The sequence below is a fragment of the Hoplias malabaricus genome, chromosome X2 (assembly GCF_029633855.1).
Source record: "Hoplias malabaricus isolate fHopMal1 chromosome X2, fHopMal1.hap1, whole genome shotgun sequence".
NCBI lineage: Eukaryota > Metazoa > Chordata > Actinopteri > Characiformes > Erythrinidae > Hoplias > Hoplias malabaricus.
In genome coordinates this window covers 7,996,918-8,069,006 of record NC_089819.1, presented here as the reverse complement: position 1 = coordinate 8,069,006, position 72,089 = coordinate 7,996,918, and the positions used below count along the sequence as shown (strand labels likewise).

At 37.5% G+C, this 72,089-nt stretch overlaps 1 protein-coding gene across 1 annotated transcript; it reads left to right on the top strand.

The window, feature by feature from the left end:
* The first annotated feature begins 14,326 nt into the window (after positions 1-14,326).
* On the top strand, positions 14,327-71,058 carry LOC136676408 (protein unc-13 homolog B-like). Its single transcript, XM_066653405.1, has 35 exons — positions 14,327-14,448; positions 15,104-15,339; positions 25,777-28,461; positions 29,224-29,246; positions 32,018-32,070; positions 32,649-32,724; positions 33,297-33,302; positions 35,701-35,775; positions 36,673-36,892; positions 37,037-37,264; positions 39,179-39,320; positions 40,165-40,334; positions 41,493-41,608; positions 41,702-41,859; positions 42,563-42,713; positions 43,961-44,029; positions 45,055-45,144; positions 45,363-45,503; positions 45,867-46,066; positions 47,441-47,526; positions 48,510-48,636; positions 48,998-49,094; positions 49,602-49,745; positions 53,163-53,240; positions 53,448-53,525; positions 63,140-63,228; positions 63,541-63,687; positions 64,519-64,642; positions 64,920-64,964; positions 65,123-65,191; positions 65,318-65,465; positions 65,940-65,996; positions 66,351-66,443; positions 67,512-67,671; positions 69,420-71,058. Exons 3-35 carry the CDS (start codon positions 25,884-25,886, stop codon positions 69,703-69,705), a joined length of 6,324 nt encoding a protein of 2,107 aa, XP_066509502.1. The 5' UTR covers positions 14,327-14,448; positions 15,104-15,339; positions 25,777-25,883; the 3' UTR covers positions 69,706-71,058.
* The last annotated feature ends 1,031 nt before the right edge of the window (positions 71,059-72,089 follow it).

The following is a 72,089-nucleotide window of genomic DNA, read 5'->3' as shown; positions in this document are numbered from 1 at the left end:
AATAACAGACTTGCATTCTGAAAAACAGCAACAAGAGGTGTCAGAAGACTTGGATAAGTTGACCAGTGCAGGGGAGGCAAAAGATGGCACCAGCAATATCATGGATGTACCCATGAACAATGATGAATCGGAGGGAGGTTTGAATGAGACATCTAAAGAGTTGTCAAAAGACACAACGGAAGAATGTGCAATGTCTCCAACAACAATCCACAAAGGAGATACTGAAGAGAAACCACCAATATCCCCTCCAGCTAAAGGCATGTTTGATTTGACAGGCTTGTCAGCCCCCCCTTTTGGAGGTCTTTTTTCAGGTGCTGCTGACACAGCAAAGCCTTTTAGTTCTCTGTTTAGTTCCTCCAGCCCTGCTTCATCAGATGAGAAGAAGCCTACTCAACCAAAGCCTGATGCAGGGGGGCTTTTTTCAGGTTTCAAAGGCCTCTCTGCTGGTCTCTTCCAAGATGAGAAACCAACTACAGTAAAGGAGGAACCTGTTACAACTGCATCTATGTTTGGGAAGAAAATAGGCTTCCCATGGACGAGCACACCACCTCAGACTCCACCTGCAACTGTAACTACACAGCTCAAACCTTTTGAAGATGATGGTGAAGCACCTGAGGCTGATAAATTATCACTTGACTCAGATGTAACAGAGAGTGCAGATCCCAGTGATACAGAGGGACCTAGTGACACTTCTTCACATAATCAGCCAAGTTTTGACATAGGTCCAGAGAGCCCTGTAGTATTAAAGCAAGACAGTTCCTTCACGGAAGATGAAAAACCTAAACAACCCAAGGCTGTTGTTGCTCTGTCTCCTGAAGATAAGGATAGATGTGTTACAGATCACACCACAGGACAGCTACAAGAGAGTTACCTGACAAAAGAACTTGGAAAAAGGCTAGTAGGAACATGATGAATAGCTGTGCTGAGGCTGTTTATTATTCTTGAATGTGGTCCTTGCCCTCTTCCTTTCCATTCTTTTGTGATTTGTGTTGACTCTCTTAGCTTCTCCCCTTTGCTGTTGCCCATGGCTGGCTATAGATTGATGGCGGTACAGTATTTTAATGTTAAAATGAAAGCATATATAAAACAAGAATATATAAAAAAAAGAAAAAGAACACTCTGGGAAATTGTCAGTCATATTTTTTGGTTCACACTGTTCACACAGTGAGAAAACTTGAGAGAATAATTTTAAAATCTTTATGATTAGTGAAAGATCTTGCAAACCTGCCACTGCCAAGACTAGAGACTAAATCATTTACAGAATGCCAGTTGCCCATGGGCTAGAGTACAAACACTCAAAGTGGCATTGATGGAAGTGCAGTCTTTGTTTATTAGCTTTCCTCTGGTATGTGTGTGGGCAGTTTTCTTTCAGGTTGCCTGAATGATTCCTTCAGCTCCGACCAGTTTGTTTACATCTACAGTGTTTGGAGATTTATGCAGGCAGGAAATTGATAGAGGGGCAGAATAAGCTATAAGTTCAAGAGAAAACTTAACAGCAAAAGTTACTTTGGCAAACTCAAAGCAAAGTAACTCATTGTAGTTCAACAGTGTGGATGATGGTACAGGACTGGAAACACAAAACATATCAACAAGGGAGGGGCTCAAAATCTCTTATGCCCTGCATGTAAAACGTCTAGGGTATTTGTATGCAAACAGTTGTAACCTTTTCTTTGTCCTTGTCTTGTCTTCCTTTGTTTTCCTGTTCCCAACATTAAAGTTTTAGCTGTATTGCTTAGCTTCCTCATTGACCTTAACTTCACCCCTGCTGGTTCTCCAATGTGAGCGCTGTCCTCACAAAGCACTACATTTACACAATGCTTACATCTAAAATATTAACGCTGTTTATAACTGCCTTCCATTATTTGGACACAAACTAATGAATCATATATAGTGAGAGAAAAAAAGATATCTTATTAAGTGAAACAATCTTAAATGTAGACTTTTCTCATTACAAGGTGATGGTATGAATATTATCAGATTATTTAGATTATTTTAGAATATTTGTTCTACAGTTGTAGTTACTTGTTTATTTATTTATGTATTGAGAGAGAGAGATATATTTTACAGCACTCCACAAATGTGTTTGTGACTGTGGCACCTAAGATTTTAAAAATCATTTATCTTATCAGCAAGCATAGTGCATGTATAATTTTTTTATAATTATAATTAAATGTTGAAAACATTAATAGAGTAAAAGTAAAATGCATATTATTTCCATGGTATGGATTTGTTAAATTAAGACAACACTTGATTTAACATAATGAAGATATTACAGATGGGTAAAACTGATAATGATAATGATAACCTCAAATAATACTGGACTGCCACAAGCAAAGATTTGGAAAAGGTTAAACCAACACATTCATGTACGGAATATCACTACGTACTATAATTATGTTTTATATTGTATTATATGGACCAAAAAAAAATAGCTTACTGCTCAGATAAGTAAATTTTTAAATAGATTGTATTTTCTCAGGTGCCAAAAATGTTTGCATGTGTCACAGTCATTTCACATCCAGACCTCTGTGAAATAGCAGACAAGCCCTTGGTTTCCAGGTTGGCAGGTTGTGACTCATATGTCTCTCTGTCCTCAGTCCGGCGGACAGTTCTCGTTTTGGATCTTCCAGTAATCTCAGCCAGAGCAGCTCCCAGTTTAGCTCTGAGCCAGAGGAGAGAAGTGACCCTGACAAGCAAACCTTCAGACCTCCTCTTAAAGCCCAGCTAGCACCTGAAGATGGAGAGAAAGGGGAGAAAGCGATAGAAACGAGTGAAGAGACAAAGGAGAACCTTTTGCTGTCCAAACCACTTACGAATCAAGGGAAGAAGTCTGAGAGGTATGTGAAGCATTTCAGAGCTAAGTTTATTACTTAAATGTTATTTATGACTGAGACTGTTGTGTCCAGTTAAAATGATAAAGTTAATCACAGCATCAAATCAGAGAAAGTTCCTGTGGTTGAGTTCTGTCTTTAGTTCAGTTGCACATAAAACATATTATTTCAGAAAATCTGAGCACAGTGTGAGACCTAAGTGCAAGCTCCACTTAAACTGAAGAGGAGACACTTTAGTCTCCACTGCCTCTCCATCTGATCTCAGTGTTGTTTTATTAGGGAGAAACAACAGAGATATTAAAGAGGTTTTACAGATATATGATTGAGGAACGTGTTATTCAAGGCATCATTTAAGGCCAAATGTGGGTCATAAGAGACTGCAGATGCGGGCCACATTTGGTCCAAACATTGCTATGTAGAATGTTTGTTTGCAATGAGTGTCGCATCATTGACGTCATGTTCAAGGTCCATGCTTGGGCATGGTAAGCAATCACACTAGAGACGTACTGTACGTATTGTACCTGGGCTTGGTACAGAGTGATCACACTAGTCAAACAACCTGAATGTAGTGGGTCATACTTGCTCAGACACATTATGGATTGGGTAATTAGAGTAATTATACATTTAAGAGATATTGCACATGTGTAAAATGTTTTTGTGCTGCAAGTTAAGCAGATAGCAGGCACTACGGAATTGTCCCGCCTCCTTGTCTGAATCTCAAATCACTGTGGAGGACCTGTGTGAGAGTGCAAAGACGAGTAAGGACATTGATCCTAATCCATGTACTATTGGATTTCTTTTTTGGTACTGCAAAGGCACAGGGCACCAGTCCATCACAGGGCATTATACACTCATGCCTATGGACACTTTTGCAAGTCTAATCCACTGACAGTCACACGGAGCAGGGATGGCTTACAATTTGTCAAACATTTAAAAGAAAAGAGAAAACGTTTCTATAAAATATTGCAAATTATTTACATTTTCCTGTATATCATATTATGAAAAGAGAAAAGACAGTCCATGCTGGACCCCACTGTTGAATGAGTGTGATATTTGAGATCTCACATGGTGTTGCATGAGAAACCATAATGCTGTTTCAAATAAAGCTACATGTGCTTCAGAGTACTTTGGAAAATTGTTGTCATTTAACACCATTTTTAAATTGCATCACTAAATGCAACCTGAAGCTCTGTATATGGAAGGAGAAATACATATATCAATGCAGTTTCCACCCAAGAATCAGACCGTGTTGACCACATACAAGCAGCTGAAATGTATCAAGACAGAATGGACAAAAATTCAACTTGCAAACTACAAAAATATGTTATCAAACCTTTAAATACTGTAATGAAAAGTAAAGGTGATGTAACCCCTCTGTCCCAACTCTTGAATTTTTGGCATTAAATTATGAATGTACAGTATTTATATTTACAAAATCAAGTTACAGTCAAGTTGGTTAGTGAAAACACAAGAAATTTATTTGTGTAATTTTACTATTTAAAAGATTCAAAATTAGTTATTCAAATGAATAACTAAGTCATAGATTCAACAAATGTCATCTTTCCTAGAAAAGGGAATTTTAATTTAAATTTAAATTTGCAGTCTTGATGGAGTAAGGCTTTGTTTGTATTTGTCTCCTACAACTGTGTTGTTTTTCTTTCTCTCATTCAGTTTCGTTGAGGTCAGCCATTCTCCTGTGGCTCTCTCCCGCCTCCGCTGGCTCAAGGCCATCAGCAGAGTCAAGGTTCACCTGCACCAGGTAGGAACAAGAATGAGGGCATATCTTCCTTTCTTTATCTGGTTATTTCCATCTTTGCTGTCTTCATCTCTCCCTCTACTTCTCGTGGCCTGGTTATTCGTTTGATTTTTTTTCACCTGATTTTTAAACATATGGTTTATTTAGATGTATTTGTATGAAAAGTGCTCACTGTCCTGTGAAGTAACTTGTCACAAAACAGTAAAGTGAGGAGGAATGATGCAGTTGCTGTGGTGTTTATTTAAATCTAAAAACAAAATGGAACAAAGGCAAGAAAACAAACAGAGCTTAACAACCTATTCCAAACAAAACACGGGCAAAAAAACAACACACGGAATATACAAAGAAATAAACAAATGAACCGAGGAAAGAAACAGAAAAAACACATGGTGCAAGACACCAACACCAGGACACTCTCAGCCAACACAAATAGATAAACACGTGACTATATATATATATATAGTACTTTCCGAATGTTTAGACACACACACAAAAAATAAATATTTAAATATTGATCAGGTCTTTATTTGGTCCCAACAAATCCTAAAAATATAAAGGCAATTTACATTAATTGGTGAAATTCTGTATGTGAATGTTTTGGTTAGGTTTTGGTTGTTGACTGTTTTTTGATTAGTATAATATTCAACAATTAAATTTTGAACAATTATATTTAATTTGTAATGTGGTGGCTGGTGCACCATTTAAGGTGGAATAGACAGGCAAGTTCTGCCTAAAATGCATTTTTCATTAAAACAAAAAGAATCATTTCTACAGCATTCTGGAGTTACACAACCTTTTCTAAAGGTAGGCAATATGTGCCCAGAAGTGCACTGTAAAAGCATGCTTAGTGTAGCTAATAAATACAGAGCTTTGCTCATGTTTTAGGAGCTTTTCACTATTGTCCCACCCCTCCTGTGACTGTAAGTGATTTTAAAAGAGTGTGTTTACTGTGGTTTAAAACACTGAGTTTGAAATCTCTCCTTGTGTCAGTCCAGTATTATTTGAGACTATCATCCAATACAATGTAATAAATACTAACCTAAGGTCAAGAGTTTGTAAAATCAAGGTGTTGATTTTACAAATCCATGCAATCAATGACAATATCTTAAAATAAGCTTTGTTCTTCACTCTAGCTTACATATCTTCTAGGATTTAGGGGAAAAATCTTTTGCACCCCTATGAAAATCTGGAAAGGAATAAAGTGCACCCTGCCCGGGAGCCAGTAACCTGGCCAGGCTCAGCTTGAAAAAGCAGTGTGGGAGGATCATGTGGGCTCACCACTTGCAAGATTCAGAGTAGGGGTGTGGTGCAATGCCAGCGGAAACTGGTTCTTGGTACATGGAACGTAACCTCACTGGGGGAAAGAGCCAGAGCTGGTGCATGAGGTTGAGAGATACCAGCTAGATATTTTTGGGCTCACTTCTACACACAGTGTGGGCTCTGGAACCAAACTTCTCGATAGGGGATGGTTTCTCTCCTACTCACAGTTGAGTTGCACAGGGTGAGAGTTTGAGTTGTGTTCGGAGAACCTCCCCCAAGTGAAGGAGTTCAAGTATCTCGGGTTCTTGTTCACGAGTGATGGGAAGAGGGTTCATGAGATTGACCATAGGTTAGGTGCAGCATCAATGTACCAGTCTATCGTGGTGAAGAAAAAGCTGAGCCATAAAGCAAAGCTCTCAATTTACAGTTCAGTCTACGTACTCACTCTCACTTATGGTCATGAGCTCTGGGTAATGACTGAAAGAACGAGATCGCCGATTCAAGTTTTTAAACCGTGTGGTATAATCCAGTCTTGTTTATTTTTAATTCAAACACTCTGCTGTAGTGCCAAATAAACATACTGTATTTTCCCTCTTTTTGCTGAGACTTACATGAATTTTGTATGATTTCATTATATGTAGCTAGGTGGATACCTTCGGAAAAGAAGAAGATAAAAGCTTTGGATCAGAACCTTAAAAGAACACTATGCAATATTTTTACTTTAAAATGACAGCTTCAAAATCATTGTGATGCTCCACCGACCTGTGTCAGGGAGAACAGAGCCTCTGTCTATGCTACATTGGGAACAGCACTGCAGAAACTGAACTATGTAATTTTTTTTGGAGGGTAAGAAACCACTTCCCCTCTTTACCCCATCCCATTGATTTCAATACAGTGCTGTAAAAATGAATTACACTAGGTGGAGCCCCAGGAGCAATAAAACCCAGATCTTACCCAGTGCTCCTTTAAACAGCGTTTAAATAAAATAGTAAAATATAGATGTATCTACCATGACATTTGTACATTGTGCCAATAAATTACAACAGATATTCTAATTGAGTAGAAGCTGGCAGGATATTAACTGCCTGATTAATATGCTAAAAGTGGATTTTTATAATGATGTTCCCATACTTGCTGAATTTCTAGCTGATTAATAATGTTAGGTTCTAATCGAGAGAACATTTAGCGATGAAAGGTTGGTTTAAAGCAGTCTAGCAATTGTGTTCTCCTCCAAGCATGATGAACTGATGGAACAGATTTCAAAATTTGTGATTTTCTCCATGTGTGTTAAGTTACATAAAAGAAGAAAGAAAGAAACAAAAACCCTAGCAGTTAGTGTTGCCCTCCAAGCAATTTGATCTCCTTTACTCATTAATATATACGAATGAATGTGGAATATTTTGTTTGTAGGGAATTCTGTGTGTTAGAAAGATGGTGTTTGTTCTCCACAGCTGCTAAAGGGAGGGTTTTAGGGGGACTCTCTGGACTGTGGGGGAATATTGCAGTTTGATGGCTCTGTGGATGTGAAGACTGTGACAGGGAAAATGTTAGGGAAGGAAAGACCTCCCGCTGATCACTATCTTTCCAGTGACAGTTTTAACCATGGGGCTTTGACGATTGACCACTGACATATATATATGTTTCTCCATTTTCTATTTTTAATTTCTATTTTAAATCACAATCTTCCTCGTGAAGGGATAATGACGTGTGTAGTTTATTCATGCACTCAGAAAAACTCACTGTGGTTGTACCTTTTGCTGTCTCTGTGGTGGTACCGTCACTACAGTACCTTTAGTTAGGGAACATAATTATACCTTATTCTATTATAATTGTAGATTTTAAAGTTGTCTTAATGTCATACACAGAATTTCATCTCTAAGACTTAAATTATGTTCTTTTATTTTTACACAGGTCTATAGAGAAACATTACAAATATTCAACTCTCCTTGAGAGAGAGTATGTAATGTATCTATAGGAAACACAACCTTTAGTGACAATAATGCACATGTACAGTACCTTTTTGAGAGTGTGTAACCTATAATTATAAATGAATAATAAATTATGTAGGGTGACACTGAGGTACTACATGTAGTGTTGCTGTCGCACAGCTCCAGGGTCCTGGAGTTGCGGGTTCTAGCCATGCCTTGGGTCACTGTCTGTGAGGAATGTGTTCCTTGGACTTCCTCCCACAGTCCAGAAACACATGTTGGTAGACTAATTGGCACATCAAAAATGTCCATAGGTGTGAGTGTGTGAGTGACTCTGTTAGTGTGTGAAGCCGTGTGATGGACTGGTGCCCCATCCATTGTGTATTTCAGGCTTGCGTCTAGTGATTAGGCTCCAGACCCACTGCGCCCCTGAACTGGATAAGTGGTTACAGACAGTGTATGAATAATTTATGTGCATTAATCACACAATATTATACATTATAATATAATTTTCTTCTTGAAATCAAGGGTATTAATCAGCAGTTTTTATTCCCATTTTGCCGCAGTAACAGTCTTTACGCTTCTGGGAAGACTCTGCACCCAATGTTAAAACATTTGCTGGGAAGATTTGATGGCATTTAGGCACATATATGTTAGTGAGGTCAGGTGCTGATCAATTCAGTTATGGAGCATCTGAAAAATACTGGATGCAGATTCATCACTCCAGAGAACACACCGTGTTGTCCTGTTGGGTATTTACACGCATTTAGTAATCTCTTGGTATTGGTACAAAGCATTGTGTTCTGTTGTGTTATACTTTTACATAACTGAATTCACTGAATTAAAACACATTTCAAAAGTGTTTGAACGTATATTTAATAGTTCACTAACTCTCAAATCCTTTAAACTGGCCTACACTAAAGAATTGTTTAGCTGTGATCTTAGATGAACAACATCACAGACACACACACCAAAATGATGAAACAGAGATGTAAAAAGACATAATCTTCCATGGCAGCAGAGACAACATTACTATGGAAACCCAACCTTGGGCTTGAGGTCTGAATTGACAGAGCTATAGAAGCATTGTGTTTATGCCCTTTCACTCTTTAATGATTTTTTTGCAGTCAGCAACTGTAGAGAATGTTTTCTTTTTTTTTTTTTTTATCTTGTGTCACCTGCCAGTCATGCACATCTCATAACTGTTTACAAAGCTGAAATTAAACTAATCAGCTCAGCACTAATAATACTCAATACAAACCTGCAGTAAATTGCAATGTAATTTAGGTTAAATGTGCATTATGATGTCATAACATGCCCTGTGTCCGAAATGACTTACTTCACTATTCCCTGTTTTACTCACTATACAGTACGCTATTATATGGAACTGAATTCAGGAGTGTAGTAAACAATTTTGGACACTACCTAAAAGTGTAGTGCATTATTGGTATCTGCTATCCACTAATGTCGGTTCATGTACATGGGTTCTACGCTACCTTTTGCGGCATGTTGTGGAATTATTTGCGTGCACTGAAAATTGTTCACTATATTTTTGGACACTATATTTTGGATACTACGCAAAATGGCGAACCCTACAATAGTGCGCTAAGTAATGGACACGGTTTTGGACACAGAGTTGGTAATAGGTGAAGTTTAAGCATGTCATTCTGTTTTCCCTTTGACACTTAAAGAAATTAAAATGGCAAAATAAATGACAAAATCTTTACTCAATTTTTTTCTGTGGCTGCATTATGTAGATGAAAGAAAGGTATATGTCAGTATATACTGTATTTTCATTTGCATAGTGTAAGTGCAAGTTATTTTACACAAACAGACACAGTGATATATATATATATATATATATATATATATATATATATATATATATATATATATATATATATATATATATATATATATATATACACCTCTTGGTCTCTGCATAAAGAGTGTTGGGTCACTTTTGCACTTTTATCATATTAAAGTTTGTGAATTGTGAATTTGTTACCCAGCATCCTAAGTAGCCCCTACCCTCTCTCTTTCTCTCTCCATCCCTCCCTGTCCCCCTCTGTCAGTGATCTGTGATTTGTGAATTCATTACACAGCATTCCAAGCAGGTCTCTCTTCCTCTCTCTGTCTCTCTCTTCCTCTTTCTCTCTGTCAGTGAACTGAAAAGAACGAAAGAAGGAGAATGCAAAAAAAAAAAAAAAAATGAATGGATGATGTTAGCTAGTGCTGGGCGATATGAGCACAAATCAATATCACAATTAATTTGACCACAATTATGCTTAATGGATGATTATTTATTTTTTTGTATTTTTGTGGTTTTAAAGGGAAAGTACATGAACACACAGCGGGGACAAAACAGAATAAAAATAATCAATATAATGGATTTAAACAAGTTTATGTCGATTTAAAAAAAACTGAATGTTGATTTCGATTAATTTTCGATTAATTGCCCAACACTAGTTGTAGCTTTCCTCTCTGTTCTTCTCCTTCATTTCATGAAAATGTGCTGTGGTTATTGCCAGCGGTTGTTGTGGAAACCATTAGTGTGCGGCTGCTGTTTTTGTTGTGAAGCTTGGAAGTACATTCAGGAGTGAATACATACTTATTTTGAGACATACACACTGCAAAGAACAGTCTCTTTTTGAGTCAAATCAACGAAAATTGTATGCCCTGAGAAAATTGTAATTATTTTAAAAACTCTTTTCACTTCATTTCACTTGTTTTGAGTGATATGCAGTGAGTGTATTATTCCACTGGAAGATTATTTCATTTAAATAGTGTTTGACATTGTTGATCTACATAAATCAAATTAATAGTTCTGATAGTTCTTGAGAAATTATTTTTGACACATGCAAAATCAATTAAACAGTTTCTCTCCTGATAAAATCACTTAAAACAAATAAAACTGTCTAGAATTAAGTTGAAGGACCCTTGCAGACACATTTTTCTGGGTAAAACTTAAGATAGAACCCTGAACCTGGCTCTGAAGCTCCTGTTGATTTTTCCATCCACATATTTGTGTGAGGTTGAGTTTTCCGTTTTGACAGCTACCAAAACAAAGCATCGTATTTGACCAGATGCCATAAACACACAGGACTTGTCACTCACAGACATAACACCATGCTAAGACTGCCTGGTCTCTGGGCAGCAGGCCCAGAGCTCTTGTATGTTGTGGCTGTGATGTGCCATATAGTTTACCAGGACAACATCAAACGATAACAACACTCCCCCTGCCACCCCCGGTCTGTTACATATGCCAGGGTGTGTTACTCACTCTGCAGCTATAAAAAGATCGAAAGCCTATGGAATTGAACATGATAAGCAGTGCTCTATAGAATCAAGAAAACATTTCCATATAAAATTTCATACATTGAATAGAGAACCTATTAGTCAATGGTTTTGGCTGAGGCTGTTGGAAAATATTATTTTGGAAAAATGTAACATGGAGGAGTGTGCGTATAAATAAACACAGAGCAGAGTCAGAGAGTATATAGAACAGAGACAGACCTTCAGAGTCTCTCTCTCTCTCTCTCTCTCGCTCACACACACACACACACACACACACACACACACACACACACACACACACATATATTCAGGTGCTGAGCTGAGAGTGTCTGTGTATGTGTGTTTGTGTGTGTGGGTTCCTCCATCTCTGTGGAAAGGAGACACCTTGTTTTTATTTAATATCACACTTTAAACAAATCACACCCAGGCCTGGTGATAGAACTCAACTATAAGAGGCGAATGTGAAAGAGAGAGAGAGAGAGAGAGAGAGAGAGAGAGAGAGGTGACGTAGGGAGAGTGAAAGGAAAATGAAGGGAAGGGAGGGGGAAGGTAGAAAAAGTAGTGAAAGAAAGTGAAAGATGCAGAAAAATAACAGGAGGGAAAGACAAAATAACTTGAGAGAATATGTTGTAGAGATAAAGAATTAAGAACAGAGATCAAGAAGGAGAAAAAGTATAAGGGATGGTGACAGACTGAGTGAAGAAGAAAGAGATAATGAAACAGAGATATGATAGAAAATGAAATGTGGAGAGAGGGAAAAGGGTGATGGAGAGAGAGAGAGAGAGAGAGAGAGAGAGAGAGATAATACATTAAAGTGTAAGTGTGTGAGAGTCTGTCGGTGGTGAATACTAAGTCTCAGGGATGAAAGTGGGATGTAGAGTGACATTGGCTCAAAGTCGCCATGGAAATCAGCTGCACACACACACACACACGCACGCGTGTGTGCACACATACCCCACCGCTGTCTTCTGCCCTCTCCTTGTTTGTTGTGGCTCTTGAGATGTTGAAACACTATTCTGGCCTTTCTCACTAGTTGAGAGAGAGAGAGAGAGAGAGAGAGAGAGAGAGGGAGAATCAGTAATAGCAATGTGGAATGTGATTCTCTCTCTCTCTCTCTCTCTCTCTCTCTCTTTGTGAATTAATTCATTTATTTGTGGCTATAAGAAAGACGTAGAACAGTGTGATGGAGAACATAGGTCAAATTATTACACATTTATTTACCTCTCAGATGTTTTACGAAATTCTCCAAATCACTCTTCTGGGAGGATTTCTGTGAGGATATTGGATGGTGTTCCATCACTCCAGAGAACACATATTCGTTGCTCCAAAGCTGAGTGCTGTGAGCTTTACATCCCTTTGGCAGATTGATGGCAATGGGCAGGGTGACCCTGGGCTCATGCACAGCTGCTCCACAGCATCTTTTCTACTGTTCAGTGTTCTTTGGAGTTTAAACACATTGTTTGTGTGCAGTTAAATGTCTGTCTCAGGAATTGGTGCAGTTCAATGTAGGAAGATATGTAGGTAGGTATTATACTTACAGATTGATAAGTATTTATTCATTCATTCATTCATTGCCTGTAACTGCTTTATTCAGTTCAGTGTCATGTTGGGTCCAGAGCCTACACAGACTCATTGGGTACAAGGCAGGAATACACTCTGGCCGGTGCACCATCCATCACAGGGCCTCACGCACTCACACATTCACTTACACACTCAAATCACTGGGCACATTTGAATAACCAGTCCACCTGCGAACATGTGTTTTTCGAGGGAGGAAACCAGAGCACCCGAAAGAACCCAATAGATAAATTAATGGATAGATAGATAGACAGTCTTGTTCAAATAGGTTGTGCTTTTGTTTCCATAGCAACATCATATGTAAATTTTGACAACAATCAGATATTTTTATTCATATTCACCTTTCGAAAAATGTTCTGCATCAGGTATTTATTTGATTGGTGAGTTTATGAACCTGCTTGTGTATATTTTAATCTTTAATAGAGCAGACATTAAAAGCAGATACACAGCCCACAGTAAGGGTTTGTCAGGTTAAAGTACAGCCTCCACACAGGGAGGTGGTTCCTGGGTGGGTTTAGTTTCCACAGTGTTTATGCAATCATTGAGAGAGTGTGAGTTTGATCCCTGTGATGTCACAGCCATCCATATCCCAGAGTCCAAGCGATCATAATTACAGGCTTATTCAAGTTCTTTAAACTGATGTAACAGAGACAGCATGTAGTGTTCCTCTTCTAGTGTACTGGGCTTCACAGCTTTTGTACACATAAAAATATATACGGTGCTACACAGCTTGACTTGGCTCTACTCTGATTTAGGCTTTTTATTAAGCAAATGTAGTACCTGGAAACTGGAACTGGGTGCTTTTTTAGTACATGCTTCCCCATTGTTCCAAGCAAGTTGAGTAGGGACTAAACATTACATGCTAATATTATAGAGTGCTTATGTGCCAAAGAGACATGTTATTCCTGATTAAAAGCAGGCATTCAGCACAAACTAGCCATTTAAACTTTTCCAAGGTACAGTAGTGGTAATGTATTTATTTTTATCTGATTCACTACTGCAGCTCATAAAATTATGCAGTGGTCTTTAAAAGATAAAATAGTCCCTTGGATTCGTGCTCAATGAAAGGCTTCAGTGAGAGTTGGACAGTCTCAAGAACAACAACAACATGCGAATACAGAATGAATAAACAACGCTTAATATTCTTGCTGCCATTGTTGTGGTTTTCAAAGCCAGCAGTTCCAGTTAGAGACAGTGTTTGGAAACATCACCGCCTATATTTTGGGGGTAGCTTTGGTAGTGTAAATCCAACCAGGTACCAGGGACCAAAAAACACAGTACAGTTGAGTAGAGTAGGTAATAAGCAGTGAAAAAGTGCCAAGATTACACACACAATCCAAACAACAAAAATATAAAAAATATAAAATATAAATATAAAAAAATATAGGCACAAGATTGTTGTGTGTGGTGTTTGTTACTCTATGTAGTATGTTTGTGTGTGTTTGTGTGTAGTGTGTTTTTAGTGTATTGAGAGTGTTTCTGTTACAGCAGTGATTCAGGGAGCGTTAGCAGTGATGGGGTTAGAGACGAAGAGGCAAGAATGGAAAAACGTGAAAGAGACCAAGACGAGCAGATGGAAGAGGGAGAGAGAAAGAGAGCGAAAGAGAGTGAGTGAGCGAGAGAGAGAGAGAAAGAAGGCAAGTGAGAATAGGGAGGAGTTAGAGAGAGAGTGTGAATGCTGGATGCTCTCTGAGCAACAAGCTACAGATAGAGAAGGAGAGGGAAAGAACGAAGGGGTGAAAGAATGATACAAATGTGTGCATTCGAAGAGAAGGAAATAGAGTGCTGTGTAGAGTAGGTGAGTGTGTTGTTTAAGGTTTAACATTTTTTTATTGCATGGAAACTCATTTAAAATTATGGGTAATAGCCTTAATGGATATTTAAATGATTTAAATTTTGGGTATTAAGCTAACGAATTTCTTAATTTGTTTGTATTGGGGTTACTAGCTTAAAACATATTTTAATTATGGGTACTAGCCTAAAGAATTTGTAAATTATTTAGAATTGTAAATACTAGGATTTAGAGCATATAAATTACTTGGAACTGGGGGGTACCTGCCAATAGGATTTTGTGAATTATGGGGACTAGCCAGAGGAGCTGTTTGAGTTGGGGGTACTAGGTAAAAGAACAGTTTGAATTGTGTGTACTACTCTCTAGTAATTATTTTGTAGGTATTAGCCAATAGAAGATTTGAATTGTAGATACTAGTAGGTGTTATTGTTGGAATTGGAATTGAGAATGGTAAATTATTTTGAGGTAAGCTCTATATGGTAAATAACCTTTTAGAATCCATGAATTATTCTTACATTGTGGCTCCCTACAACAGAATCTGTGAATTATTTTGAATAGTGTGTACTAAATGGGAACCGTTATTTTTTTTAATGTACGTTGGTTTATAATCAAATAATGCTTAGGAATAAGTGCAGTTAGTTTGAATTGTGTTTCTTAACAGGAGTTATTGTGGAGAAATGTTGTGTGATGGAGTATGTATTAGTTGGAGACTAAACACACTATGGATTCTGCGTCTGGATTATTTGGATTATTGTAATGTTATTGGACCATGACTGAAGATGCCGTCGTGTGCGCTATTTTCATCCTTTATTTCATTAATATCATGGACCTGTCGCTCTTTCTTTGCTGAGGAACTGAAGGGCAGCATGACTAGAATGAACATTTTGTCAGTCGGAGGTGAGTTTGTACCTGCTTTCAAATGAATTGACAGATTTTCTTTTGCATAGATCTGTCTTTTGACAAATGTATACAAAAAACTGGACATATTTGTTAGTCTTTCAAAGAACTGCACATTTAATTTTATTTTTAATTACGGTTTATAAATCCTTGTAGCATATTATGTATTTCTAAACACAGCAAATGGAAACTATGTTGTGAAATGTGTAGAAAAGCATCATATTTTAGTTTATTTGCATTATTTTCTATGAGAAATGAACCAAGCCTTGTTTGAATAACAGTACACAAACATTTGCATACTTGAGGAATATATATAATTTTATTATTACATTGCTGTAATGCTATAGGTTTATTTCTTTTTGTATATGCAGTCATAAAATAATTTATTTCCTCTCCTCTCTTAAAGAAAGTCATGGTCCAGATGAATACAGACATCAATATGTATAGTATGTTGTCCGGCTGTGTCCAGTCCATTTTGATACTGTTTATTTATATATATATATATATATATATATATATATATATATATATATATATATATATATACTACACAACCATGAAAAGCATTTAACCTGTTTTCCCCTTTTATACCAAATGTATTTAATCAACCTAGACATGTTCAGCATTATATGTTGACAGAATCTTAGGACACCATTTTGGCTCATCACACATTTGCCTTAGTCAGTGCTCTCTAATAAATGTAAATATGTGGTGTCTGACCCTGTGTCACCAACTATTATCTTCAAACATGGACTAAAAAATGTTTATTCCATTAAATGTTTCATTACAAATTGCAAATAAAAGAGTAGAACATAGGTCATTAAAAGGGTAAATGATTGCATATATTTATTTATCTGTAGTGACTAACAACCCACAGACTAATAATACAATAATACAATCCAGTCAGTGTTTTTGTGGGCTGTTTAGAATCAGATATGGTGCCTCTTCCTACATGAAATGCTGGCTCATTAGCATTAAACCATGCTCCATTTGAGCGTCTCTACTCATGGCTTGAGATATATGTAGAGAACGTAGAGAGATATCAGAGAGGTGGGTTTAAATCATTTAAAAAAAATATCTTAATGCCACTTATAATCATGAAAATACCCAAATACGGATTAACAAAGGGATATTCTGAGCTTCAGCTGTTTGGCTAATTTGACAGCCTCTTGGACAGAGCTGATGTTCTCTTCTTTTTCAATTTTTTTGTCCACATTAAGTGGTACAGCAGTTACAAACCTTAAATTGTTGCAGAAGTTATTTTAAATCAAGAAAAGTGTCTTGTTGCCGGACCATCCACCGGGCTGGCCTAGAAGAGGGATGTTTGCTTACTGACTGACTCCTAACGTTATTTCACATTCTGCTGTTTGTTCAGCCATAGTTCACAAGGTGACACTACTACATTGTCTGATGTTAGTTCAGCCATATTTCACATAGCGCTTTTTAGACCAACAAGGAAACAGAATAGTTCCAGTTTGTGGACAAAATTTGGAACCATTCATTGCACTGATGAAAACTGGTTTGTGAACCAGAAAAAAATTGTTCCCAGTTGGAACGAAAGACCAGTAGGTTAAGTAAATTAAGAAAGAGCTCAGAGACACAGACTTATTGCCCAGTGGACCTGGACGGGGTCGTTTACTAAATTTCATATAAATAAGTAATAGGGAATGAAAACAGGAGCACACTCCATTTGTGTGTGTTTCTGGGGCTGTGTTTGGCTCTGTGTTAGTTACTTTACTCTGTTCTTTGTCTGTGTCTGTCTTTGTGGTGGGGAGACATTTTGTGTAGTTAGTGTGTTTATAAAACTCCATATAGCTGCCCACAGCCACATTAAACTTAACATGTTTTACTATTACCTAGTACATTGAATAAATAAGTAATTGTAATTCTTAAAATCAATAAAATGTTCTTGGTCTTCTTTGTACTTTGGTGCTAGATCACTTAGTATTTATTTTTTAATATAATGAACAAGAAAAACACTGATGTAGTATATTATGAACAAAAGTTTGTGCTCCTTTTTTCATTTCTGCATTTATTAGTCCTGCCCTCCATATTTTCTATACAACACAATCACATAATAATAACCACATGTAAACAAAGACATTGATATGAAGCACCAAAGCTTCTCCCGACCTTTCAATGACAAGGGTATTTATATTGGGCTTTCCTGTTTTGAGATGCCAGAAACACCTCTGTGACAGTGGCTATATGGCTAATAGCAGTCCAGCAAAACTTGGCTTGCCTAGTTTCACTTTGCTCTTGTTCTTTTAAGAGCTGTGGCTCCTTCTTATTTAAAGGAACAGGTGTTGAAGCAGTCAGTTTTGAACAGGGCTGTTTAGACAGGGTTAAAAATGGTGTTGTATTGTTTGGTCCTTGTGGAATTGTGTAAAAAGTATGTCACAGACCGCTATTAAGAGCCCAGAGAACACTTGTGGAAAAGGAGTATAGTATGCTATCTATTATCTATATCTATCAGTTTAATTAACTGTTTTAACTAAAATGTCACCTTAAAATTCTACAGAGTTACATGAAGGTTTTGAAAACACACACACACACACACACACACACACACACACACACACACACCTCAGAGAACCAAAAATCAATAACAAGACATAAGGGCAGCACTGTGTTTATGTGAGTGTCTGCATGTGTGTGTGTGTGTGTGTTCAGTCAGTATTAGGATTAGTGTAGAGGACAGACAATTTAGATAGAGTATAGTGTGTTTGTCTGTGTGTCTGCGTGTGTGTGTGTGTGTGTGTGTGTGTGTGTGTGTGTGTGTGTGTGTGTGTGTGTGTGTCTGGCAGCAGAGCATATCGTTCTCCTAAATTGCAGATGAGGTGAAGTGTCAAACTATAAGATTGTGCTAACAATGTTTAGAAAAAATAAATGTAACTGTGTGCATTAGTGTATGGGAATGTGTGTGTGTGTGTGTGTGTGTGTGTGTGTGTGTGTGTGTGTGTGTGTGTGTGTCTGGCAACAGCATAGCACACTATTACTGCTGATTCAATTTAACAGAGAGAGAATGAGAGAGAGTGAGGGAAATATATAAGAATAAACAACCTAGTAACACTTCTTATGAATTTGGTTTAAATGCATCCATATAACCTTAGAATATTTGTTATAACTGCAGTTAAGTAGATGACTTAAAATCAGGCTCCATAACACATAAAACGTGTTTAAGGTTTATAAGATAATATTAGACGCTAGTTATAATGCCTTTTATCCTTTACAGCAGTGGTCACCAACCAGACGATCAGTATCGACATGTCACTCTTCAAACCCACAAAAGTCGATATATCACGGCTGCTTCAGTTATAGCATTTACGTTACTATAGCTGTGTCATTCTGTATCCTCAGTGGTTCACTAGCTAGTTAATTAGGAACATTTAACGCAGCAGTCACAATGGGTTTGTGTTTGCAAATTTTGCTATGCAAATTCATGTCCCTGACCGTTGCTGCTGCTCCACACTGTCTCTGCCCTGTCTGAGCCAATATGGCAAGCAGCACTGAAGGTTTTGGCTTCAAAATGGAAGATATTAACCAAATAATTTATGCGGATTACAAATTACAACACAAGCAAGATGTGCTACCTTGTCGAAATGCGCGACCATAGTGTACATTTATACAAATAGCCGTCTAAATAAAACAGTAGGTAAGGTATTTCAATAAGCTAAAAGAAGCATATAAAATGCTCTCAACAGAAATATAAGCAAGAGATATGCAAAGCCTAATCCCTGTATGAGGCAAAGATAAAGTAATTACTTCATAAAGTAAGTACTGTGATAATAAATAATTTATAAATGTATACAATTTTTTGCTCCTTTGATTCAGCATGTAGAGTTTTGGACTGCTGAAGCAAATGGCAGTAAACTAAGATGGTATAATGCACATGGAAAAACAGATTTACCATGAAAAACTGATGAAAACATTCAAAATATTATATGTAAAAATGGTTGGTGACCACTGATTTACAGTGTTACAATGAACAAATGCTGTACTGCATTTAGAAATCTTATAGAGCCATACAGTCTATTATATTATAGTCTTATTATAGCTACATTTACCTTGCTCTACAGGAAGTATATAACAGCTTATGTGTGTGTGTGTGTGTGTGACAAAAAGATATTATATGGAAAACAGAGAAGACTCTAGCTGCCACCTCACTGCTTATCCAATTATTTCTTCTGCTCTCTCTCTCTCTCTCTCTCTCTCTCTCTCTCTCTCTCTCTCTCTCTCTCTCTCTCTCTCTCTCTCTCTCTCTCTCTCTCTCTCTCGCTCTCTCTCGTAAATGCCAGAAATGCTATTTGTTTACCTGTCCTCAACCTTTATCATCTCACACTGAAAGCACCTGCAATTCAGGCTCAATTAGATTAGAATCAGCAAGAGAGAATGAGAGAGATGGAGAGACAGAGAGACAGGGATGGACAGATGCCATGAGTGCATGAGCTTTGACATTGCTCTGTAATAAGTAACTTCTGCCAGAGGAAGAGGAGGAGAGAGAGGGAAACGGGGAGATGAAGAGATAAAGGCATGTCACGGCTCTTGACTGCTGCTATCAGCCAGCTGTCTCCATCCTCCACAATAACAAATATAAAACTCACTGCAACTATCAGGAATTCCCACCCCACGCTGAGACCCGTTTACTTTCTAAATGGAGAGTGTCATTGTCCACATCTGGGCAACAGGTCTGTCTGTCACTACAGCAACAGAATCAAAGCTGATCAGCCTTTCCAGGATATGACCAATCCCTTATAGTAATTCATGATGCAATAACTGCATGTAGTAGAGTTTATATATTTCACAATTCCAGACTCCTGCGCTTCTGCAATGCCGAGAAGATGCATTTACACCCTATGTAGATTGACACATTTTAGGCAGTTCTGGAATCCCACTAAGAGGAATTAAAAACATGATTATACTTCCAGAAGTATAAAGCACACTAGAATTCTTCAGTTCTGTTGGATATTTCCTGAATAGACTGTAGTAATAAAGTAGATTTAAAACATTGTAGAATCTTGAAAGTCTTGAAGTTCTTGAAGTTCATCATTCTGGAGTTACTCAACATCATAAAAATTCCAATGAAAGCTGTATATATACAACTTTATTGATGCATTATTTAGGTTTTATATGCCATTCATAATACATAAACATATTCTTAACTCCTCTTATACAGATGATTTGGTTTGTTTGGTGTGAGTGTAATACCTCACACTGTTTTTGTTATGCATGTAATTATATCTTATAAGTAACTAGAAATGCAGAGCACAGGGCACCACAGACCTTTAAAAGCAGGTTTTGAACAAACCATTTGACAAATGGTTTGGTATAACATTTATGGTGTGATATATTATTGTTTTGTTAAACTTCTGTGGTGTCCAATTAGGGCCAAAATGTTTGAGAACCATAAAAACGGAATCCATAACTGAGAAAATACATTTAAAAAAGGAGAGGACTGTTATAAATATTGAGAATTTTAATAACTCATTTATAAAGAGAATATTTCTGTATTTACTTGTTTATTTATTTATTTATTTTATTTGCACTGTGCTCCTTCTATGTTATGCTTCTCTGTGTCTTGCTTTTGAGTTCTGTGGTCTTGCTTTCACTTGGAAATGTTTCTCGCTTCCTAGCTCAGACCGTTTTGACTGGAGGGTAGGATCTATTCAGCCATTGGCTGCTAGAGACATGCCCCACCCACTGAATAAATTCTACAGGCCCTGTTACGTCAACAGAAGCCGGCAAGTTTTACCTCTCCACACAAACACTGTATTCACCCATTGCCCTGCAGTATACTGTCTCACACACACACACATTAATGTGTTAGACATTTGTGTCTTCACTGAACTGCAGAGCGAGGGGAAAGTACTGTGTATGTGTGTATGGCATGGATCGTGGGGGTGTATGGCAAGCCGTTTTAACATTAAATCGTGTGACTAGATTTACATTACAGATATCTGCAATTAATTTTTGACTAAAACAATTCTATATTAAAATATCTCTAATTTTATTTTTAGCAGGGGAAATAACAATTTGAGATATCTTTTATTACATTTTGATTGGTGTAAAGGATATCAAATTTACCATTGAATTAAATGAAAGCTCCAAGATATCTGAAATTAATTATTGGCTACTTACTAAAAAGTAAATTAGAGATATCTTGCCTTTTGTTCTGACAACTCATAATTCCAATTAAAGATATCTTAAATTCCCTCCACATTAAAGATATTTTAAATGTATATTAAGATAACTAAAACTAAATTATAAATATCTGAAATTAAATTTGGGGTGGCACAGCAGGTAGTGTCGCAGTCACACAGCTCTAGGGGCCTGGAGGTTGTGGGTTCGATTCCCGCTCCCGGTGACTGTCTGTGAGGAGTTGGTGTGTTCTCCCCATGTCCGCGTGGGTTTCCTCCGGGTGCTCCGGTTTCCTCCCACAGTCCAAAAAAACACACGTTGGTAGGTGGATTGGCGACTCAAAAGTGTCCTTAGGTGGGAATGTGTGTCTGTGTTGCCCTGTGAAGGAGTGGCGCCCCCAGGGTGTATTCCCGCCTTGCGCCCAATGATTCCAGGTAGGCTCTGGACCCACCGGGACCCTGAATTGGATAAGCGCTTACAGATAATGAATGAATGAATGATTGAAATTAAATTCTAGATATCTTAAATAAAAGAAATGACTAGTCAAAACTAAGTCAGAGATATCCAAAGTTTTATTTTTGACTTGTCAGATTTCCTTTTAAGATATTTTCAAATAAATTACAGACATCTTGAACTCATTCACCTTTTGTATTTCTGATATCTTAAATTATCTGATTAGACAGAATATGATTGTAGATACGTTAAATTATTATTCTGACTAGTCAAAACATAGCTGGTTTGCACAGCACATTTTCACACCATGTAAAAGTTGTGCATATTATAGGGGAATTTTCAGTAAAGTCACTTACAAATATTGGTAGTTGTGGGTTGTATTTTCCCAAAATTTCTAAAGTGTAGTTTCCTTTTTGGGATTGCCCAAAAATAAGAACTTTTTTTTTTTTTTTGGCTTGTTAAGGTTAAATCTTCCAGTCTTTTTCTCTTTGCTCTATTTTTTTCTGTAATTCCCCCAGCAAATACACAAAACATAAACATTTCTCATTGATGGAACATCGGCTGTTGTTATTATGATTAGTTTTGATGTATGTGGGAAAGGGTAGGAGCGAAAACGCAATATGCAACTAATTTGGGCTTTACAGAAAAATAAGCCGAAAATTGGTTAAAATGAACACACCTGGTAACACACCTGCACTCCAGCAGCCAATGGTTAACTAGATCCCGCCCTCCAGTCAAAATGGCCAGAGTTCAAGGGCAAGAAACCTTTCAAATTGATAGTGAGACTGCAGAACTCAAAAGCAAGAAGGTTTTGAAACTGAAAGCAAGTAAATACAGAAATATACTTTTATTAAAAAAATATTATTTTTTATAAAATGAATTTGTAGTTGCCCTGTGAGGGACTGGCGCCCCCTCCAGTTGCGCCCAATGATTTCCAGGTAGGCTCTGGACTCACCGCAACCCTGAACTGGATAATTGGTTACAGATAATGAATGAATGATCGAATGAATGAATGAATTAACTAATTTTGTAGTTTGAAGTCTGATTGGCTGGGATCTTTGCTTGCTCAGGAGTGGTTAAACTGCTTTGAGTCCCTCCATTGATTTAAATCAGTTATGACATGGTCCATATTTTCATTCATTTTTCTACTGGATATTCAAAGATAACGTTGACCATGATTGCTGATTAATTGATGTGATACAAATAGAGCATATGATTGGAGCTGACCTTTCTTTCACTTGATGTCCACCATCTGTCCATGAGTAATATTCTAATCCTCCTGTGCTTTCAATGCTCTCTTATTTGTGGAGGTGTTTATAAGTCTAGAAGAAGAAAAGTAAGAGGAGACGTATATGCAAGAAAGGATGAGTGTCAGTAAACTGTGATCATGGGGGAGTTTTCTGTGGCTAGTTGGTGTGTTTATGGAAAGATATCTATAGAAATGGGACCTGCTCACAAGTAGCGTGTGGTTTCCAAGGCAACCATATTCTGTATCGCTGGGGTTTGATTGACGCTACAGAATGAGGTGTGCTAGCTTCCACAGCTGTGCCAAAAATAGCCCAGCCTTTTCATTATCTCACACCCTCTTGAAATTCTAAAAACACTGGAATTAATTAAGTTCAGAAGACTTGGAATCCACCACACCGGAATTCCAGTTTGATTAGAATGAACCTTAATACGTCTCAAGAATCACTCAAGAATCACCAGAATTATGAAATATTTTAATCTTGTTTAATATAATTCTGCAGCTGCTCAGAATCCTGGAACTCCAGAAAACCTTTGGTACAACTTACAACAATTAAAAAAAGCCCAGAATAATAGAATTCTGGAATGGTATTGAGATGAATGACTACATTTCTAGAACGTTGAAAATCTTGGACTTTTAGAATTTGTTTGTATTTGTTGAGAGGGATTCTGAGATTTAGAATCTAAGAATTTTAGAATTCTAAGGTTTTTGAGTCCATCCTGTATAGATTCTAGAAGGCTAGGAATTCTGGAATGCTGCATTATTTATTCTGACATTTTATAATTATTTGTATTCAACATATGATTGTGATTCTTAAACTTACTGAAATTCTAGAATCCTCCTGTTATAATTTAATAATTTTGAAGATTGGCTTTTGCTGTGTAATCACAATTAGTGTCCACATTTAGTATCTCTAAGCTTTAGTATTGTTCAACAGCAAAAACTGTGGCTAACCTTAGGAATGAAACTTTTCATAGCTTTGAAGAAGATGAAAAATTAATGCATAATAGATTTTATATAAGAAAATGCAGATGACTCACAAAAATCTCTTTTTTTGACAACCCCATTTCTGCTTTTTATGTGCAATTTCCAAAACATTGCACATCATTTTATTTACAAACAGCACAAAATGTAAAGGAATCATTAGAAACAAGGAAGAGGCACATTGTAGTCTCATAATCAGTAGCATAGTCTTTTCATCCATCAATGCTTTTAAAAACAAAACTACACTATACATACAAGTCTTAGCTTCATAAGCACAGATGTGAAAAAACATGAAATGATATGGAATATTCTGGAGCTGCTGCATATAAGCCTATGGTTACCATGACCAATGCCAGAAAGTTAAAAACCCAAAAACACTGATCCGTGAAGCAGTGGAACTGTAATTTATGCCGTAAACCTCTCAGAAACTTTAGGTTTAGTTTTGAGAGTTTCTATAAGCACGGATTTCCTTAATGTATTTCCTCACCTCACCTGTCTGCCATCAATTGCTCTAAGTTGCCATAGAGTCAAACACACTGTTCCAGATTCATAAAAAATTATTTTATCTCTCAACGTCTTCTGGTGGGCTGCAAGAGAGAAAGAGTTATGAGTGTTGACATTTCAGTCTGAGTTTTCAGGGACATTAAAGGTGCACAAAAACATTCACAATGTATTGCGTTTTTCACAGATGTGTCTCTGCTTGTTTGTGTCTACAGATACATGGCTATATATATGGCTGCTTCTTACAGTCTGCATTAACAGACTCAGCTCATGTTGGTGATCAAGTTTCAGTTGGTGGATATGTTGGTCTTATATGCTTATTGAGTTTTGCATTGTGTTTGAGCTATTTATCTTTTAATGGATTATCAGGCTGCATGTAAACTATGTGTGCCTGAGTGTGTCTGAAGGTGTAGAGTAGGTATTGATTGCGGACTGCTATTCATTTCTGTTGACTCTGAGATGAAGGACACTGCTGAATCTGTGATTATCTGTATGCCCCTGGCTTTATGTGGGTCTTTCTTTTCTAGAGATACTTAACTTCACTTCTGAATTGAGCTCAGAAAACTACCCTCTGCCTCACTTATCATTGAAACCTGAACTCCTTTTTGTTAGCGGTGTTCTGCCTCATTCCCATTCAATTTAATATGGTTTTCTATGTTTGACAAAAATATATTGAAAATTAATTATTATAAATGAATGCATTTGGATCTATGGTTCAAGTCAACAGATGCGTTGTATTAAGGAAAAGCAGCATTTATACAAGCATTTCCAATGCACCCATTTCTCTTGTGTTATGCATCTATATAACTGATATGACATTTTCCATCTTGAAAGTGAATGTAGGTCATGGCTGCTGATTGGGCCATGCCTTTATAAACACTTTTAATTGGTAATCAGACTGTTGGATAACATGCAAATAAACAGTATTTGGCATGATCTGAAAGGACATTGGGTGATGCTGGGCAATAATTCGGGAATATTTAAATAATTGGGAACCAAATGAATGGGAGAGGAGAGGAAATTCCAAAATCAAACAATTTGTCACATGTAAAAGGACAGTAATTTCAGTGCGGTATGGTTGTTCAATGTAGAATGTGCATGTTTGTCTTTCTCAGCCATTTCACAATTATCTATCAGCCAATACTTGGAACCATAATGTGATTCAGACTCTCAGCCTCAGAGTTGGAAAGCCTTTTCTGGCTACCCCTGCAACATTATTAAAATGTTCTCCCGCAATCGCTTCAATGGCCAGGATGGTACAGGTGTTCCACAATATGGCCGACCCAAGAATAAGACAGTGGCTCCCAAGAGGAGGCAGCCAAACCCTAGAATGGCCCTTGTCATACGAGGAAAAATCCATCGCCTCCTGCAAGGTTCATCTGACCATTCTGCACAGGCTTCAAGTCTCTACTATGCAGGCATTGAAGAAGAGGATGAAGAAGAGGCAGAGGATATGGGCAAGATTCAAGCCTGCTACAAGAGGGAAGTGGTTTCGGTTGAGGCCTGCCACTCTCCTCATGTCCCAAATGGACAAGGACACAGTGACATTGCTGGGGCATCTTGTGTGGGAGAGGTAGAATTGAATCGAGAGGGTGGTATCCGAATACCTTGCACCTTGCAACACAATAATCCGCTAGATTTGCAGAGCCAAACTTCTCAAGATCACAAAGGATCTGGGTTAGCTTTTGGCAGGGGTCTTTCTGGAGGGATATCAGTGCATCAGAAAGACACTCTGCTTTGTCAGTTTAACATGGCTGTCCAGGACAAGATTGTCGAAGAAGATGAGGAAACAGAGGAAGAATCAAGTGCCATTATTGAGCATATTTTGAAGGAACTGAGAGGCATCAATAAAATCCAGGAGGAAATTTCAGACCTGAGGGAGTATCTGTCTTCTGTTCGTGGTTCTGTAGAAGAGGTTTCCAGCTGTGTAGATGCAGTTTTAATGGAAATCGAGGGCATTCGCTCAGGCTCAAAAACAGGTATAGAGACTTGGCCTGGAGCTACTTACAGGGACTTGCCTTCCCTCCAGCACAGATCTAAGAGTCCTTTTACCAAGTGCTGTGACAAACTACAAAAACTTGAATGCACAAATGTAAGCAGTGCTATGCAAGCAAGGTCTGAAGCTGATTTGCTTTGTGATGGTCAGTGCAAATCAGCATGTTCCCAAGAATCAGAATTCAGAAGACCAGAACTGTCCAGTAGAGCTTCACCTTCCTTTACCAGTGCTGACAATAGTGACCTCAATATACTGGTACAAGATGCCTCTGAGAGTTTAGACATAACCCTGAATACAGAGAGAAAGCAGATGAGTTTTGGCTATCTTGAGCGCCAAGATGGACAAGACTGTCCCAGTACCAGCTCTCTTTCCTCAGGCCAAAGCTTCAAATCTGACTCTGACCATGATAGGCCTTCCTCTGGGTTGGTACAGGCTATGAGACAAGAACAGGACTGGAACCAGCCAAGTGGTCAGATAAGATGCAGCCAAGAGGATCTCTACTCCACACAAGGAAGTTTCAAAGAGGCCAATGGTTGCATTGGAGAAGTAGATACCTGGAACCCTTCAAGGGATGAGAATGCTTGTTTTGCACTGGAAGAATCAACAAGAGCAAGTACTGAGCACATTTCCCTTTCGTCTAGTCAGCACTACAACTCTCCTACTAGCGCATGTAGTAGGGACGAACTGTATGGACATGTAAATCTGCCAAATCCATATGAGATGCATGTGCATTTTGAAGAGCCAGGTTTGGAATATGGTGAGAGTGTATCTGTTGGGCATTATTCTCAGAATTCGGATTATCAAATATCTCAGATTTATGGAGACAAGGGACAGCCCTGTGCTTCTTCTCTGAATCAAAATGTTACTGCTACAGATGACGAGGAGCACCTTACAACTTTTTCCTATGGGAACTGCACAAGTTTTTCTTTTGAAGACCCGTTGGAGGGGATTGTTAGTCCACCTAACACCTTGCTCATAACTGCTAGGAACCAGAAAGATCTTCATTCAGCCAACTCTGAATGTGGGCCTCATGCTGCTGAAGCAGGCAACGTGGGACATACTGTTAGAAGGTTTGGAAGGGCAGTGCTCGATTTCAAATCTGCCCTCAAGGGGGCACTAAAGAAGTTAGAGACAACTGGTGCAACCTCCCCAGTGGAAAAATCTGAAACTTATATTCCCATATTTGCTTATGGTGAGCCTCAAGTAAGTGTAGAATTACCCGTTAGTCACATATCTATTGAGGAATCAGCTGTAATTGAAAATCCATGTGTTGAGACATTTGAAACAGTAATATCAATTACAGCCTTGCAAGAATCACAAGTTGACAAGGCTGATTATGCTTGTAAAGAAATAAAGAAACACCTTTCCATTTATTCTAACCCTTTTAATACTGTTCCAGAACCAGAAGAGGGTAGTTTAAAGACTTTTTCTCAGCAGGATATTAACCCTATGGATACCCCTCTTTCCCCTGAGTTCTGTCCCCCCGCTGAAACACCATTGTATACTTTTGAAGCTACTCTTCCTGACTGCCTTACCACTGAATCAATCTCAGCCTCTCTATCAGCTGAAGAACCAGTAAGTCAAGTGAAACAGGAAGAACCAACAGGGGAGCAAACTGAGAATAATAGCTCCCCTAAAGAGGCTGTAATAGAAGAGGGAGAACACCCTCTAGAATTCAGTGAGAGAGATGTTCGAAGGATGAAATGCCTGAGGACCTTTCAGCAAATACTTAGGGAGAAGAGAGAGAGCAGAAGACTTAGCATGGTGACCATGTTTACATTTTCAGAAGACGACTTCAAACAAGGTAAATTTGCACTGCATATCTACCAATTTTTCTGCATTTTACAGTCTATAGCATCTTGGTATATGGAGTACAGGTCTGCATTGTTAGATGCTAAAGTATTACTTACAATATTGTTCATATTTCAATGTGCATAGCTCATATTGATTAAAAGGTTATTTAATTCCCTTTCATCCATGAGAATATTATATTCCTGTAAAAGTTTTCTGGAAATGTCAAAGTTGTGTAGCCATGATCAAAGCCTGGAGTCTCAGACTGTCCTTAACCTATTCACTTTTATTATTCATTTGAATAGTTATATTCAAATCCCTTTAGAGATATCTGCACAGATTCAAACTGATATTTGATAGAAATATTTGATAGTCTTTTTTTTCGCTCTATTTTCTGATTTTAAATAGGCATTTGAAAGTGCTGAGTCAAATAGCCAGTGGGTATTTGGACCTCTCCCTGTGTAAATGCACTGTTCTGATTATATCACCCAACGTTTCTCAAGCTCAGGGCAAATGAATTACTCTCGCCGAAAACAAACCTGACATCAAAGTGGAGGGGGAGTGAGGAATTAGCGCCCTGTGATAAAATGAATTATACATCTCAATGAAACTTTTATGAACAGAAGACTAAATCAATTGCAAAGTCCCCTGAAGTCGTTCTTTTGAGATCCATGTGTTCCGGTCGCCTGAATGCCATCTTGTTTGGTAGCTTGTTTGTTCACAGTTGATAATTGCTTAGTATCTTAATGTGTTCTTTGTGTATTTTTGTTTCCAGACGCCAGTCAGGAGGAGGATCAGGTTATGGTTCATCGTTCATGTTGTTTGAAAGAAATGCTGATTTTTCTTTTTTGTGATGTAGATGTTTGATTATGTGCTCTTTTGCATGGCATGGTGCATGTCCCTGTGAAACCCTTTCATTTGCATTTTTATGATTACTGTAATTATGCTCATTCAGATTTACCCACTGTTGACTTTGAGAGCTGTTGTGCTGTGTATTCAGTGGTGTACACCTGTTCACCACCTTAAGTCACAGTCTGTTGTTTCATACTCAAACAAAACAAAAATCCTAGGTTTGCAAGAAATAAACAATATGAGATGAATTTAAAAAAAAAACAAGTCTTGAGAAAGAGAAGAATTTAAGCCCGCTTGCCCAGCCGGCTAAAGCTTTGTGTTTAGGTCTGCAGCTGTGGTTTGGAAGTGGGTAGAGCTGAGGATATGGCCTTGTGAGTCAGCCACTTCAGAGTGCCAATAGAGAGGAACATTTCAATACAGAACTCAATATTTATTTATTTGTGACAATGAAAATGCCACATCGTTGATGGATGCTGCTGTATGAGATGTGTCACACTATTGTTGGATTTTGCTCCTTGGTCCCTCCTCCACAGATGTGACTGAATTTCTGTCTTTACTCACTGAAATGCAGCAAGCTCTCTTTGTAATCCAAATTTGGGGTGAATTTTTATGCAAATGAACTTAACAAAACCACATAAAACAAATTTACTATAACCAGAAAATTTCAGTGACTTTGGGACTGCAGATTGATTGTAGTATGACTATTGCATGATGTTAGCAAGTGTTTTTAATTTTTCGAGACTCACTGTTACATGTCTTTTATTACATAACTTAGAAATAGTATATTGTTTCTGTTGGTCACATACTATTAATTGGAACCAGACCAGATAAAAAATACCCCTGGTTATTTCAGCTTCACATGAGGCTACACCTGTGAATAATTTTTACTTTTTATTAATTTGTGTTTGTGTTTTAATCTCCCCAGTTAAATCAGTAGCAGTGTCTCCCTCTATCTTAGGCCCTATTCGGATGGGATTTGTTTTATGTGGGGAGTTGGGTAATGTTGCTTTATCAAAGGATGTCAGTAAGTCTATTCACACATTAGTGCCACACATTGTGGATCAGACACAGCAGAGCTACTAGAGTTTTGAGACTGTCAGAACAGTTCTGAGAACAGCCCTCCCACTAAAAACATCCAGCCCTCAACACATATATCTTCTAGTTCTTCAAAATAGATAATAGATTCAAAAATAGATTTTACCAAGAAGTTGGTAAAAACTTCTAAAAACTATTAATTCATCACAGTTATTATAACTGATATTATGAACTGTTTAACAGTTACTTAATGAGTCTGATACATGTTCATAACATGTCTGTAGGCTGCTATTGCGCACAAAACCTATCTACAGCCACCAGAAATTTAGGTCATATTATACATTTTAGTGTGGTGCGTCATTCAGCAACTGAGCTTATCCTTGTACTTGAGCCATATATTATATTACTAAATGCTTCATCCAGCTCCTCCATTCTCGAGAAAACCCATGAAAAACTCCTTTTCCCTGGAATAAAACACAATGTTCTGTCACATGACAATTCAGACAGGATTAATATAACCTGTGGTTATTTTTACTGGTTATTTTACAGTAGGTAAGAGGCTCAGGAATCTTTCCTGAAACGGTTTTCCACAAACAGTATTGAAACTGTATATTCGTGTGGGACTAAAATCACTGAGATACTGAGGTACTGATTACATTACCACATATCCACAGGTAAAAGTAATCCTGTTTGAATAGGGTTATACAGTGCTTCTCAGTATGCTTAGAGGAACATTAACTGGTAGATATTGTATAGCATAATTAAAGTTCGTAATAAATATAAAAGGAAATTAAAGGAGTAACAATTTTTTCTTTTGGAAATGTAAGAATATTACTACCCCATTTCAATATTTTACAGAAAATACAGGTCTTCTTAATAATACTTAAGTACGGTAGCAAAGAAAATTTACTCAAGTATTTTCCACAACTGATTATCCAGGCTCTGGTTCCTAGACAGAAATATCTTAGCTGAGAACTAGGACCAATGTTTGTCTGGGAACAGGTAAACTCTCTTGTGATGTGACAGGTTAGTTATTTCTGCAAACAATAGTGTCAATTCAAGATTAAATAAAGCAGGTCATTAGAAAAATTTATATATTTACATTTTTCTTTATCTTTAAATTTTATCTTTAATATCTTGTGTGTTTTGTCTCAGTCGTGTATTTCTGATTCCTCTGAGAGCTGTGAATGATTTGATAACAGAAGAAGTGTGTGAGTCAAGATTGCTGTATGTATTGACTGTGTCTGGTCTTTCTTGACATTCTTTATGAGTGTGTTGCTCTGCTATTTGTAGATATTGAGTTTCTCAGTGCATGACCCAGTTGTCTGGGCTTGTGTTCACACTCGATTGGCTGAACAGTTTAAGGGAGTTATCTATTTCATATTTTTCTGATCTATCTTTTCAATGTGGTTTAAATTATGATTTTTTTCTATAAATCTAGATTCAAACTGTGGCTCTTGTGATTTGATCTTACTATAAAATTGATTTTTACAGGTGGTGTGTGGTTTTTACAGGTTGTGTGTGTTGGTCAGAGTGGTCTTAGATTTATTTTGCACTTGAAACTCAATCAAACGAATCTCAGGCCTCGTCTCCTCTCTCTGCCATATCATTCTTTGAGTTTTGATCTGTTTCCCCTCTTCTCGCTCTGTGAAAGTGTATAAAGATGTGTTTTATTTGCACAGACTCAGAATGATGAGGGAGGCTCCAGCAGACCACCTTGGAGCAGACCACAAGGGTATTTATGCCTCCTCTACTTCTATTGCATCTGTTTATTTATCTGTCTTAATAATTAGAGGCGGTTGGCACAGTGGCACTGCAGGTAGTGTCGTAGTCACGCAGCTCAAGGGACCTGGAGGTTATGGGTTCGATTCCCGCTCCGGGTGACTGTGTGCGAGGAGTTTGGTGTGTTCTCCCCGTGTCTGCGTGGGTTTCCTCCGGGTGCTCCGGTTTCCTCCCACAGTCCAAAAACACACGTTGGTAGGTGGATTGGTGACTCAAAAAAAGTGTCAGAATGTATGAGTGTGTGTGTTGCCCTGTGAAGGACAGACGCCCCCTCCAAGGTGTATTCCTGCCTTGTGCCCAATGATTCCAGGTAGGCTCAGGACCCACCGTGACCCTGAACTGGATAAGCAGTTACAGATAATGGATAAATAAATAAATAAATAGAGGCCACAAACAAATATATTGAGACTACTTTACCAGTCTCTTTACACATACTTTTACTTATGATTGTTTCTGTCTTTCTCAGTCTATAAGAGTAATTCTGTATGTGTGTGTGTCTGTGTATGTGTGTGTGTGTGTGTGTGTGTGTAGTGGAGGCGGTATATTTGGTATTGACAGCATGCCTGACCTGCGTAAGAAAAGGCCGGTTCCTCTTGTCAGCGATGTGGTGAGAACCTCACACTTTTACTGCAACAAATAACACATTATTAAAAATGACAAACTTTAAAATACAATGTTTGGACTCCTGGGCTTTAGGAACCCATGACCACAAAATGATGTGATTAAATCACAAATATAACACAGTAATATCCTTGTTTGTAAAAATAATGACCCAAAGTATTTACAGAAATATTCTGTTCATAGCCACGGAACCAAAATGAAAATATTGGTTAAATTCCATATGACAAAAATGAGCCAAAAAAAAAACATATATATATATATATATATATATATATATATATATATATATATATATATATATATATATATATATATATATAAAAGCTTGTGATAAATAAGTTCTATTTATGCAAATAAATGTTAAAACTCTCATACTTATATTGTTGTAATCCATTTTTGAAAACCACTGGATTATATGCTGAACCAATTTTTTAAATACTTTTAATACAATGCACATTATTGTCTCAGCAAGTTTTTCTTATAATTGTATTACAATCAGCTTTTATCTTTTTTTCTGCTACTCTATCTTTTCCTGTTGCTTTATTGGGGACTCTTCAGGCTATGGTAAGTTGGATATGACACATACATTATATGTGGAAGAGTTTGCAGACACCAGATATAAAGTGCATATTTCATTTCAAGGTGCCCCTGTTCAGTTGTGCGCACACAGTTTATACATTGCATAATCTTCATAGATAAGTAGGAGGTTTCAGCCATTTAACTCATCACGCCTAATGCCTGGACTTTGCCAGATGGATATTAAGCCCCTGGCATTGCGCTGTGGGGCAGTGAAACTGTTCTCTGGAGTGATGGTGCTTTATCCAGTACATTTAGGATGAGTTAGACTGCCAGAACTAATCACCCAACAACAATATTAAACCTCACTAATGCACTTTTGGCTGCCATCAAATTTTCACAACAGTATTCCAGCATTTAGAAAAATCTTTTCAGAAGAGTAGAAGGTGTTACTGCAACAAAGAGGCACCCCTTATTTCACAAGCAATGCTTGACAAACAGGTGTCCAGAAACCTTTAGTCATTTTGGGAAAATAGAACAACAAATGTCAGGGACACAGTCAGGGTCAGACTGAGGGATTGATCTAGGTGATATGTGGATGAAGACCATATTTTTTCCTTTAGTTTTTTAGTTGTTAAAATTGTTCTACAGAAGAAGTTCTTTCAAGTGATATTACACAACTACATCTATCTCCAGTGTATTTTTTAATCTGCAAGTCTGGTTCAGCTCATCAGCTGATTGCAGAGCTGTCATGAAAGATGAAAAAAAATTAATTGAGTGAATACTGTTGCATTAAACTGCAGCGTTCATTGAATAGCTGCTGTGTCTAATGACATCTTTCCACAGAAAAAACAGATCTCATTAAATCCACAATCTGAGTTATGTTTATGTATTGGAGCTTTTCCACTTCATGGTAGCTATCTGACTTGATTAGGCTGTACTTGGCTTTTTCACTTTTCTTTTCTGCTACCTGGAATTGGGTAGTTTTTTAGTCCCTGTTTGCTCATGGTTCCATGTGAGACGAGTAGGAACTAAAGATGATGTGTAGACCTGTAGAGCATTGATTGAAAAGAAATACTTGTCAACAACCATGAACCCATGAAATGCAGAGAGACATTCAGCACACACTAGCTGTGCTGGTGGAAGCGACCAGTGACCAGGTCACAAAAACACATATAGCTGAGCTGAGGAGATGTACATTGAGTAGGTACCAAGCAATGGAAATGTGGCATTTGTGATTTTAAAATTTTCCTCACAGTTCCAGTGTTCTTTTCAGTGAGCAATCTCCGGTGAAAAAAAAAAACTTTTTCACTTTAATAAAAACAAAGCTTACAGGAGAAACTAAAACAGCCCTTAGCATGGAACAAGACACATATAATGAAGATTTTGAAAAGACCTGAAAGTGTGGGTGTGATAGAAATGTTTGACAACTTTTGTGAGAAACATGAACCATGTGAGGGGCGAGAGGGAGAAAGAAGAGACGAGAAATAGATGAGTAATAATAATTATTATAATAATATTAATTGAAAATTGGAAGATGAGAATTGCAAAACAAGCAACTTATCCACCCTCACACTTATATGAGGATCAACAACAAGAAGGCAACAACAACAACAACAACAACAAGGTAACAAAAGATAAATCCCCAAAATAACCCCTAAAAAAATGCAGCACATAACAGGAATTCCCCAATGATTCCCAGCCCTGCCCCGTGTCTGGCAGCAGTTACAATAATAAGGATGAGGAATAGTATTTTAGGGTTTTTCAGGCACTGTAATGAAGCATCCAAAAATACGTTAAAAATAAAAGTGAAAGAATTTAAAAATTATGTTAGCCTTTGCACCTTAAGCCAAATATTTTATTTGGTTGCCTCAGTGTATTAAAAATTAACCAACATCTCACCTTAGCACCTTATCAGCACAGAAACAAGACTCTCTCTCTCTCTCTCTCTCTCTCTCTCTCTCTCTCTCTCTCTCTCTCTCTCTCTCTCTCTCTCTCTCTCTCTCTCTCTCTCTCTCTCTCTCTCTCTTTCTCTCACTCTCTCACAAACAAACACACACACACACACACACACACACAAAACTCACAAATAACAGACCCCAGCGTGACTCAACATCTTCAGAAAGAAAATCTAAAAACAAAAATAATACAAAAATGAACCATATCAGACTAAACTATTTTAAACTCAGTTAAACTGAACTGAATACATTTATGTCTTTAAACGTATGATACTTTATCATATTCTAAACATACCATTTAACATAAACACTTCGCTCACATTAACATCTTTATTAACAAGAATGGAAACATTTGTTTCCAGGCAAATTCATGTGCTTTTTTCCTCTCTGTTACATGCGGATTCATGAAGTTTTTTATGTCGAAATAATGGCTCATTCTCTCTCTCATTCACTCTCTCTTGTCCTTTCACTCTTTCTTTCTTTCTTAGTCTTTGGTTCAGTCAAGAAAGGCTGGTTTGTCATATGCTCTGCATTCTCAGTCTTCACTTAAAGATGAAGAGCTGGTAAGACACACAACACCCACACACAGATTAACATAGACACGGCTTTCCTATTATTACATGTACATAGTTACTCCCATTTTACTCCAGATGTTATCAGACATTAGAGACAGGTTCTCTACTTTGTTCAGTTCTTTGTTTTTAAATTGGAGGTTGTAATGAAGCTTACGGACGCTACTTAGCAGCTGTGTTTGTTCTCCATGTTTTATAAAAGAAAAAACAAAAAACCCAAACTAAATGCTGCATTTAATGGATTTAGACTGAAATTAATTAAATAAACTAGCCCTATGGTGATCTGGTGCCCTGCCCAGGGTTTGTACCTACATATCACCACCATATTAATCCAGACCCTGGACCTGCCACAACCCTCATCTATATGGCACCTTTACAGAAGATCAGTGCATAATTGAATAAATGCATGATTGATTGAAATGAACTGAACTGAAATGAAACTGAACTGAACCAATATGAAATGAAGCTGAATAAAAGAATTTCCCTGTGTGTGTTTTAATGATGTAAGTAACTGTGTGACTTTTGGGAAAGATAATTAATCTCTGGAGGAAAAATTGAAGGTTGTCTGGTTGCCAGATATGTGCTTTTATAATCCTCTTTTTAACAGCCCCCACAACACCTACTGAATCTTAGTTCTTTGCCTTGAGATCATCTTTTCATCTCTCTCTCTCTCTCTCTCTCTCTCTCTCTCTCTCTCTCTCCTTTTGCACACTTTCTCTCTGTGTCATTTTTCCTTTTTTCATCTTTCTCTTTTATTGGCAAGACTTATAGTTGTATTTTCATTGTCAGCCTTGAAATTGCGATGGTTAGGAATTTGAAAAGAGTAAAACATGAAACAAGAGAAATAGAATTGTTTTGTGTGTGTGTGTGTGTGTGTGTGTATTACAGAAGAACCATGCATATAAGAAGACGCTGGCAGCTCTAATCTACCCCATCTCTTGTACCACTCCTCACAATCTGGAAGTATGGACGGCTACCACCCCCACCTACTGCTTTGAGTGTGAGGGGCTGCTATGGGGCATTGCTCGCCAGGGCCTGCGTTGCTCTGAGTGTGGGATCAAATGCCACGAGAAGTGCCAGGAGCTCCTCAATGCAGACTGTCTGCAGAGTGAGACACACACATACACACACACACACACACACACACACACACACACACACACACATATATACACATATATACACATACACCAGTTGTGGGAAAATTTTTGGGGAGATATAATTTTCATTAAAATGCCTTATCTCTTATAAGGAGCGGCAGAGAAATGCAGTAAGACAGGAGCTGAGGATCGAACTCAGAGCATTATCTCTGCAATGAAGGACCGGATGAAGATCCGTGAGAGAAACAAGCCTGAGATCTTTGAAGTCATCAGAAATGTTTTCAATGTAACCAAACTGCATCATGCTCAACAGATGAAAAACATCAAGCAGACCATCCTCGATGGAACCTCCAAGTGGTCAGCCAAAATCTTCATCACAGGTAACTAAATGAAAAATCTAGAAAATATACACTAGTTAGTTTATTAATTAGTTTGCTTAATATTTTAGCTTCTACTCATCTGATTATTGGGCTGAAACAGTTCCACTGCTCTGCAACTTTGCATTGGCTATGGTAGCCTTCAAGTGTCCCATTTTATAATCATGCTTTTCTATGTACATTATACAAGCTACTTGTGCACAGCTGAATGGATGAACCTTAAAGTGATGAAATTCAAGCACTTTAAATCACTCTAGCACACACTTGGATTTGTCATTGTGACTTTAGGCTCATGTCCAGCTGCCCTGGTGTCAGGGTGTTACGCAGGGAAGCATGAGACGGATGTAAATGCATAGCTGCTTGTTAAATGAATTCACACATGGACAGAAGAGAGCCAAACAAAACCAGTGAAGTGACAAAACATAAACAGGATGAGGATAACACAATAAGACAATAACAACAACGAAGAAGGAACGAATAAGGACTGAGCCCAAATCAAGGCTAACGAAACCAACAACAGAAACAGACTAAACTCTCTTTAGTCTACTCAAAACAACACATTACACCTGTCCTTTATAATCTTCACTGGCTCCCTGTTAAATGCCCCATTCAGTTTAAATTCCTGTTACTCACGTACAACGCCTTAAATAATCTTGCCCCTTCCTACCTGTAAGACCTTCTTCAGGAACATAGTTCAGCTTTGATAGGCTTCTCTGTGTTTGCCTATTCTGTGGGCCGCACCCAGTGATGTCACTCTAGAATCTAGAAAAAAGGCAAAAACAAAACTAGACAAATCACTAGGCTAAAAGGAAGAGAAGGGACACCAGTCATGACACCAAGAGTCTTTCATTTCATGCTTTTCTGTGCAAACATTTTGTTGCCCTCCGAACAAGTAAACGTGTATGTCCCAAACAGGAGAAGGAAAAAAGTCTTAGCTTTCAGTGGAAGTCAAAATAATATTCCAAGTAATTTTGGAGCATTTCTAATGATCCATTCACCAGTTTTGGACAGCAACAATATGCACAAGGGTTTAGCCTTAAAAAAAGTAGTGTTATTCACTAGTTATACAGGTACCTACAAACATTTAGGCATATAGTCTGTGTCATTTAACAGTAATGAAATAACTCACATCTATGGACACATTTGAGTTGCCAATCCACCTGCCAACGTGTATTTTTGGACTATGGGAGGAAACCCACACAGACACAGGGAGAACACACCAAATTCCTCACAGACAGTCACCCTGAGTGAGACTTGAACCTGCAACCTCCAGGTCCCTGGGGCTCTGTGACTGCGACACTACCTGCTGTGCCACCATGCCTCCCTTCAGAGAGATTTTCCTCTTGAAGTAAATGCTGGAGGATGATTTGAAAGTTGGATTTGTTGTCTATTGTGTTTGATGTCTGTGTGCGAAAGTGTTTGTCTCCTGCTGTGAGTGCCTCTTATCTCCAGTTGATTACTGAGGAATCATACTGAGCTTTTATCCACGCGTCCACTCTGGTGTCCAGATTCTCAACTAATGCTGCTTCCATTATCCCAAACTGTCATTTATGTTTCGTTTGAAACCATTACTCAGACACTGATTCTATGGGTAATAGTCATTTTAGACACATTTGTATAAAAGTGTCTGATCAGTAATGCTGGCAGGTGTCCAGCTTACTTCTTTTTGTTCTTACATTGCTTTGTCACTCGTGAAAAATAGCTCACTTATGGAATTCTTGTGGAGGTGTATTATTATTATTATACAACATTTTTACAAAGTTAAACCAAGAAGTGCAGAACATTATTTATAATATATGTTTTCCATATTATCAATTTCATTAGCCAAGCATCTATTTATCCACTTTTGGTTCAGTAAGAAACCTCACATTAGTAACTGAGACTCTGTGGGGCGTGTGTGTGTGTGTGTGTGTGTAGTGGTGAGTGCTCAGGGTCTGCAGGCTAAAGACCGAACAGGCTCCAGTGATCCGTATGTAACGGTGCAGGTGGGAAAGACCAAGAAGAGAACCAAGACCATCTACGGCAACCTCAACCCAGTCTGGGAGGAGACCTTCAACTTGTGAGTCGCTTTCATAATTTCAGAAGATTTAATCACTGCAAATTACATAACCTTGAGTTTACTACAGATTAATTACTGATGTTAAGTAGCTAAATTCTTGGAATAAGCAATAATTTCTTAAAAGAACCTCAAAGAAAAAATAGAAAGTCAATGTGTAGCTCTTCCAAACGGAATCAAAATCTATGTAAAATCTGTCAAAAAGACTGTGTAGTTAATTGTAACAAAGTATTACAGAGTATTATAGCGCACTTTTAATTAAAAACTGTAAAGCTACATTGCCCCACTCTGTCAGTATAACTGATTTGTGTAAACACTTTAAAGCATTATAAGCTACATTTAAATTTTCTAGATTTTTTTTATCTCGTAATGGATTTGACAGCTGTTAAACTAGTTGACTTATTGTGGATGTGTTTATGCTGATGGCTTCAGTATTGAGTCTCTGAATAATTCTGCAGAAATCTCCTGTTTCCCTGCAGTGAGTTCTTCTGATCTCTGCAGAGTCACAGGCCAGGCTGAAGCCTTTTCCAGCTCAAAATTACAGCCATGACCTGGATTGTGCAACTGTGTTCCAGCAAAACCCAGCAGAACTCAACCTGGCAGTGTCTGCTGAGGCTGAGCCCTCAATGAATTATTTACAAAAAAACATGGCCAAGTGTCCAGCTCAAACACAGCAGAACATTCTTACTTTAGAAAATCAAATCTTTTACAAAAGATTATAAAAATAATTTCTACTTCATTTCTGCAAGTCTGTTTTTTCTTAATTTGTTTCTTTCTCTATTATTTCTTCTTCTATCTATATCTCTAACTATTTATCTTTCTCTCGCTCTGTCCCTTTCATATTCAGTGAGTGCCATAATTCTTCAGACCGTATAAAGGTGCGCGTGTGGGATGAGGATGATGATATAAAATCCAGAGTGAAGCAGAGGCTGAAACGAGAGTCAGATGATTTTCTGGGTCAGAGCATGATCGAAGTTCGGACGCTCAGCGGAGAGATGGATGTCTGGTACAACCTAGGTGGGTTACATCCTACATTCTATGTATGTGTGTGTGTGTGTGTGTGTAAGGGTGGGTGGGTAAGTGGGTGAATATTGTCCCTTCCAGGAAAAAAGCTTTCAATTTTTGACACTAAGCTCTTCGAATGTAATTTGAAAATATTTTTTACATAGTGCAGACATTTCATGATAATTGGACTAATGGAAATTCTGCAGACATTACAAATTCAGCAGTTGGTGTTCTCCAAGTAAGATGAGCTGATGTAACAAAATAGTTTACTGAGTTGGTGTTTGACAGAATTCTCCTCCAGATTTTACAAAATATATGTACATTTATCATGCTATTCCACCAGCAGGAATTTATCCCTGTCGATTTATTGTGTTAGAGTTACAGCTCGGATTCAGGCAGTCAGAACAGAGCCAATTTACAGAGGCCAGTCTTAAAGGCAGGGTAACAAAATGTAAAGAGCTTTAGAGTAACTGTCTTACAATTTCTTACACAAACGTCAATCTTCATGTGATGAAACGTTTAGAATTCTGAACATGAAGTCTGGTGATTTGAATATATGTCATGCACCCATGCTAACTTCAAATGCTCTTTTCCTCTCTCTCCCTCTCTGTCCCTGTCTGAGTTCTCTTGTTTCGTCTACAGTGCAGAACACTCCTCTGTTATCGTTCTTTATTAAAATTCATGAGAATTCTGCAGCATTTTGGATACGTTCCAGTTGAAATGACGTGTCGTATTCCATCCAAACTCAAACTTGTCCTGTTTTATTTTTCAACATCATTTAATAAAGCAACATGCCCTTACCATGGTGTCAATATTTCAGGTTGAATAGGCCAATTAAAATGGAATTAAAAGTCTCATTGTAAAAATACTCCTTACTTAAGCATACATACAATTTACCATTTTGGAGATACACGGTTAATCGTCCTTCTTGATGTGTAGAGTGGATAGTGTGTAGAGTGGATAGTGTGTAGAGTATCCTAAAAGTACTGCTACTTTGGTAAAACCATTGAAGTATGCTATTGCAGTGATTACAGTAAAAGTAATGCGACTTTCTCAAAAAAAGTAACTTTGTTTACTTTGTATTGTGTATTTGTGAGTGCATGTGTGTATTAGTGCTCTCCCCCATGTATGCTAAGAATATGTAACACAATTAGAACTTTGTATTCACAGAGAAGCGTACAGATAAGTCAGCTGTATCTGGAGCTCTCAGGCTGCAGATCAGTGTGGAGATTAAAGGAGAAGAAAAAGTTGCACCTTATCACATACAATATACCTGCTTACATGAGGTATAAACACAAACACACACAAACACACACACACATGCACACATACATGCACACTGTATCTGTGTACTCTACATTATAACCTCTCTCTGGTAGAATATCTTCCACTATTTGATGAATGCTGATGGAATGGTGAAGTTGCCAGCTGCCCGTGGTGATGATGCATGGAAGGTGTATTTTGACGAGGTGGAGCAGGAAATTGTTGATGAGTTTGCCATGCGCTATGGCATTGAGTCCATCTACCAGGCCATGACGTAAGAGCTGTGTGTGTGTGTATGTGTGTGTGTGTGGCAGAGACCCTTAGCAACCACTTGTGTTACAAGTCTTGCCCTAGTGACTCTTGTTTGTGCAGTCTGCTCTTTCTGTCTCAGATGGAAGGCAAACCTTACTTTGCAATATAGTGATCAACTGAAATTAGATTAAATTTGAATTTAATAGACGTCTGTGTTAAAAACTTAAAAGGTAAAAAAAGTGTAGTCACTGGGACTTTAAAAAAGGCACAGAAAACCCATACTTTTAATAAAGAGGGCAAATTAGGACAGGTCATGTCACAAATGGAAAGAGCTTAGTGCTTTTAAAAGCCTGTGTGAGTGTGTGTGTGTGTGTGTGTGTTTAAACAATCTGTTAGAATGTTTAGTGTATTCAAGCTTCTTTTCACTCAACCGTTGAACTATTGAGCTCATTACTGACTTTTACTGCATAAATGAATAATAGATTGAACGGGTCACGCTCTTTTATTCATTGCTTTGTGTGTGTGCGTGCCTGTGTGCTTCTGTGTGTGTGTGTGTGTGTGTGCCTGTGATTTTGTGTACATGCATGGTAATAAACAGACAGAGATGTGTGTCAGAGAATAGCATACATGCTTCTCATCATGTTTTATCTTGTTTCTCCAATCTCTCATTCTTCTCTCTCTCCTGCTCATTCTCTGTCTTATACCTCTCTCTCTCTCTCTCTCAGTCATTTTGCATGTCTTTCATCTAAGTATATGTTAACTGGAGTGCCTGCAGTAATGAGCAATCTTTTGGCCAACATTAACGCATTTTTCGCTCACCCGACGTCAGCCACCAGTGTCTCTGCCAGCGATCGCTTCTCTGCCTCCAACTTCGGGGTAAAGTATACACACACTCAAACATGGACACAGGTACCATATATGTCCTCTCTGTTTCACATCCCTTAAAATTAGTGAATTATATATATATATACCCCAGTGAGTTTTTCTGAGAGTATGAAATATTAATACATTTTTTTTATTGGTCAACTTTAATTCGTTTATAGATATACATATATTCCTGTCATTCAGGCTTGCAACACATTCCAAAAAGTTGTGATGGGCAAAAATGATGGCTATTAACATAGTAGAATAATGAAATAATGATCTGATTTAAAACTGTATCCAGTATATGCCAAGTGCTGTAGCAGCACAAATGAGCTACGGATCTCCATTTCGCTGACAAATGGGATAGAAGCTTATTTAGGATATTTCACCTTCCATGGTGTATAACATAATTAAATGTATCAAGCAATTTGGAGGATTTTCAGAACTGCTTCATAACTTTGTCTTATGCCACTAAATGTCTTTCTTTAGTGTGAAAAGGAATGACAACATTACAAAATGGTAAATGCTTATATATATAAATACTCAGCACTGTGACTGTTGACTTTGATATCTCACCATCTATTTGGGTTAAAATGCATTGCTGATATTTGATTATTTACTTCTACACACACACACAAACACAAACGTTCTTAAGATCGGCCCTTCAGGGCTTGGGGACCTGAGCTGGAGCAGAAGAACACGTTATTGCATGATGCTGAACAATGCGTGGGAGGATCCGTAGGTCAGGGGCATCCCATACAGAAGTAAAATCCCACAATGCAACATTCTCTGAGAGAAGACAAAAACACTGAGAAGCAAACACTAAGATATGATTATGCTGTCAAGGTTCCTGAGTCAGAGTTTCTGCTGTATGAATATACACATACCCATGCACACACACACACACACACACCACATATAACTACACTGAACATGAACGTAAAGTAATTCCTTCAGATCATGCTTAACATACTGGGGTTTCTCTAGCATGTGGCGGTAATAGCACAGGGGCTTCTTTTTTTTTATGAGAAATGTCAGCCATTCATGTCTTTGTATTTACAACTTTCAGAACAATAGAACAGTTTGTAAAACTTGAATCGTTTAGTATTTTATTTAATGTAAGCTGTTTTCATGATATGATATCATTTAATGTAAGTCAATTTTTTATTTTTTTTTTTAACAAAATAATATTGGACTTGAAAATGTTTGTTTGTTTCTTTATTGGAGTTGACTATTTGTGTATCTGTGTATTGTGACAGAGAGAGCGCTTCATCAGGCTTCTGGATCAGCTCCATAACTCTCTGCGCATCGACCTGTCCACTTACAGAGTGAGTGTGACCACACTTCACACAAATAAATTAATGTTTATAACACATTTAAACAGCATCAGTCCACTACTGTGCAAACAGGGCCTCATGGTTTGATGGCATCATCACTTTTTAATCCAAAAAAGTTATAGAACTCTACAGGTCACATGTGCATTATGTTTAGGGATTCAGTTATAAATTGATATAAATGTAGTGTTTTAAATTTATTAAAACTCAATTTTGGATTATGTCCATATTTTTTTCTTAAAGACATAAGTTAAAACAAATATGAATATTGTGACCAATAGTTGTGTTAAATTTAGCTGAAGCTCTCCCAGCAGGAAAGTACATACAGTAGATCACCATGTTATATTAGTTAAAAATAAGAATTCCAATGCTGCTTGTACAATTAATATATGCTACTGTGGAATTTGTTTCAAAGTCAATAACGTGTTATCTCTGTTATGAACAAGACTTTACCCTAAAGACAACACAGTTATATACTGTAATATTATACAGCAATAACAGTGGCGCAGCAGGTAGTGTCGCAGTCACACAGCTCCAGGGACCTGGAGGTTGTGGGTTCAAGTCCTGCTGCGAGTGACTGTCTGTGAGGAGTGTGGTGTGTTCTCCCTGTCCGTGTGGGTTTACTCTGGGTGCTCTGTTTTACTCCCATGGTCCAAAAACACACGTTAGTGGGTGGATTGGTGACTCAAAAGTGTCTGTAGGTGTGAGTGAATGTGTGTGTGTTGCCCTGTGAAGGACTGGCGCCCCCTCCAGGGTGTATTCCCGCCTTGCGCCCAATGATTCCAAGTAGGCTCTGAACACACTGCGACCCTGAACTGGATAAGCGGTTACAGATAATCAATGAATGAAATGAATAACTTTGGATTCTAGCATTGTACTGTGTTTACCGTAGTCATACAGAACATAAACAGCACAAATGTTGAAGAAATTACAGCTGTAATTTACAGGAGAATACAGTGTAAAGTGTACTTTATAACAGTGATTGGACAACGAGCTCTCTGTGTCTCTGTGAATTGCAGAATAACTTCCCTGCCAGCAGTAAACCTCGCCTGTCTGATCTGAAGTCCACTGTAGACTTGCTGACCAGCATTGCCTTCTTCAGGATGAAGGTAAAACACACAAGAAGAAGTAGAAGAAAGAGAGAGTGAGAGAGGCAGTGTGCGGTTAGTGTTAGTTGTGTTGAGTTAGTGTTGTCCTTTAAATGTGTTGAACAGATATGATAGGATTAGCAGTTAGTTTTTGCCTCTAAACATACTGTTTAGTATTTTTGTACTATCGTAATGAAATAAAGTATTAACTAAAATGGTATGTGCCCCCTGTGTCACAGGTGCAGGAACTACAGGCACCTCCCCGTGCAGCCCATGTGGTTCGGGATTGTGTGAAGGCCTGTCTCAACTCTACATACGAATACATATTCAACAACTGCCAGGAGCTCTACAGTAGACAGTTCATGCCAGCCAGCGAGCCTGTGAGTATACACACACGACACACACACACACACACACTATTATAAACTAGTGAATTGCACTACACAGCCCTCCCTAAGTAAATGATAACTACAATTTCAGGTCTCCATCTGTATGTTAACTGCTGAAGGCTTAATAATAATCATTTCCAACTGTCTTCATGGTTGTGATCTTACAGTTGTGACAAGCAGCATAACAACATTTAGAACATCATAATTATGACATGACACGTGTATTGGAGGTTTAATATTTTAAAGGTTTTTACATATATGAAACCCCATCACTAACAACAACACATTTAATGTGCTTTCTTTAATTAATTTTATATTTTATACTTAAGCCCTCCTTTTCTATATCTCTCTCAGGAGAAGCCAAAAGAACTGAACGTGGGTGAGGGAGAGGGAGACGGAGAGGGCGATGAAGAGAAGGTGAAAGAAGAAGAGAGCATGCCAGCAGAGGAGGCTGGGCCCAGCATCCACAACCTGGACTTTTGGCCCAAACTCATCACTCTCATTGTGTCAATAATAGAGGAGGATAAACTTGCATACACACCTATTATAAACCAGTGAGTATACACACACACACGCGCGTACACACACACATAGAGCTTTCTTTTTATGGACATGAAATGCAAACTGGTAATTTTGTAACTGATATAGAAATCCAGCACAGGTAGGCACAGTTCCAAAAAGAGGCTAAATACTTGATCAGCATGTATTGTTAGACTTTACCCAATCAGATGAACTGCTCTCATCCCTTTTAAATGCAGAGGTGTGCCAGTGACACCATGGAGTGACATTAAGACAGCATATACAGGCAGTAAAATAATTTCATTTATTAAATGGAAATTATGGAAATTCACTTTTTACTCATCATGGTGAAAGACAAAAACAATAGTAGTATCACAGTGAACTATAATAATAATGATAATAATTATATACATCCATTCATCTTCTGTAACCATTTTTTCCAGATAATTATTTAATTATTGTTGGTTACTGTTAATATCATTGAGGTTTTGTTGTTGTTAATATAAAGTATATTGACTTTTAATTATATATTTTTTCTGAAATTATGCACAAAACGCACATGTATGGAGCTACAGGGTTGCAAGTATTTTAAGCTGTAATCATGACTATAGTGGAATCTATAGGTTGTTACTCAAATGGATAAAACATAGTGCCAAATTATAGCACCACATAAGTGTGTGGTGTGGGTAGATAGAAACGTGTCATTAACATGATTCTACTTTTATTTTCTGTTGAAAACTCCCACAAGTACTTTAAAAAGATGAGACAATAATAACATCAATGTTAAATAAGTAAGTTAATAAATAAATTAATTAATTAAATAAAGCTAATACTCCTACTCTTAATTATAATAACATTTTAAGAACATTTGTTACTGTAGTTTCTCTGTATTCATATGGGATTAGTTCCAGCACCCCCTGCTCAGGTACTGTATATATTATCTGATATATGTTTTATTTGTTTCTTTATTACTCCCAAATCCCACACGCGTAAAAAACAGGTGTGTGAGCAAGACGAAAGTGTACCAAACAGCACCCACAAGCAAAATAGCTTCCCGGTTAAGAGGTACCTATGCCCTACATGCACAAATGTGGGCTGGGAGAGCAGGGCTGCCAGGAGTCTGACACTCCCTAACCACTCAGTGCGTGCACTTGTCAAATTGACTTATGAGACTATGAAGGGGGACAGTGACTGATTTCTCCAATCATTGACCAGAGAGTTTGTCGAACACCCATGTTCTCATAGGGAGGCAAGGCTTGGTTTGAAATGACGAAAAGAACAAAGGGTCAAAAAATAGGAAGGTGTTACAGCACAGGCACCCATCCATCGGTATTTGTTCACACATTCAGAAACCAAAATGCTGGTTTAATTGTGTGTGTGTGTGTGTGTGTGTGTGTTGTGTTGTGTAGGTTTCCACAGGAGCTGAATGTAGGGAAGGTCAGTGCAGAAGTCATGTGGACACTTTTCGCTCAGGATATGAAATACGCTCTGGAAGGTAAAGAGAGAGAGAGAGAGAGAGAGAGAGAGAGAGAGAGAGAGAGAGAGTAAATTTCTCAGAGATAACCTGTACTAGGTTGTTTCATTTTCACCCATCTGTCTGTCTCTCATTAAATACTTGTTTCATTTTCTCTTCCCTTCCCTTCCCATCTCAGTTCTTGATTATATTGACCGTAAATGTCGGAGGAATGGTATGTAGTATTAGGATTCTGTATTGACATATAGCCTGAAATGTTAGTCTTTAATATTCGTGTTATTTTTATTTTTTTTTACATTTAGTAATTGATGTTAATATTTTGTGTTAGTATTTAATTTTAGTGTTAATTTTAGTGTTAGATGTTAGCATAATTTCTTTTAGTTGTTTTTGGTTAATATTAGTCTTTAGCCTAGTGTTAGCATTTAACGTTAGGGCTAAATATTAACATGTAGCATTTAATGTTGCCATTATGTGTTAGCGTGTACCATTTAAAATAGTGTCATATTTTGCAGTGTTTAATGTTATCCCCAAGTATTAGTGTAAAGCATTTAATATTCTGTTTTAGTGTTAAATGTTAGTGTTACCTGTAGTGTTAGTATATAACATTTAGCATTAGCTTTCAGGAAAATATTTGGTGAAATTTTTAGGGTACATAATTTATTATTGATTTTTTTATTTACATTTTTTCATTTTCTCTCTCACTCACTTGTTCCTCATTTTGAATGTCTCTTGACCTCTTCATCTGTCTATATATATTGTTTCAATCATTGTAGCCCCAGTCACATTCCGCATTCGCAGACTTGACTTTTATGCTGGTAAGCTGTGCGCGCACGTGTGTGTGTGTGTGTGTGTAAACTCAGACTACCAAGTAGTGAGTTCCAGAGCTTATTTTGTAATTATTTGTTTAAGACCTGTTTGCACCACATTAAATGCTGTAAGCATATAAAAACAAGTCCTGATTTTCAATGTTGAAATTTGTGTGATTGTTTTGTTTGTTTGTGTAGAACATGAGAAACACAGGCTCTGTAGAAGTGCTGACTATATGAACCTGCACTTTAAAGTGAAGTGGCTTTACAACGAATATGTTAAAGATCTGCCAGCCATTAATGACTCTGTTCCAGAATATCCAGTGTGAGTACAACACACAGAGACATGTATGTATGTTTTTATGTGTGTGTGTGTGTGTGTATATATATATAACTGTATTCCATGTGTTACTATGCATGCATGTGGAGACCAACAAGTGGACTAATTGTAAAATTAAAACATGCTCCTGTATGCTCAGTGGAGTTGAGAGCATGGACAGTGAGGGCAGAAACAAGAATGTGGTCATAATTCTATGGCTTATCAATATATATACACATATAAAGTGTAATCCATAATAGCATTTAATAGATTACTGTTTTAATGATGTTACAGTGCACCAGCTTGTGGGAAAATATAACTTTAATCCTCTCTCTCTCTCTCTCTCTCTCTCTCTCTCTCTGTGTAGGTGGTTTCTGCCATTTGTTCTTCAGTGGTTATCTGAGAATGAGGAGGTTTCCATGGAGTTTATGCACGGAGCTCTGGATAGGGATAAGAGAGAGGGGGTACACACATGCATAAACACACACACACACCCACACACAAATGTGCATTTGTATACAGCCATTTAAAGATAAACAGGTTCAGCTGTGCACAGTTTACACAATCTCACAAAAAAAGCAGGACATAATATTGATTGCTCTGAATGAGCTGTACATGAGCGTACAAAGCCCCTTCATTGGGCTGTGGAACAGTGGAACTCTGTTCTCTGGAGTGATGGAGCTTGATCCTATACCTTTGGGACAGGTTGCAGTAACAGTACTAGCCATCCAACATTTGTAGCTGACCTCACTAATATTGATGTGGCTGTAATCAAAACCTCAAAGCAATGTTCCACAATCTAGTACACGGCCTTACCTAAAACTACAAGGGTGTTACTGCGTGAAATATAAGCAAACTCCAGATTAATACCCTTCATTTCAGAAGAAATGTTGAATGAGCAGATGTCCAGATTCTTTTGGCAAATAGAATGAGAAGCATGACCCCTTTCTCTTGGTTTCTTTGTTCCACAGTTCCAGCAGACCTCTGAGCATGCATTATTCTCCAGCTCTGTTGTGGACATCTTCACACAGCTCAACCAGAGCTTCGAGATCATCAAGAAACTGGATTGTCCCAACCCCAGTGTGTTGGCTCAGTACAACCGCCGCTTTGCCAGGGTAAGAGAACATAAACTCTACTTCTCCTTCTTCTGTGCAAGAGACTGTGTTTCAAGACTGTGTTTCAATTTTGATTTCCACTTGCCCCAGGACACTTCCATTGACCACTCCAAAATTCATACAACCTGCATCGCAGAAGTGGCAATGAGGAGCAGGGTTTTCAATCAGAACATACCCTCTACAACAAACACAAACATGCAACCTACTAAACCTTTTTTTTGTGATTTGCACATTACATTTGATGCAGAAAGTCTAAGCTTTCATACTGATGAAAATGTGAAGAATTCAACAAGTGTTCACAAGAGCTGAACATGAAATGGGTCCCAGCCCCCAACATTTATAACTCAACAATAATGTAAAATATACATTTTGTAATAATGTAGTAACTGTCTTTTGGCATTTTAAGCATTGTGGAGATTTTTGTTTTCCGACTTACACTAATGAACTGCTTTATCCAACATTGTTTTTACCCTATAGAAATTGCATCATGTCGCAATGCATTCCAGGCGTTTTTTTGCTTTTGAAGAGGGCATAAATTTTGACATGTTTCCTCGCTGCTCCAAGGGCTCATTTAACACACTTCACTTCAGCTAATGCAGAAATGGAACTGCCCTTAAACTAGAATAGAAACACAGGGTTTTGACAGAAAGGATGCTTTTGTCTGCATTTACAAGAAAATGTTCATTCACATCAACAGAATTTTTGAAAATATCCTTGTCAAAATGAGACTGCAAAAAGATTTATTTATTTATCAATATTATCGTCTCTTTTCATTTTTGTTTTCTTCTCTCTCTCTCTCTCTCTCTCTCACACACACACACACACACACACACAGTCAGTCAAACACACACACAATAAATTATATAATATGCTAAAATGGATTTAATGTAATGTAATTTTTCTGTCAGACCTGATGTCTACAATTTCTTTCAGGATCTATAGTGTTCTCTTCTCTTCTCTTCTCTTCTCTTCTCTTCTCTTCTCTTCTCTTCTCTTCTTTTCTTTTCTTTTCTTTTTTTTCTTTTTCTTTTCTTTTCTTTTCTCTTCTCTTCTATTCTCTTATCACATCTTATATCACATTAGCTAGCTGAATTCTACTAGAAGTCTCAAAGATTTTAAAAACATTATATTTTTGACTATTTATTAATTCAATTTAACAACAGTCTTTTTCCCTTCATTCCCTTGATAACTTCATTCTCAAAATGTTGTAAAAATTTACTCTGAATATATTAATTACATTTTTAACAGTGCCCATTATTACCTATTTTTAAATATGGTCCACACTCTACCATTACATCCGGTATGTTTCATAATCACAGAATTGAAACTCTTTCTTAGAGCTGTGTACTGAGTTATATATCAGAGTAAGTTTACAATAAGCTTAAAAATGTGTTTGAATTATTGTGCAGAATTTTAAAACTCCCTGCCACATAGGAGCAGTGTGGGAATGAGAATTGTTCAACAACAACCTGCTCAGAAAATCACTGTCTAAATATTTAAGCAGCTGTAGTTAAAGTCAGGGTTAAAATATGAGCTCATTATCTCCAAGCTTCAACCAGGGAGCATCTTCGCTGCACACACTGTTTATTATTCTGCAGTTTCTCACTCTTCATTGTATATTTATTTTTTGTTTTGTTCGCTCCCTGATGCTCCCTGGCAGCCAAAAATCTGTGGACACTTTGCCTTGCTTTGATATGTTAATTCTTCCTTTTCTTCCCTTTAACTGTACAAGTTTATCAGAAAGCAGCTCTTCAACCCTCTGGTTTTAAATAATGTTTTCTTTTTATTGTTAGGAGCACATAACTCTTTTGGTCCAAATGTGCTTTAAAAACCTGAAAGGTTTTGTTGACATAACAACAAGAAGAGACAGTATACATTCTTATGATGGCACAAATTTACATGTGTAATATATTTGTCAGAATGTACAAATGTACAGTAGGAGTAAAATATATTTCTGGCTCTTGTAAATGCACCTTATTTGAACTTAATATTTTCTCTTTATCTCGGTGATGGAATTATTTTTAACAAAAAAAGCAAGTCATTTAAAGCAACAGTGGCGTTCATAAAGGTCTATGTATCTGTATAATTGACTACTCCTGCAGGTCATTTTATAATGTTTGTTGGAAGTGGCACTTACTTTCTGAGGTTATATAAAGAAAAAATCAGCTCATTTTGATCAGTAGTTTTGTTGGAATTACTACAAAAACTAAACCAATGTGAGCTACACAGGTATGACTCGAGCATCTCCCAGTGCATGACAGTGTATTAGTCCTCCTCCATACAGCCCAGACCTTGCCCCAAGTGACTATACACTATATATATACATGTATATACTATACATGAAGAGAGACCTCAATGGAAAGCAATTGTTTTATGATAGCAATACATACTTTTATTTATTTATTTGTTTGTTTATTAAACCACAAAGTGGTTTGTTAACACATTTATTTCAAGCTAGTTTCTAGATGTAACACATATATAAGTTATACAATGTATAGAAGTTAATGGTGATTATGTAGAAAAATAAACAAATAATATATTTCATATGTGTTTTATTTATACAGAGATCATATTGAATTCTCCTCATACACTGTATTTTTGTAGGCGAACAATGAGGTCAATATTTATTTTGCCAAATCAAAATATTTATTTTGCCAGTTTTACATTGTTTAAAATGAAGAAAGTGGCCGTTATCCATTTTATTTTCACTTAGTTGTCTTTGTGTATAGGTGCGAATTTCATAACACAGTTCTCAGTCCTTGTTGCTCATTAGCAGCTGAACAGATAGATATTGACATTATTTAACACAAAGATGAGATTGATAGTTACAGTGAAAACTGTTTTTCATGTATTTATTGATAACTAATGGAAAATATAATTCTCATTCCATTACTACTACTGACGTGCAGACTGACTAATTAAATGTTTACAGAGAAGGTTATCGACCAATAACGGTAGCTCTACAGTCAGACCGTCCAATCCGAAGATTTTAGGCTACTTCACCACTCCCCCTTCTCACTCACGTGAACCAATCGGAGTAGGGGAGGGCGGGACTAGTTTGTGAATGAAACTTATCTCCAAATTCTTTGTAAGCTCTAGAAAAACAAATTCCACGTTTGTGAAATTCCGCCCGGAATATTTTTAAGTCTAAAAAAGAGGACATGTCTGGGTAAAAGAGGACGTCTGGTCACCCTAAGTAAAGTATGAATGTTTAGCATCTCCACACTGCTGCCTGGGAGTGTCTCTCTCACACATGTTGTTTGTTATTTTGTTGTTTTCCACAGGTTTGTTTATTGATTTTCTGGAGGACTTACATTTAAATATGATCTCTCTCTCTCTCTCTCTCTCTCTCTCTCTCTCTCTCTCTCTCTCTCTCGCTCTCTCTCTCTGTTATCTGTTCCTCTTCCTCTGTTCTAGACAATAAGTAAAGTGCTGCTGCAGTACTGTACAATCCTGTCCAAAAACTTCCCGTCCTACTGTGAGAAAGAGAAGATAGTGAGTGACTCTGGCAGTTAGACACTCTGTATATTGCATATATTGTTCATATGTAACCCTTTGAATGAAATTGTAATATGTCACGTGTATTTGTAATGATATATTATAATGAAATCCATCTGTTTTATTCTCTCTTTCCCTTTCTTTCACTTTCTTCATACCCACTCTCATCTCTTTTATCTCTCTCTCACACCCTCTCTCACCCAGCCGTGTGTGTTGATGAATAATGTGCAGCAGATGAGGGTCATGCTGGAGAAAATGTTTGAATTTATGGGAGCCAAACAGGTCAGCATTTTCGCTTTCCCTTTTTATGTATTTGTGTTTTTTCATCTTTCTTTCTGTCATTCTCTCTTTTTCTATCCATCCTTCCTTCCTCTTTTTTCTCTTTTCCTCTCTCAAAGTGAGTAGACACATCAGCTCACTTAAAGTCTGACTTAATCAGATCTCTGACTAATCACTCTGTGGATTAAAAGATCTTTGCGTGTGTGAGTGTCTGGTTGAGAAAGGGATGTTTTACTGAGGTGGGATTGTGGTGGAATGTATCTAGTGAGTCATTATCATGTCTTAATGGTTGCTGATTAATATTCTCTGTGTGTGTATCTGTGTGTAGTTGACTGCTGAGGAGGAGAGGGTAGGTGAAGAGTAGAAACATAGTAGATAAACCTTCCTCCACCCTTGTGCTTGTCACTGTGTGTATTTGTGTGATTGTGTGTTTTTATACATGTCTGTATCTAAGAATCAAACATCTGTGTATGTGTGTTTGTGTAGAACGTGTACACGGTATACCTGGCCCCTTATAAAAGTGTGTGTGCGTGGGCGTGTATGTGTGTGTGCTGTACTGCTCATGATAATATTTGATTGTAGTTTTATGTAGACTACTAATGCTGAGTTTACATGTTGGCAATAGATTGTAAAATGCAAATTTAATATTTAACTGGGAAACTGAAACTGGAAAGAAATTCTGTTCTCAGCTCTTGCTAAAACTCACAGTTAAAGCCTTGACTTGTTGCTCCACATATTACAAATTCAGACAAAAGCATATGCATTCCAAAAAACAATATAGAATACATTGGCAATGCATGATCTCTTTGGCTGCATACTGTCACGAGTTTGGGTATAAGGCATAGAACAATTGTTTTTCGGTGGCAACGTGTGAACGCAGTATAAGTAAGGCATAGCCAGTCATCCACATACCTAGAGCTAGTTTTCCACAGATATTTCATCGCACTGTACTTAACCTTTTTTAACTATAGCAGAGTTTTCTAAGTTTTAACTGTGGCTGACTGATCTTAACGATGGCTAACGATGGAAGTATTTATTACGGAAAACCCGGTTAAAACTCATTGTATCCTGTGTCTTATTTATATATGGCTATTGATAATTTAATTAATGTTGTACTAAATGTATAGTAGCTGTACTGTCCTTTTATGTTGTGGCAATCATTGCATAACAGTAGTTATAGATAACATTAGTTGAACATCATAGATAACTACATCACTAGTTATATCTTGCTCCTGCTGTTTCTTTATTGTTTAAATCTTACTTATGCTACTGTTCATAATATTAACTATATATTATTTAAACTATTTCAGATTTTTACTGACAATAATTGTAGTTTTAAGTTAACTTGTTTGTAATTGTGGACATATTATCCTTAAGCTTGAGGATGAGGATGAGTCAGAAGATATGGATGAAGAGGTTTGTGATAAGAGTGAAAGAATATTATTTACTTATATTTTAGATTACTTCAATAACTGTACTGCATGTGAAAACCTTGTTTTTCTCCTCTCCATCCCATCCTCAGGCCATCTCTGATGATGGGGGCAATGAGGTGTGTATTCAGAGTGTGCTGGCGTTAATAAATAGTATTTCAACATTAAAAAAAACAGTATGTTTTACATTATCATTGGAGCAGTGTGTTTTTATGAGCAATCTAACTGCATTTACTCTAGTTATGTCATGTTTACATTTCTTTTTTGTTATTTTAAATACTAATAACGACCGATCAGTCAGAGGACTCAGAGGTCAAGGTGAGTGATAGAGAGCCCTTGCCCATCCCTTTACTGTCACATAATATTGCTAGTGTAATTACAGTCTTTTTTTCTGACATACTGGCCATTGTATATCAAAGTTGCATAAGGTCAAACCTGAATGGCACAATCAAAAATATGATATTTGTATTTAAACTTGTCTATAATCAGATTCATGACTTGTATTAATGTGAGTGAAATAGAGTTTAACAATGACAGTTTAACAATAACAGTGGAAAAACATTCTTACAGTTCAGTTAACAAAATATCTATCTAATTTATAACAGCAGTATTACGAACAAAATCAGACAAAATTTAAAGAGAATTTTTACACATGGCAATCATGTACAACATAGGATTTAGTTATTTTGTACATGAACACTACTATAAACAAAATCTGCACCTATTCCATATACTGATTAAAGACATACCTTCTGCTTTGATTGTATTCACTGATATGACCCAAAATAAATAAATAAATAAAATCCATAAACACATCTAATGCAGTAAAAGCTTCTAATAGAAAGCAATAATCCATCCATCCATCCATTATCTGTAACCGCTTATCCAATTTAGGGTCGCGGGGGGTCCAGAGCCTACCTGGAATCATCGGGCGCAAGGCGGGAATACACCCTGGAGGGGACGCCAGTCCTTCACAGGGCAACACAGACACACACACTCACACCTATGGACACTTTCGAGTCGCCAATCCACCTGCAACGTGTGTTTTTGGACTGTGGGAGGAAACCGGAGCACCCGGAGGAAACCCACGCAGACAACACACCAACTCCTCACAGACAGTCACCCGGAGCAGGAATCGAACCCACAACCTCCAGGCCTCTGGAGCTGTGTGACTGCGACACTACCTGCTGCGCCACCGTGCCGCCCCAGAAAGCAATAATGTATTGTTTAAATATTTTCAAAAATACATGGCTCAAATATGTATAAATGCAAAGTTTAGTCAGCAGGGGGAACAGTGCCTACAAGAACAGCCTTGAGCTCATGAGTCTCTGAATTCCATCATTCCATTGTCTCACTTTGAAGATCTGCATGAAGTTATAAGTAAATGTTAAATGAGGCACTGGTGTGTAGTGGTTGATTTCACACACTGACACTGATTTATCAGCTGTGGTTAAATCTTTGCTTGTTTCCATGTTGTATGAGGGTTTATTTTTTCTTTTAATCACATAAGTTTAATCACATAAACATCAAATACCCCCACCCCGACATCAGACATGTAGACATATAAAACAATTTCTATTTTACATTAAGGAATAGATATTTTTAAAAGAAAAATCAATTATGTATACACACACATTAAAAAAAGTTACATAATGATACATCAGCTTCCAGATTCTCAACAAATTTTAAAAAAGGCTGCCAATTCTTATTAAACTTGACAACAGATCCAGATTCAGTTTGAGATGACATGGCTTCCCTGATCCAATTATTATAAGATGGTGGGGTGGCATCTTTCCAATTAAGAAAAATCAGTCTCCTAGCAAGAAGCGAACAAAAGGACAACATATTTACTTCCCATCCACTGAGAGAGGCCATCTTACAGCCAGACAGCTTCTGAAATTGATTCATTCAGACCTGTTGTATGAGGGTTTAATGAATCAAACCATTAATAGTTTGTATGTCTTGTAGTGCGGTCAAATTTGCTTAAGCACCGTAATCCACACCAGAATTGTGCATATGTGCGTGTGTGTGTGTGTGTTTGTGTGTTTGTTTTTATGTTTGATTATGTTTTTTTTTTTCTTTTATTTAACCTTTTCCAGTCGGGCTGCTCTGACTCAGAAGGATCAGAGGTAGGATGATGATGATGATGATGATTATTATTATTATGTTGTTATCAATACATTATAATGTTTTTGCTGAGTATAAGCTTTTTTATACATTGATTTGTCAATGGTTTCATAAACAATGTAGGATATGTTGGAAATTGAATGCAAAATTTATTTTAATTTTCTTATGATATTATCTGGAAGTGTAGCTGGTTTACTGAAAGCTGTGTCTCAAAACCATTGTCATTCATGTGGGAGCTTACCACAAACCATAAACACTGGCTCAGAATATTTTACAGGTTGTAATAGTCAATGTTTTACATATTAAACTTGTCAGTTTGGTCTTGGGTGCAGTCACCAAAAATGCATCCAAACTCAAAAGGAAAAAAAAGTACTTATAAATTGAAGCCAAAGGTTGTCTTAGTTGGATTTGGAAATACTTTTGTTGCACTTAAGTCCATTTTGAATTCTAAACATAATAGAATTCAGTTCTTACTGCATTTAGACAGTTTGTTTGAACTCAAAACATAATGATATGTCAGGGTGGGCTCAACAAAACATATTGTGCTTTACCAAAGTTTTCCATGTGCAAGTCTGCATCAGATACATTTTTGCTGAGTGGCAGTTTTGGATTCAGAAATTGATATGCTTTGTGTCAGTTGGGGACTAGTTTTGGATTGCAGGGTTTCTGAGTCACTTTTGGGATGTGTGAGTGAATTCACTGTCTTTGTTGTGTTTGGGATGGTGAATGTGGTTCCTCCGGTTTTCAGCACAATGTTATGGCCATTACAATATGTGTTTATTCAGTGTCAGAACTTTTTGTTTCGGGTCAGTATTGGATTCAGATTTTGATATCAAGTCAGTTTTGCATGAACCGTCATTAATGAATTCTTCTGCACGGCTACTGCTGCTGTTTTCAGCTTTGTACTAAAAGGTATGCATGTTAATGCACGTTTATAGACAACAGTTTCAGAATCCAGAGCAGTGTTGGAGAAGTGCTGACTCAGTTGGTGGAGGTCAGACTGAAGATCCTGCGACAGATTAAAATAATTCTCTCCCATTCACTTTGCTTAATTGACTATTTAATTAGAGGCATAATTGAATTGAGGAGTAAATGTTAAACTGCATCAAAAATGGCTTCCTTTTTCTAAATCAGATCAGATTGTAAACAAAGTCACATTTAAACTTGTCATCAGTGAAGAATTTATCTTTTTACTGACTGACAGTTTTACATACACACAAGTGTGTGTGTGTGTGTCTGTGTGTATTGAGTGTACAAATGTTTTGTGCAGGGTTTAGCTTTTCCTCTCAAGCTGTGCAGTTAATAGAAACAGCTGTTTCCCAATTGTTACTGCACACACACACACACACACACACATACGCAGAGTCAAAAAAATCTTTGTGAAAACTGTATAAAAGCTATATACATACACAGCATCGATCCATACACACACACACACAAAGCCAAAAAACAAAATGTGTTCCAATAGACCACAAAGATACAAAATAATACACAAAAAAGCCAGACATCACTTATAGTCAAGATCCACCAACTTTAATACAACTCAGTATATAACAGGAGATATTTTCCTGCTGTATAAAAGAATGTTTAAATGCCTTCATAATTGTAATAAAAAGAAAACACTCTGTCTGTTTGCATGCTCAAAACTGTTATAATATGTTTACAAAGCCCCTGTGTTTGTAAAAATGGTTAAAAAAGAAAATCAAAGGGTCCTGGTCCAGTATGCTAGGCCTACTCTCTCTCTCTCTGCTCATGGCACTTAAAAGGCATCTGGAGTTATTAAGACAACAGGGAGAACTCCAAACATTGAAAAGCACGAAACAAAGATATTTGTTTATTCTCGCCAAATTGGTGGGTAATATTGACTTATTTTTGCTGTCCCAAATACAGTAATACCTTGACTTACGAGTTTAATTCGTTCTGTGACCGAGTTCGTAACTCAATTTGCTCGTATATAAAATAGAATTCCCCATTAAAAACAATTGAAATGCTATTAATCCGTTCCAACCCCCGAAAACCAAAAAAAAATTGTTACGTTTTTAAATAAGAAAATGTACTTTATAAATAACAAATAATGTATACACATTAATAATACATAATAAAAGAGAATGTAAAGAAATAAACTGGTTCTATTAAGTGTATTTACCTTGAAGATCAGACGAAGATGCTGGTGGAGGTGGAGGAGATTGGCGGAGGAGGTTGGGGGGTTTCTTTTCATGCTCGTTTAATTGCATCACTTAATTTGCTCGCTACACCATTAATGTTACCATGCTATAAAAAAAAAAAAACAGTGATAAGACTGAGATGCTTGCACGACAAAACAGGGCTATCACTAGACATTAATGATAAGGGGGGCTAAACTTTAACCAGTGGGGTCTGGGGTAATTGCCTCATAGCAGCAAATTTCTTTGATGAGGTACAGATTAAGCAAAGCGGCAAGGAGAAAGCATGACATTAGTTCTATTTAAAGCCACAAAACAAACCCCTGAAGGAGGGACTGTGACTCCATTGGCTGCACACTGGACAGATAACCCTGGCTGCTGATTGGCTAAATAAAGGTGAGGACCAAAGAAAATTGTGTTCTCTGTTTAGGAGCCATGCAGAATCTACCCCTCGTTTCGGTTAAGAGAGAACTGTGTGTTCCTCCCTCAAACATAAAAGTGTGACCTCGTAACAAAAGACGTGCAGTTTCCCCACAATCGCAGATGTTCCCTTTAACTGATGTGTGTAGTCAATCAAAACAGAACTGACAAAATTTCTATACTAGCCACAGAGTGCAGCTTCTGGTGATGGGACTAAGATCACACAGAATCATGTGGTCACTTGAATTCATTTACTTGAATATGAAAGGTCACTGGAAATTGAAGTGCTGAACTTTCTCCACTTTTTCTTCTGTAGATGGACAATAGAGAGAAAGAGAAAAAGGTCAGTGGAGTAGAACAAATAAAATCTATTCGATATTAGGACCCCAGTGGTTGTGCTATGTGTATGTTTCTTGGGATTTCCTTTGTTAGTTTCTGTGATTTTCACCATTGTAGTTCCTTACAGTGAGTGTTTATTTTTTGTTTATCTTGACATATTCCTCAGCTCACATTATCAATCATTACTGAGCAAACAGTGAGCGGTTACCATAGCAGCAGTCTCAGCTAATGGATGCTGACCAGTGTGTGTTTGTGTGTGTTAAGTGGACCTCAGTCTTGAGCTGCTTGATTTGTTTCCCATTTATGTTCAATGTTAAAAATACCCTTCATTCCCCATCATTTCATTTCTCCCTTCTTTTACTGTTTTTGTTATTCACTTCATTTTTATTTTACTTTTTTCTCATTTTAAAGCTAAACAAACAAAAGGTGGGTGTTACAATCTTGATTCGTTATTTCATTTTTAAATAACTAATTAAAATTTGTATTTATTTATTTTGTCAAAAATATGTATAAAACACAGAACGATACATACGAAACACTGAAAAAGGAATGAATATTGTTTTCATGGAATTTGTGTGCTTCGGAGAAGAAATACACTTTATGATTTTATAATTAGAGCATAAATAAATATACATACAGATAAAACATTAATGCAGTAAAAAACCAAGAAGAATATGATGATCCATCACAGCTAACCTTACAAAATCTTTTTTTAATTTTTAATAAAAGCTACCTAATTTAGGTAACTACTAAAAAACTACAAGATGTGTGTGTATATGTGTGTGTGTGTGTGTGTGTGTGTGTGTGTGTGTGTGTGAGAATGGGTGTCTCAGTGCTGTCTGTTAATTTTTGTCTCTTTTCCTCATCCCCCATCCCACAAGACTGGTTCCAAAAAAGAGAAGGTGTGTGCACTTCTATGGCATTTGTTTGTGTGTGTGTCTGTGTTTGTACCTGTAATATATATCAAATTGTAAATCATTACATTTAATGTGAAGATATGTTTTGTGTTTGGGTAGGACTAGGTTTAAGCTGGTAAAATTTATGGAAAAGCTAATTGTAAATCTCCACAAAATAAATTAATTCACAGACACAAGTGTGTGTGTGTGTGTTCTCTCTTGTTGTGAAGGAGGTGAGTGTGACAGATGTTGGAATGTTATTGGCCAAGTACAAATGTACAAATACAAACAAATACGTTCAAAATTCATATTGCTCAGAAAATATTACAAACCCAATTTCCAAGAAAATAAAATAAAATAAAAAAATAAGGTGGGACTCTGAGCCTAATGTAAATACCAAGAGAATGCAATGATGTGCAAATCATTTAAACCCCATAATTAATTAAAAGCAGTACATAGACAACATTTCAATCTTTATTATTTTCATATATTTAATTTATTTCCTGGAAGCATCATATTTTAAAAGTTGGGACTGGGAACAAATGACTGGTCTTTGTTCAGAATTAAAGATGAAGTGTTTCAACATTCTGTGAAAAAATAAAAATTCAACAAACTTAAAATGGTGAAGTACCTATTAAATAATATCTTTAAAAATTGGGAATTTATAGAAATCTTGAAAGGGACAAGGCCCAGAAACAAAAGTGTCTGGCTCTGGTCTTTGGACACTCATGTGTCACTGCATTAATAACAGCTATGACTCTGTAGTGGAAATCAAATCACTGCATGGGTTCAGAAACACTTCCCAAAACCACTCTCTGTGAACACAGTTTATTACTGCATCTGCAAACTCAAGTCAATCACTATCTTGCAAAGAAGTAACCAAGCATAAACAGAATCAAGAAATGCCACCACCTCCTCTGGGTCTGAGCTCATTTAAGATGGACTGAGGCCAAGTAGAAAAGTGTTCTATGGGCTGACAAATCAACATTTGAAATTCTTTATGGAAATCATGGATCTTCCAGGTGAGGCAAGAGAGGACAGTGACTGTTTGACTTGTTGTAAGCACACAATTTAAAGCCAGCATCCGTGATGGTTTGACGGTGCTATATAACAGACATGAAGTCTTCAGCAGATGAAATCCTATATCAGGCAAGAATGGGAAAATGTTTTACTTTAAACACTACAGCAGTTGTTCTCCTCAGTTCCCAAACATTTAGAGTGTTCTCAAAACAATGGGTGATGGAACATAGTAGTAAACCTGACCCTGCCTCAACATTTTTGAAATGTGTTTCAAATTTAAAACGGGCAAATCTTCTTCAAAAACAATAAAATTTCCCTGTTGTCTTTCTACTGTTTTCATTCATTTACAGGGTTTAATTGACTTGATCATCATTGCATTATATTTTGCAAAGCGTACCAACTGGAAGCATTTTTAGTAGTTACTAAATATAATAGGAATTATTTTGTATGTACTATGATTTATTCAGAACTTACAATGTAACTAAAATAATAGTAAAAGTAATAATTTAATACATTTTCAGTAACCACTTACTTTACCATTATTTCAGTATTGGATTCCAATTCCGTATTGGATTATTTTGAATTATTCCAGAATTATAATGGGTTATCCAGGAACTTTTACACTAGAACACTTACTAGATATTTGGTATTTATTTTTTAAATAATTCTACTAATTATTTAGTAAACATTATTTTGTATTAATTTAGTTAAAATTGGAGTTTACTTTCAGTCTGATTTGATTTTGAGGGATTTTTTCTTTTGTTGTTTTTCTTTTCTTTTTGTTTTGCTTATCAGACCACAGAGGAGCAGACTAAGGTGTGTGTGCGTGTGCCTGTGTGAAAGAGAGAGCTTAATAACCCCTCCACCTCTCTATTTTAAGTGTGTTATTATTGATCAATGTTCAGTTTGGAGCTGAACTCTTATCTGTGTGTTACTTTCGTCTCCACCTTCCTCTTTTTCATCATACGCTCACCCCTGATAGAACAAAGCAGCGGCAGACACAAAGAAGGTGAGGGAGATAACGTGTGAAAGCAAAAGTGTTGCATTTATATTTTCCTTGCCATGTGCAGCTGATGGCAGTTTTCCCACTCACAAAGAGAGAGCCATCTCTTCTCTTCTCTTCTCTTCTCTTCTCTTCTCTTCTCTTCTCTTCTCTTCTCTTCTCTTCACATGCAGTAATGTTAATAAACAGATGCATGTATGTGTGTGTGTGTGTGTTTTAGTTGGATTCAGAAGCTGCAGAAATCCTGAATGATCTTCAGGTGAAACTCAACACAGTTCTGGACAACCTCAGTGTCGTGTTCGTCAAGAGGTATATCACAATCTTAATGATCACCACAGTCAAGATTTCTCCATTACCCTCATCACCATTATCTACTATAATCATTACATCTCTATCAGCATAATAATCACCACCTTTACTTTATAATCACTATCCTCAACAATAGCCAAAGCTAGAGGTGTGCTCACTGCCCCCTAGTGTTCATAATGTGTGTGTAAATGTGGGGATTAATGGGGCGTTTGTACTACTTGTACTTCAGTTAAATAAGAGAGTTTAAATGATATGAATATCATATCATCTTTCTCCCCCTCTCACTGTGTGTGTGTGTGTTTGTGTCTATAGTTTCCAGGGTCGGATCAATATGTGTATGCGTCAGGTTGGAGAGATTCTGTATCAGATAAAAGGTCCTCTGAACCAAAATGCTCGAAACTCAGCTGAATCTGACGCCGTCAGTGCTCTTCGGCCTCTGATGGAGTTCCTTGATTCAAAGTCAGTCCATCTTAAAACTCTTTGTTACAAGACACATGCCACCATTATCTGCAATCATGTGATTACACCATTAAAATAATAAACTACTTCATACATAATATTTGCTACAATTAAAATATATCATCAACCAGTATTGTCAGTATATAGGATTGTACTGTTCATCATTTTACAGTCATTTTTTGTACTTTTTAAACATTAAAATGACAGTAGTTATGAGTTGTGTCGCCTATTAGGTGAGACCCATTTCATCCCAGAAATGCTGACACACCCTCAGCTTCACTCTGTAGATATTGCAGCTAAAGCGTCACCCACAGTAACAACAGATCAACTGACTCCAACCACAACAACAACCTTCTAATTCCCTACATCCACCTTTACAAAAAATAACATAAGATACATTTTAGTCACTTTCCTATTCTGTCAATTTTGTATTATTTCAGCATTTAAACTTAAAGATTACACATTTCATGGGTGAAATTTTGCATATTGAGTTGTGCACATTCAAAATAGAAGTTTAACTTCTGTAGATATTACAAGGAATTCTGGCATAATTACTTTTATAGGAGCTTCCAGAATTCACAACAAAATAAAATACTGTAATTAAATCTGTGTTAATGGAAAATATGTACAGTCATTTTTAAAGTATGGTTTCAGAAAGGTTTACAGTGTTTAGTTGCTTGCATATTGCCCCTTAAAAGACATGTTTATGCCTGCTTATTTAGCATTATTGGTTACAATAAGTTATAATCAATATAAAAATGTATAGCTTATATGATGTTTTTTTCTGAAAAAAACTGAAAAACTCATGTTTTATATAAAATGTGTGTGTAGTCTGAGTATTTTTGCAGATCTGTGTGAGAAGACTGTTCTAAAAAGAGTTTTGAAGGATCTGTGGAGGAATGTTTTGATCTGCATGGAGAAAACCATCGTTCTTCCACAAAGCAGTGACAGCATCGTAAGATACAGACATACACACACAAACACCACTCCCCATCACACACACAACTGTAACAGTTACTGTTACTAATGTGATATAATGACAATCATTGTTTATATAGCTTAAAATATAATAGCATTAAACATTTATATGTAATATATTTTATATGAACACTACGCATAAAAATTTTTGGCATTTACACTTTGAAGTGAGGTTGATTAATAAATGTATGGTGTCAGAGTGCCCTCTGCTATTGAAAGCTTTTATCTGTGACTTTTATGTTTGTAACCTACAGGGGGCGCAACTCCTCACAGCAGCTAAAGAGCTCTCCAAACTCAAGGTACTGCAGTTATGTACGAAGAGAATATGTGTTGTTTGGTTTACTGCACATGCCGTTACTATCATTGTATAAGAACAATAAAGTGAGAAGTATGAAAAATATGCCAAAATGAATATATATATATATATATATAGTTTGAAAAACCTTTTTTTCTGTAGGGCACAGAACCAAAGACACTGTCTCCCAGACAGTGCGCCATCATGGAGGTGGCTCTGGACACTATCAAGGTAAGTGGACCCACACCCCCAGGACCCAGCAACACTAGCCACAATACCACCCCTCAATTTTTCACATACTTACTTACTTATTAATTTATTCAACATGCAAAAATACCAAATTTTCCTCTCTCTCAGGGATTTTTCCATGCTGGTGGAGATGGATTGAAGAGGTCGTATTTGGAGAAAAGTTCTGAGCTCTCGTCTCTGCGATATGCACTCTCTCTATACACTCAGAGCACAGATGCGCTCATTAAAACCTTCATCACCACCCAGCACACACAGGGTAAGCGCACACACACACACACACACACACACACACACACACACAGAGTTCAAACAGTTTTAGGCACCACTTATAACGAGTGAAATCAGCGGCTTAATGATACAATAATTGTGCTCATGCCATCTGTATAATTTTCCACATAAGTGACTGACGTCACTAATGTCCTCATGCTGCAGTCAGATACTCACAGCAATGTCCTAGCATCTAGCATAAAGACACTATTTCTACTACTACTACTAAAACTATTACTATTACCACTACTGCAATAAAGATGAACAAAGTCCAGGTTACTACCTTTCATTTCAGAAGAAACACTGAACGAGCAGGTATCAACAAACATAGTTTGTGAAAATGTATTTGTGGTTAATGCTGTTAATGCCCACCTGTCTAAACACACACACACACACACACCATACAAATATAAGTTCTATATTAAAGTGGAATTAGTGTAAATGATGTATTATTTTCTATTAGTGCATAATGGCATGGGCATCAGGATCACTCCTAAAGAGAGCATACGGCCGGACAGAGGTAAAAACATCTCTCTCTATATAATAGTGTGCTTGTCTTTATAAAATAATCTGCTTGAACTTATTTTCATATGACATATTCTCTCACGCATTTAACCTTCAGTAATTTTTGGATACACCTGTTATTGTTGAAGTATAATGGAGTTTTGTTCCTGAAGACAATCTGTAGCAGAGTTATTAGTGGAAGCTGTGAGGAAGCAATTAAATATTGTGCTCTTCAGCTGTCAGGAAGCAAATCTGAAATTAACAGCTGAAGTTGATAGTAACTTCAAGAAGAAGAAGAACTAGCAGAAGTCACTTCAAGAAAATGTGTAGTAACTGTGGATATGTTGTTGAGCTTGTGTGCAATTGGCAGGTTCTGGAGTGGAGCAGCCAATAGGAGAGGCTGTAGTTCAGGTGGAAATGGCACCCCCTGCTGCTAATACAGAGCAGAAGATCACTGTCAAAGGTGAGAGAAATTGAGTCTGAATGAGCCTGTTGGGCCTGCAAGTAAGTAATTTCAGTAAAGGATGCAAAAGGAGCTACAAAACTAGAAATGTTGAAACATTTGAAATAAGAATCTGTGATGTGTTAATTCTTTATTTTTATATTTATTTAACTGACGATACAACAAAGCAAATGTTTCCAAACGTCTCTTTGACCAGCTTGATGAATTTTGGAAATATAAGAAAATTTTGAGTTTGATGTTTGTAACACATTCAGAAATTTGGGACAGATGCTAATGCCACTGTATTCCATCTCCTTTACATTAAATTATTCATTCATTCATTATCTGTAACCACTTATCCAGTTCAGGGTCGCGGTGGGTCCAGAGCCTACCTGGAATCATTGGGCACAAGGCAGGAATACACCCTGGAGGGGGCGCCAGTCCTTCACAGGGCAACACAGACACACACACACACATTCACGAGTCACCAATCCACCTACTAACATGTGTTTTTGGACTGTGAGAGGAAACCGGAGCACCCGGAGGAAACCCACGCGGACACGGGGAGAAAACACCAACTCCTCACAGACAGTCACCCGGAGCGGGAATCGAACCCACAACCTCCAGGCCCCTGGAGCTGTGTGACTGCGACACTACCTGCTGCACCACCGTGCCACCCACATTAAATTATTATTAATAATAATATCATTTTTTGCCATAATTTGGCAACAGAGGATACTCATTTTTCAAGTTTTTCGTTTGCTAAATACAAGTTCAAAAGAATGTAGACACCTACTCTTCCTTTAGCAGGTTACTGTCTGTCAGAATGATGGTGTGGACCATATGAATGTAATACAGAGGTTATAATTGTTTGGTTACCAACTTAACACCATTTTGGATAATCAGTTTCATTTAATAACACTTGGCTGTCAACTTTCATAAATATTTTAAATGGAAATTAAAAATAATTTTAAAAATATTTTAATTGAGTATACCACGTTCTCTCTCTATTTTTTCTTGATCTTTGCCTCTTTTTCTCTGTCTGTCTGTCTGTCTGTCTCTCTCTCTCTCTCTCTCTCTCTCTCTCAGTGATTGCAGTGAATGATATGAAGTGGCAGACGTCGGGACTCTTTCGACCATTTGTGGATGTTAACCTTGTCGGCCCGATACTCACTGATAAAAAGCGCAAGTTCACAACCAAGTCCAAAAACAACTGCTGGAGCGCCAAATACAATGAGGCCTTTCAGTTGTAAGTGAAAATATATAAACTTCCGAAGTGTCCAGTTCTGGGCAGAAACATAGCATTTTATCCCCAGCCATTTACAGTTCCCCACCTTTAATGGAATAAATCCCAAAAACCAAATCAAATACACACGTGGACAAAATTGTTGGTACCCCTCGGTTAATGAATGAAAAACCCACAATGGTCACAGAATTAACTTGAATATGACAAAAGTAATAATAAATTAAAATTCTATGAAAATGAACAAATGAAAATTCAACATTGAACCGTGGTTGAACAGAATTATTTTAAAACGTAAACTCATTAAACAGGCCTGGACAAAAATGATGGTACCCCTGAAAATAATGTGACCAAAATGTCAATGGGTCTATATATAGGGCTACAGGTAGCCACTGTGCTGTTTGGTTACATGGTGTGTACCACACTCAACTAGGACCAGAGGAAGCGAAGGAAATAGATGTCTCAGGAGATTAGAAAGAAAATTATAAACAAGCATGTTAAAGTTAACGGTTATAAGACCATCTCCAAGCAGCTTGATGTTCCTGTCACTACAGTTGAACATATTATTCAGAAATTTAAGATCCATGAGACTGTAGCTGACCTCCCTGGACATGGGCGCAGGAGAAAAATTGGTGAAAAATCAAAGAGACGGATAATACGAATGGTAACAAAAGAGCCCAAAACTTCTAAAGAGATTAAAGGTGAACTTCAAGCTCAAGGAACATCTGTGTCAGATCGCACCATCCGTCGTTGTTTGAGCCAAAGAGGACTTCATGGGAGACGACCAAGGAGGACACCAAATCATAATAAAACAGACTGGAATTTGCCAAACTACATGATTACAAGCCACAAAGCTTCTGGGAGAATGTCCTATGGACAGATGAGACAACAGTGGAACATTTGGCCAAGGCACAACAGCTCTGTGTTCACAGATGGAAAAATGAAGCTTATCAAGAAAAGAACACTGTCCGTACTATGAAACATGGAGGAGGCTCTGTTATGTTCTGGGGCTGCTTTGCTACATCTGGCACAGGGGGTCTTGAATCTGTGCAGGGTACAAGGAAATCTCAAGACTATCAAGGGATTCTAGAGAGAAATGTGCCCAGTGTCAGAAAGCTTGGTCTCAGTCGCAGGTCATGGGTCTTGCAACAGGATAATGACCCAAAAACCAGCTAAAAACACCCAAGAATGGCTAAGAGGAAAACATGGAACTTTTCTGAAGTGGCCTTCTATGAGCCCTCACCTAAATCCTATTGAGCATCTTTGGAAAGAGCTGAAAAATGCCGTCTGGAGCCACCCTTCAATCCTGAGACAACTGGAGCAGTTTGCTCATGAGGAGTGGGCCGAAATACCTGCTGAGAGGTGCAGAAGTCTCATTGACAGTTACAGGAATCGTTTGATTGCCTCAAAAGATTGTGCAACAAATATTAAGTTAAGGGCACTATCATTCCTGTCCAGGCCTGTTTCATGAGTTTATTTTTTAAAACAATTCTGTTGTCATTACTTAACCATCAGATACTTGCCAGCAGCACCAAAGCCCTGCCCCAGAAGTTGACAGGTCTGTTTTTTGGGGTTATGATGTAAGAAACCCTGGCTGTCCAAATCTGTCCGTTTGGCATTGTCTTTGGAGCGCTGCTGTCTCAGTTATAAAGTACTCGGTATCTACCATTAATTATTCGACTGACATAAAAATATCTTTGTCTTGAGCTGTCTCTCTCTCTCTCTCTCTCTCTCTCTCTCTCTCTCTCTCTCAGTGTATTGGGTAAAGGGGTGAGTGTGGATTGTTACGAGGTGCAGCTGACGGTGAAGGATTACTGTTTCGGGCGAGCAGACCGGGTGGTGGGTGTATCAGTGCTGAAGCTCCGGGATGTGGCGGACAGACGCAGCTGCGTGTGCTGGTGCCCCCTGGGTCCTAAAATCAGCAATGACCAAACCGGTCAAATCATCCTCAGCATCCTTGCTCAGAGAAATACTGATGACATTGCCAAGGAGTTTGTACGCCTCAAAACTGAGAGCCGGCCAGCTGAGGAGGGCAGGTAGAGAGAGAGAGAGACAGAGAGAGAGAGAGAGAGAGAGAGAGAGAGAGAGAGAGAGAGAGAGAGAGAGAGATACAGAGATACACAGAGAAGACTAGACCTAGAAGGGGGGCGGGGTTGTAGAATACTAGAAAAGAGAATGAGAGGGAGCCAAGGAGTTTGTACACACCAAAGCTGAGAGCAGACCCCCAGTGGAGAGGCAGAAAAGAAATAAAGGTCAGAAACATTTATAAGAAGGAAGAGAGAAAATATGAGAAATGCAGGGTATAAATGAGTGGGTAGAAAGTGAAAAGGAGTTTAGAGGAGCACTGCAAAAATTCCTCCCTCTCTCCCTCCATTTTGAAAGAAGCTAAGTATGAAGGGATGATGGAGTAACAGAGAGAGAGAGAGAGAGTGATGCTCTTTAGTTCTGTTTCACCTCTTCATGAGTCTGAGGATGATGATGATGATGAAGAATATGAGCACTTTGTTTAAAATGGATTGCCATTTCTGTTATTGCCAAACTCTGAGCTTTTTGGCTCTTTCTACACTGTTTCCTATTGGTGGCCTTAAAAGGGGCAGGGTCAAATGTAAAGTGGGCAGAGCTTCTTAAAAATTGCTAGTTATTCAAAAACACCCTTTGGCTCTTTGTAAAGTCATTAGTGAGACACAAAAACACCTGATTGGATGCACTGCTCACACAGGAAAAGTATGTGAAGACTTGTTATAGGTCAAATGATCCTGTAACATCGGTCCTAGTCTCATAATATCTTATTCATGTGTTCATATATTTATTTATTTGTTTATTTTGCTAAAATATGGACGGGCGGACGGGTTGGGGTTCGTTGGACAGACAGATGGGGGTGGGGGAAATACAGCAACATAATTTCATGCTCCAGTGAAAAAATGTATGTCTGAATGGAAGCATGAGAACCAGAAAAATCACCTTGAGTGTGGGGATTTCTTGAGGGAGTGGAATTAAATAGCAAATGGCATGAAAATAAGTTCATATTGACATATTTATTAAACTTCCCAACATTAATTTAATCAATATTAATTTGATCATTACTTGAAGGTGCCGGTGTGGTGCCCAGTCTTACCTCACCGTCCCGATTTCACCACCCCCAAGGATCTTATCTGCCTGATTAAAAATAAAACCCACTCGCTACTGTCAGCTAACACTGTAAGCAGGTGGTATTCAGAAGTCAGTAACAATGACATGGAAATCTTGAAAATGTAAGGCATTTAAGATTGTATTTTACTTTATGTAAATTCTTCTTTGCCCTGAAATTATGTAAATAGAGGTGTTATCCTTAAACATCTGCACTTATATACATACCTTCATCACAATATCTACTTTTGCACTTACATACATGCATCACAAAATCTACTTTTGTATTAACTGTCTTAATATCAAATATAATACAATCTCAAGAGAACTGTCTTTTGTCTTGTCATTATCTTCACAGAAAATTTGTGAGATTTGTGATTCATTAGAATCTAACTATCAATCTACAGTGGGGTACTGTGTAAAGTTTACAGCAGAGTAGTCATGCTTTTGAAATGGAGGCAGCTTAAATTTAAAATTGTGGAGTAAAGAGGATATCTTTGGCCCCCCCGACAGATGGAAGCCCCCCCCCCCCCCCCCCATTTTTTTTTATGAGAACCCGTAATGTAATCATTAACAATTGCTTGTAGTCCGCAATCCTAGTATTCTTTTACTAAGGTAATTTATATTTTCAGATTTAATCATACAAGAATATAATTCAAGCACATTTATATCATTCTTGTGGGGATGCAAAATCTAGATGCACAGGGAGAAATATGCTACCACTAATGTTAGCTGCTTATGCTCCTTATACTGGCTTCAATATGAAATACTACTGCATTTCAAGAAATTACAATATGGTGAAAATGTTTATTTTATTTGAAAATTTATTTAAAAAATATATATTCTATTATGGGCGGCACGGTGGCGCAGCAGGTAGTGTCGCAGTCACACAACTCTAGGGGCCTGGAGGTTGTGGGTTCGATTCCCGCTCCGGGTGACTGTCTGTGAGGAGTTGGTGTGTTCTCCCCGTGTCCGTGTGGGTTTCTTCCGGGTGCTGCGGTTTCCTCCCACAGTCCAAAAACACACGTTGATAGGTGGATTGGCGACTCAAAAGTGTCCGAGTGTGTGTCTGTGTTGTCCTGTGAAGGACTGGCGCCCCCTCCAGGGTGTATTTCTGCCTTGCACCCAATGATTCCAGGTAGGCTCTGGACCCACCGCAACCCTGAATTGGATAAGCGGTTACAGATAATGAATGAATGAATATTCTATTATATATTTGTATATATTATATTCATTACATATAACGTGACATATTCAAACCCTTTAAAAAGGTTTTATTTTACTTTTATTCAGGACTG

Coding starts and splice junctions, on each gene's coding strand:
- LOC136676408 (XM_066653405.1), top strand. CDS start 25,884: ATGTTCTCCCGCAATCGCTTCAATGGCCAGGATGGTACAGGTGTTCCA. Junction 41,609..41,701: donor AATATACCTGCTTACATGAG/GTATAAACACAA, acceptor TCTCTCTGGTAG/AATATCTTCCACTATTTGAT. Junction 64,965..65,122: donor AAGAGCTCTCCAAACTCAAG/GTACTGCAGTTA, acceptor TTTTTTCTGTAG/GGCACAGAACCAAAGACACT.